A 72,089-nucleotide genomic window follows, 5' to 3' on the forward strand; every position below is an offset into this window, starting at 1 on the left:
CGAAAGGTCCGAGGTTTGAACCCACCAGCCACTCCACGGGAGAAAGATATGGCAGTCTGCTTCTGTAAAGATTCACAGGCTTGGAAACTGTATGGGGCGGTTCTACTCTGCCCTCTAGTGTCACTGTGAGTCTGAATTCACCTGTACTAGCCCACCGATGACGGCAGAGTTCATCGCAAGGATATCATTGGGCAGCTGCCCAAATGTGCTCTGTGGTCAGAGGCAGGGCTGGGAGGGTGGGGCTGGTTATTGAGAGGAGAGAAGGTGGCAACTCATGGGGTCTCATGTTTGCCCAGGGTGAGGTGATTAACAGTCCTGACACAGGCAGAACCATTTTCATTCTTCTCTCCTGCATCGTTAGTGGGTTGAGGCACCACGTTAGACCCTGCCCTCAAGCTGGCCACCCTTCACAAACTCTCACCAGAAGAGGCCGTATTCTTACCTCCAGCTCACTCCAGTCCCCCATCATACGCTGAAACTACCTCTGGAAAATCCTTTGTGGCTTCCTGATTCTTCATGTTCTCCTCAAGGAGCCCTGGTAGTTCAATGGTTAAGCTCTTGGCTACTAACCAAAAGGTTGGCAGTTCAAACCCAGCAGCTACTCCGAGGGAGAAAGATGTGATAGTCTGCCACAGTGAAGGTTTACAGCCTTGGAAGCCCTATGGGGTTGCTGAGTCAGAATCAACTGATGGTAGTGGGTTTAATATCCTCCTCACCTCTCACAACAGTGATAGAGTCTGCTCACCATGTCCTGCTTCCTGAATCTCTTTACTCTTCATTTTCAAGACATGCCTGATTTGCCTCCTACCTCTCTGACTGTTCCTTTTTGGCTTCCTTTTCCTCTTCCCACCTCTAAAACGGAAGAATTTCTGGGTAGGTCAGGGTTCAGTCAGAAAAAGAATTCTATGCAAGGCATTTCAAACAGAGGAGATTCATACAGGGAATTGGTTACTCCAGTGTCGGGGAGTTGGAAGAACAAATGGAGATGCGGTAACCCAGATACGGCCACTAGAGGAAGCAGCTACCACCCTGGGCTTGGAGGAACAGAAAAGAGGAGGTGATGTCACTGGAGACTCCAAGCTCAGAGGAATAGCCTCTGCGTGGTTCATGCTCAGAACTCTGAATGTGGAAGCACTGTGACAGATGTTTGGACTTCTGGGGACAATAGTGTATGTCCAGTGCTGATATCTCTGAGGAGGTACAGTTTGACTGGTGCTGGGAGTATCTAAAGAATTGGGCCTTAGAGCAGGGGTCAGCAAACTATGGCCCATACAGGCCATATTCAGCTTGCCACTTGTTTCTGTGTGGCCCATAAGCTAAAACTGTTTTTTACATTTTCATTGGTTGAAAAAAAAAAAAAAAAAAGAAATATCATATGATACACAAAAAATATAAAAAAACCCAAACTTTAAAAAACTTTAGTGTCCATAAAAAAAGTTTTATTGGAACTCATTCATGCTTACAAACTTTATATATTGTCTACGGCTGCTTTTGTGTTACAATGACAGAGCTGAGTAGTTGTAACAGGGACCATATGGCCTGCAAAGCCTAAAATGTTTAGTATTCATCCCCCTACAGAAAAATTTTGCTGAACCCTGAGCTGGAGGGACATTGGCAGGAGCTAGAAACAGGAAGAAAATCCCTTCTTCCACTCTACTTCCTTCCAACCTCATTCCAGTGGCTCTCATTGGCAGAATCTAATAAGAAGCCTGCTGGCATGGGAGTCTGGGAGAGGTTGTTTCCAGGCCTTCAGTCCCAGAACACAGAGTGGAGTGATAAAAGTCAATAGGTAAATAACAACTCCCAGGCATCTTATGTTGGCCCTCCTTTTTTTTTCTTTCATCTGGGCATTCCCTTCCTTAACAACCCTATCCAAATCCATGGCTTCAACAATCACATCTTTGCAGATAATGCCCAAATCCACAATTCCATGCCTGACTTCTTTCTAGCCTTGCATTTCTAACTGCCTGCTTGGCATCCCACAGATAACTGCCGCATTAATCTTCTGAACAATTATGGTCAAAAATCCTCATGACTTTCCTCTGTTTATGGATTAGCCAGGTGTTCTAAGTGACTACAATTTCATTTTTCAACTTTAGTTCCCATGTTTATGGATTGTTGTCATTGTTGTTGTTAGGTGCCGTCGAGTTGGTTCTGACTCATAGCGACCCTATGCACAACGGAACGAAACACTGCCCAGTCCTGCGCCATCCTTACAATCGTTGTTATGCTTGGGCTCATTGTTGCAGCCACTGTGTCAATCCACCTCGTTGAGGGTCTTCCTCTTTTCCGCTGACCCTGTACTCTGCCAAGCATGATGTCCTTTTCCAGGGACTGATCCCTCCTGACAACATGTCCACAAAAAAGTATGTAAAAAAAAAAAAAGTTACATACTTTTTTGTGGATTGGAAGACCTAATATTGTTAAGATGTCAAATCTATCCAATGCAATCTACAGATACAATGAAATTCCCATTAAAATTCCAACAGCCTTTTTTTTTTTTTTCCCAGAAATGGAAAAGCCAATCTTCAGATTCATATGGAATTGCAAGGAGGCCTGAGTAGACAAAACAATTTTGACAAAAAAGAAAAAAGTAGGGGAATACATGCTTCCTGATTTCGAAAGGTATTATAAAGTTATAGTAATCAAAACAGTGTGGTACTGGCATAAGGATAGACATATAGGCCAGTGGAACACAACTGAGAATCCAAAAATAAACCCATACGTTTATGGCCAGTAGATTTTCAACAAGAGTGTCAAGTTCATTTAATGGGAAAAGAATAATTTCTTCAACAAGTGGTGCTGGGACAACAGGATCTCCACAGGCAAAAGAATGAAGTTGGAACCACTCCTCACAGTATATGTGAAAACTAACTCAAAATAGAACAATGATCTAAATATAAGAACTAAAACAATACAAGTCTTATAAGAAAACATAGGACCTTGTTTTTGGCAATGGATTCTTAGATAAGACATCAAAAGCATGAGCAACGAAAGAAAAAATAAATTGGACTTCATGAAAATTAAAAACTTTGGTGCATCAAAGAACTTTATCAAGAAAGGGAAGAGACAACCCATACAAAGGGAGAAAATATTTGGAAATCATATATTAGATAAGGGTTTAATAACCACAATATGTAAAGAACTCCTGTGACTCAATAACAAAAAGACAACTCAATTAAAAAATAAGCAGAGGACTTAAGAACACATTTCTTCACAGAAGATACATAAATGGCCAATAAACACATGAAATGATGTTCAATGTCATTGGTTATTGGGGAAATGCAGATCAAAACCACAATGAGATATCACTTCAAACCCACTAAAACCCACTAGGATGGCTATTATCAGAAAAACTGAAAACAAGTGTTGATGAGGATGTGGAGAAATTGGAACCTTCATTCATTCATGGTGGGAATGTAAAATGCAGTCGCTGTGGAAAACAGTTTGGCAGGTTCTCAAAAAGCTAAACGTACATTACCATATGACCCAGCAAGTCCACCTCTAGGTATATACACGAAAGAATGAAAGCAGGAGCTCAAAGAAATACTTGTACACCAATGTTCATTGCAGCATTATTCACAATGGCTAAAAGGTGGAAACAACCAAACGTCCGTCAACAAATGATTGGATAAACAAAGTGTGGCACATACATATAACAAATATTAAGCAGTCATAAAGAAATGAAATTCTGATACATATAACATGGATGGAAGCTCTGGTGGTGTGGTGGTGAAGTGCTATGGCTGGTAACCAAAATGTTGGCAGTTCGAATCTACAAGGTGCTCCTTGGAAACTCTATGGGGGCAGTTCTACTCTGTCCTATAGGGTCGCTATAACATGGATAAATTTCGAAATCATATTGCTAAGTGAAATAAAAAAAAAAAATCCGTTGCTGTGGAGTTGATTCTGACTGGTAGTGACCCTGTAGGACAGAGGAGTAGCTGGTGGATTTGAACTGCTGACCTTTTTGGTTCGCAGCCTGAGCTCTTAACCACTATGCCACCAGGGCTCAAGTGAAATAAACCAGACATGAAAGGACCAATATTGTATGATCCCACTTATATGACGTCTTCAGGACAGGCAAATGTATAGAGACCAAAGTTTATTAGTAATTACCAGGGGCTGGCAAAAGGAGGGAATGGGGAGTTATTGCTTAAAGGGTACTGAGTTTCTGACTGAAGTGATGACAAACTTTTGGAAATAGGTAATGGCAATGATTGTACAACCTGGTGAATGTAATTAATGTCTCTGAATTATACACTTAAAAATGGTTAAAATGTTATACATATTTTACCCTAATAAAATAAAATAATCAAGAAGTTAGGCTTTGTCTTTAAACCAGTTATACAACATTAACCCCCCCATGTCTGTCAGTTTGTCGTATTGTGGGGGCTTGTGTGTTGCTGTGATGCTGGAAGCTATGCCGCCGGTATTCAGATACCAGCAGGGTCACCCATGGAGGACAGGTTTCAGTTGAGCTTCCAGACTAAGACAGACTAGGAAGAAGGACTTGGCAGTCTACTTCTAAAAAGAATTAGCCAGTGAAAACCTTATGAATAGCAGCAGAACACTGGCTGATGTAGTGCCGGAAGATGAGCCCCCAGGTTGGAAGGCACTCAAAAGATGACTGGGGAACAGCTGCCTCCTCAAAGTAGAGTTGACTTTAATGACGTGGGTGGAGTAAAGCTTCTGGGACCTTCATTTGCTGATGTGGCATGACTCAAAATGAGAAGAAACAGCTGCAAATATCCATTAATAATCGGAACCTGGAATGTACGAAGTATGAATCTAGGAAAATTGGAAATTGTCAGAAATGAAATGGAATGCATAAACCTCGATATCCTAGGCATTTGTGAGCTGAAATGGACTGGTATTGGCCATTTTGAATTGGACAATCATATAGTCTACTACGCTGGGAATGACAACTCGAAGAGGAATGGTGTTGCATTCATCGTCAAAAAGAACGTTTCAAGATCTATCCTGAAGTACAACACTGTGAGTGATAGGATAATATCCATACGCCTACAAGGAAGATCAGTTAATACGACTATTATTCAAATTTACGCACCAACCACTAGGGCCAAAGATGAAGAAATAGAAGATTTTTATCAGCTGCTGCAATCTGAAATTGATTGAACATGCAATCAAGATGCATTGATAATTACTGGTGCTTGGAACGGGAAAGTTGGAAACAAAGAAGAAGGATCAGTAGTTGGAAAATATGGCCTTGGTGATAGAAACAATGCCAGAGATGGAATGATAGAATTTTGCAAGACCAATGACTTCTTCATTGCAAATACCTTCTTTCACCAACATAAACGGCGACTATACACATGGACCTCGCCAGATGGAATACACAGAAATCAAATTGACTACATCTGTGGAAAGAGACAATGGAAAAGCTCAATATCATCAGTCAGAACAAGGCCAGGGGCCGACAGTGGAACAGACCATCAATTGCTCATATGCAAGTTCAAGCTGAAACTGAAGAAAATCAGAGCAAGTCCACGAGAGCCAAAATATGACCTCGAGTATATCCCACCTGAATTTAGAGACCATCTCAAGAATAGATTTGACACATTGAACACTAGTGACCGAAGACCAGACGAATTGTGGAATGACATCAAGGATATCAACCATGAAGAAAGGAAGAGGTCACTGAAAAGGTAGGAAAGAAAGAAAAGACCAAGGTGGATGTCAGTGGAGACTCTGAAACTTGCTGTTTAGCGTGGAGCAGCTAAAGCAAAAGGAAGAATCGATGAAGTAAAAGAACTGAAGAGAAGATTTCAAAGGGCCTCTCGAGAAGACAAAATAAATATTATAATGACATGTGCAAAGAGCTGGAGATGGAAAACCAAAAGGGAAGAACACGCTCGGTGTTTCTCAAGCTGAAAGAACCGAAGAAAAAATTCAAGCCTCGAGTTGCAATAGTGAAGGATTCCATGGGGAAAATATCACATGATGCAGGAAGCATCAGAAGAAGATGGAAGGAATACTCAGAGTCATTATAACAAAAAGAATTAGTTGATATTGAACCATTTCAAGAGGTGGCATATGATCAGGAACCGATGGTACTGAAGGAAGAAGTCTAAGCTGCTCTGAAGGCATTGGTGAAAAACAAGGCTCCAGGAATTGATGGAATATCATTGAGATGTTTCAACAAACAGATGTAGTACTGGAGGTGCTCACTCATCTATGCCAAGGAATATGGAAGACAGCTTCCTGGACAACTGATTGGAAAAGATCCATATTTATGCCTATTCCCAAGAAAGGTGATCCAACCGAATGTGGGAATTATAGAACAATATCATTAATATCACACACAGGCAAAATTCTGCTGAAGATCATTCAAAAACGGCTGCAGCAATATATCGACAGGGAACTGCCAGAAATTCAGTCCGGTTTCAGAAGAGGACGTGGAACCAGGGATATCATTGCTGATGTCAGATGGATCCTGGCTGAAAGCAGAGAATACCAGAAGGATGTTTACCTGTGTTTTATTGATTACGCAAAGGCTGTGTGGATCATAACAAACTATGGATAACACTGCAAAGAATGGGAATTCCAGAACACTTAATTGTGCTCATGAGGAACCTTTACATAGATCGAGAGGCAGTTGTTCAGGCAGAACAAGGGGATACTGATTGGTTTAAAGTCAGGAAAGGAGTGTATCAGGGTTGTATTCTTTCACCGTACCTATTTAATCTGTATGCTGAACAAATAAGACGAGAAGCTGGACTATATGAAGAAGAACGGGGCATCAAGATTGGAGGAAGACTCATTAACAACCTGCCTTATGCAGATGACACAACCTCGCTTGCTGAAAGTGAAGAGGACTTGAAGCACTTACTAATGAAGATCAAAGACCACAGACTTCAGTATGGATTACACCTCAACATGAAGAAAACAAAAATCCTCACAACTGGACCAATGAGCAACATATGATAAACGGAGAAAAGATTGAAGTTGTCAAGAGTTTCATTTTACTTGGCTCCACAATCAACAGCCATGGAAGCAGCAGTCAAGAAATCCAAAGACGCATTGCATTGGGCAAATCTGCTGCAAAGGACCTCTTCAAAGTGTTGAAGAGCAAAGATGTCATCCTGAAGACTAAGATGCGCGTGACCCAAGCCATGGTATTTTCAATCACATCATGTGCATGTGAAAGCTGGACAATGAATAAGCAAGACCGAAGAAGAGTTGAGGCCTTTGAGTTGTGGTGTTGGCGAAAAATATTGAATATACGATGGACTGCCAAAAGAACGAACAAATCTGTCTTAGAAGAAGCACAACCAGAATGCTCTTTAGAAGCAAGGATGGCAAGACTGCGTCTTATATACTTTGGACATGTTGTCAGGAGGGATCAGTCTCTGGAGAAGGACATCATGCTTGGCAGAGTACAGAGTCAGCAGAAAAGAGGAAGACCCTCAACGAAGTGGATTGACGTAGTGGCTGCAACAATGAGCTCAAACATAACAACGATTGTAAGGATGGCGCAGGACCGGGCAGTGTTTCGTTCTGTTGTGCATAGGGTCGCTATGAGTCAGAACTGACTCGACGGCACTTAACAATAACATACAACATTCATTCTTTTACACTACAAATATTTATTGATGCTTCCTTTCTGCCAGGCGTTGTTATAAGCGCTGGAGACATGGAAGAGAACAGTACAAATAAGGGCCCCACTCTCAAGAAGACTGTAAAGCATGATCGTTAAAAGCACAGGCTTAATTAACACACCTGGAGCTGGGAACCTTGGAGGGAGCAGCAAGGAATCTGGGGGTGGGAGGGAGCAGAGAGGGTGGGACAGAGTTCTGGGAATGTTTTGTTTGTTAAGTTGTGTAAAGAACAATTTCTGATTTGGCAATGATTTGTCAATAACTAGGATTGACAGGGAGATTGTATCAGCAGGGAAGAAGGCGATAGTGTAAGGTACTTGTTAGGCAGCCTTGGGTACGTCAATATTTCCATTAACTGCCCCGTGAATTCCAGGAGTCTGACCTGTAGCCTCAGGGGTAGATAGGGACTGATAGACCCTCATTTAGCAGGGAGTCTCCTGGATGGGGAGGTTGGAGCTTTTCGCTGGTGGGAGGATGGTGGGGGACACTGGCGGATGTGTGAGGAGCCTGCTTTCTGGGTAATTTTCCTTGGGTCAGGAGCTGAGTGACGGGAAGCTGAGGAAGCTCTGCCAAGGGGCCTGGTGAAGTTGGGAGAGTGGGCGGTGATGGCAACAGATTCCCTTTTCTGATCTCTTGTGGGGTTGCTTTCATTCAGTCATTTCCTGCAGTCTAGGAGTTGTGACGGCAACGGTGTGGCATGCAAGTGAGTCTGGAACTGGGGTTTCTTCTGACTCTGACATGGGGTGGCTTCAGTAGTATTGAGGCCAGCCAGGTAATGTAGGGTTAGAAAGGGGGAGAAGGGAATTACTACCTGATGAATGCCTAGTATGTTCTAGAAGGCATTCTGCCAGTGGTTCATAGATCCAAAAAAAAAAAAAAAACCAACCCATTGCCTTTGAGTCGATTCTGACTCAGAGCCACCCTATAGGACCGGGTAGAACTGCCTCATAGAGTTTCCAAGGAGCACCTGGTGGATTTGAACTGCTGAGTTTTTGGTTAGCAGCTGTAGCACTTAACCATACACCACCAGGGTTTCCACTTCACAGATAGTGCCTAACTAAACCTTTGCAATAGTTGTGGTGATATCATCACCTCCATTTTACAGATGAGAAGTCTGAGGTCCTGGGAGTTTCAATGCTCTCATTCTGTCAGGTGTGTTCTGTTGACCTGTGACATTACTGAATCTGATTCTTCAGGGCTTGTCAGAGTGGGTCCCACATAGCATGGCCTTTTGTGACATGCTCAGGTACTTCCTGACTTACCTGCAGCCAGTGTCAGGCATGTGACCCTGTATTTCTCCCTCATCTACAAATCAGAGCCCCCCACCCCCGCATAATAACCAGGAATTACCCTTGATTTAGAATGCTTTTCCTTAATTAAAAAGATGTTCTTATATTTCTTGTGAACAGTGCTGCAATGAACATGAGTGTGCATATATCTATTCATTTGATGGCTCTTAGTTCTCTAGGACATATTCCAAGGAGTGGGATTGCTGGATGGGATGACACTTCTGTTTCTAGCTTTTTAAAGAAGAGCCAAATCTATATCCAAAGTGGTTTTTCCATTTTCTGTTCTCACCAGCAGTATAGAAGTGTTGCAGTCTCTCCACAATCTGTCCAACATCTATTATTTTGTGTTCTTTGAATTAATGTTAGCCTTATTGGGGTGAGATGGTATCTCATTATAGTTTTGATTTGCATTTCTCTAATCATTTGCTAATGATCGTGAGCATTTCCTTATGTGTCTGTTAGCTGCCTGAATGTCTTCTTTGGTGAAGTGCCTGTTCACATCTTTTGCCCGTTTTTTTAATTGGGTCATTTGTCTTTTTGTTGTTGAGGTTTTGCAGTATTTGTAGATTTTAGAGATTAGATGCCGATCAGATTTGTCATAGCCAAATTTTTTTTCCCAGTCTGCAGGTTGTCTTTTTACTCTTTTGATGAGCATAAGTGTTTGATTTTTAGGAGCTCCCAGTTATCTAATTCTCTTCTGGTGTTTGTACATTGCCAGTAATGTTTTGTATTCTGTTTATGCCATGTATTAGGGATCCTAGCATTGTCCCTATTTTTTCTTCCATGATCTTTCTCGTTTTAGATTTTATATTTGGGTCTTTGATCCATTTTGAGTTAGTTTTTGTACATAGGGTGAGGTATGGGTCTTGTTTCATTTTTTTGCAGATGGATATTCAGTTATGCCAGCACTATTTGTTAAAGAGACTGTCTTTTTCCCATTTAACAGACTTTGGGCCTTCTTCAAATATCAGCTGCTCATGGGTGTATGAATTTATGTCTGGGTTCTCAATTCTGTCCCATTGATCTATATATCTGTTGTTGTACCAGTGCCAGGCTGTTTTGACTATTCCGGCAGTATAATAGGTTCTAAAATCAGGTAGTTTGAGGCCTCCCATTTTGTTCTTCAATAATGCTTTACTTTTCTAGGACCTCTTCCTTTTCCACATGAAGTTGGAGATTTGTTTTTCCATCTCATTAAAAAATGTCATTGGAATTTGGATCTAGCTTGCATGGTATCTGTAGATAGCTTTGGGTAGAATAGACATTTTCACAATGTTGAGTCTTTCTAGCCAAGAGCAAGGTATGTTTTTCCGCTTATGTAGGTCTCTTTTGGTTTCTTGCAGTAGTATCTTGTAGTTTTCTTTGTATAGGCCTTTTAAGTCTCTGATTAGATTTATTCCTAAGTATTTTATCTTCTTGGGGACTATTGTAAATGGTATTGATTTGGTGATTTCCTCTTTGAAGTTCTCTTTGTTGGTGTAGAGGAATCCAACTGATTTTTGCATGTTTACCTTATATCCTGATATCCTGATACGTTGTTGAAATCTTCTATTAGTATAAGATCATAGCATCTGGAAATAGAGAAACCTTTACTTCTTCCTTACAAATTTAGATGACCTTTCTTTTTCTAGGCTAATTGCTCTGGCCAGGACCTCAGCACAATGTTGAATAAGATTGGTGATAAACGGCATCCTTGTATGGTTCCTGTTCTTAAGGGGAATGCTTTCAGACTCTCTCCATTTAGAAATGTTGGCTGTTGACTTTGTATAAATACCCTTTATTATGTTGAGGAATTTCCCTTCTATTCCTATTTTGCTGAGAGTTTTTATCATGAATGGGTGTTGGACTTTGTCAAATGACTTTTCTGCATCAATTTATAAGATCATGTGGTTCTTGTCTTTTGTTTTATTTATATGATGGATTACATTGATTGATTTTCTAATGTTGAACCATCCCTGCATACCTGGTATGAATCCCACTTGGTCATGGTGAATTATTTTTTTGATATGTTGTTGAATTCTATTGGCTAGAGTTTTGTTGAGGAGTTTTGCGTGTATGTTCATGAGGGATATTGGTCTGTAATTTTCTTTTTTTGTGGTGTCTTTATCTGGTTTTGGTATCAGGGTTATGCTGGTTTCATAGAATGAGTTTGGAAGTATTCCATCCTTTCTATGCTCAGAAATACCTTTAGTAGTAGTGGTGTTAACTCCTCTGAAAGTTTGGTAGAACTCTGCTGTGAAGCCGTCCGGGCCAGGGCTTTTTTTTTGTAGGGAGTTTTTAAATTACATTTTTCAATCTCTTCTTTTGTTATAGGTTTATTTAGTTGTTCTACCGCTGTTTGTGTTAGTTTAGGTAGGCAGTGTGTTTCTAGAAATTTGTCCATTTCCTCTAGGTTTTCAAATTTGTTAGAGTACAATTTTTCATAGTATTCTGTTATGATTCTTTTAATTTCAGTAAGGTCCGTTGTGATATCCCCCATTTCATTTCTTATTTGGGTTATTTGCTTCCTCTCCTGTTTGTCTTTTGTCAGTTTGGCCAGTGTTTTATGGATTTTGTTGATCTTTTCAAAGAACCAGCTTTTGGTCTTGTTGACTCTTTCAATTGTTTTTCTATTCTCTAGTTCATTTAGCTCTACTCTAATTTTTATTATTTGCTTTCTTCTTGTGCCCGAAATCTTCTTCTGCTGCTGTCTTTCTATTTGTTCCAGTTGTAGGGTTAATGTTTTGATTTTGGTCCTTTTTTCTTTTTGGATGTGTGCATTTATTGCTATAAATTGACCTCTGAACACTGCTTTTGCTGTGTCCAAAAGTTTCTGGTAGGATGTGTTTTCAGTCTCATTTGATTCTATGAATTTCTTTATTCTGTTCTTAATTTCTTCTATACCCCAATAGTTTTTGAGCGAGGTGTTGTTCAGTTTCCATGTGTTTGATTTTTTTTTCTTGCTTTTTCTGTTATTGATTTCTACTTTTATGGTTTTTATGGTAAGAAAAGATGCTTTATAATATTTCGATGCTTTGGATTCTGTTAAGTCTTGCTTTATGGTCTAATATGTGGTCTATTCTGGAGAATGACCTATATGCATTGGAAAAGAAAGTATACTTGGCTGCTGTTGGGTGGAGTGTTCTGTATACGTCTATGAGGTCAAGTGGTTGATTTTGGTATTTAGATCTTCCATGTCTTTATTGAGCTTCTTTCTGGATGTTCTGTCTTTCACCGAAAGTGGTGTGTTGAAGTCTCCTACTATTACTGTGGAGCTATCTCTCTCTCTTTTCAATGCTGGTAGAGTTTGTTTTACGTATTTGGGAGCCCTGTCGTTGGGTGCATAAATATTTATTATGGTTATGTCCTCCTGGTGTATTGACCATTTAATCATTATATAGTGTCCTTCCTTATCCTTTGTGGTGGATTTTACCTTAAAGTCTATTTTGTCAGAAATTAATATTGCCACTCCTGCTCTTTTTTGATTGTTGTTTGCTTGATATATTTTTTCTATTCTTTGAGTTTTAGTTTGTCTGTGTCTTTAAGTCTAAAGTGTATCTCTTATAGGCAGCATATAGACAGATTGTGTTTTTTAATCCATTCTGCCACTCTCTGTCTCTCTATTGGTGCATTTACTCCATTTGCATTCAGCATAATTATTGATAGGTATGGGTTTAGTGCTGTCATTTTGGTGTCTTTTTTTTGTTGTTGTTATTGACAGTTTCTTTGTTCCACTTACTTTTCTGTGCTGAGTCATTTTTCCTTATGTATTTTTATCTTTTTCATTGTTGTTGATTTTGTATTTCCTGAGTCTTTGTGTTTTTCTGTTTTTTATATTTCAATGTGTAGGATTGCTAGTTTTCTTTGTGGTTACCTTAATATTTACCCTTATTTTTCTAAGTTTAAACCAATCTTTTATTTCTTTATATCGCTTTGACTTCCTGTCGATATGAAAGGTATGACTACATTTTTTAGTCCCTCTTTTTTGTTTTAATGTTGTCATCTTTTACATACTGACATTTCTGTTTCCCTATTTTCAGTGTTTTAGCTTTGATTTATTTGCTTGATTCCCCTATCTGGATTGATATCTGGTCACTTTCTCCAGTGTTTTAGTCTTGGGTTGTTATCTTATGTTGTTGATTTTCTAACTGAAGGACTCCCTTTAGTATTTCTTGTAATTTTGGTTTGGTTTTTACAAAGTCCCTAAACTTCTGTTTATCTGGAAATGCCCTAATTTCGCCAACATATTTGAGAGACAGTTTTGCTGAATATATAATTCTTGGCTGGCAACCTTTTTCCTTCAAGGCTTTATATATGTCATCCCATTGCCTTCTTGTCTGTATGGTTTCTGCTAGTACTTCGAAGTTAGTTTTATTGACTCTCCTTTGTAGGTGACTTTTCATTTATCCCTAGCTGGTCTTACAGTTCTCTTTATGTTTGGTTTTGGCAAGTTTGATTATGATATGTCTTGGTGACTTTCTTTTGGGATCTACCTTGTGAGGGATTTGGCGAACATCTTGGATAGATATCTTCTCCTCTTTCACGATATCAGGGAAATTTTCTGCCAATAAATCTTCAACAATTCTCTCTGTATTTTCTGTTATTCCCCCCCCTGTTCTGGTACTCCAATCACTTGTAGGTTATTCCTCTTGATAGAGTACCACATATTTCTTAGGGTTTCTTCATCTTTTAAAATTCTTTTATCTGATTTTTTCTCAAATAAGTTAGTGTCAAGTGCTTTGTCTTCAATTGAAGTGCTTATCTTGAGTTCACGGTCAGCAGTTCGAATCTACCAGTCACTTCTTGGAAACCCTATGGAGGCAGTTCTACTGTGTCCTATAGGGTAGCTATGGGTCAGAATTGACTCAACAGCACCTAACAACAACATTTAGTTTTGCCTAGTTTCTTTACTGTATATTCCTTCCTTCCACCAGGCAGAGAACTTCGTTTCAACTTTTTCAGCAATTTTAGATGCAGATGGTGCAGCTGTGGGTTGAGAAAGCAAGTCTTCTAACCTCTCTTTCTAAAGCCAATGATAAGTCCAAAAATATAAAAAAACATAAACTGTCAAATGTTAGAATAAAATATTATTAAGTTAAAAAATTAAAATTTATAGAAGTTTTCCAAAAACATATAAAGTATCATTACCAAACAAGATAAGATTTATTTACTTCTTGCATTCATGCATAGGTGCAAGAAAAACTTGAGGATTTGAAATGGAGATTATAGCAGCTATGACTGAAGAAAGCTAGTAAGAGCGCAGAAGTCCAAGAACAAACCAAGTTAATCTCTGAAAATGCACATATTTATGCCCTAAATCTACTTCTTTAGAAAACATAAGAATATACAAATATACATTCCATCACCTGTCAGAATGATGATGCCATCAACATGTCATGTAGCCTCTGGAAAACTCCATCGTATACAACTGAGAGAGTGAAGGTGAAGAAGGCAAATAATGTCCTAGTGTTACTATGAAAATAATTTTAACCTTATGAATCCCCTAAATGTTGTCCCCCAGTGGTCCCCAGACCACACTATGAGAACTGCTAAACTACAGTAACATTCATTCTGTGGAATACTATGCAGCTCTCGAAAACAGTGAGTTATATCTGTATATACTGAAGTGTAACAAGTTGCAGAACGATGTGTTTACACACATATACACACAGCAAATCTAAATGTTCTATACTTACATATGCATATGTAAATGCAAAGAAACATTCTAGAAGAAGTTAACTGTGTAGTTACTTTCAGGAAGGGTATAGGGAATTGATGACTTTGTAATGGAGGACTTTTGCTTTACCTGTATTTTTAAAATTATAAGGAGAAGGTATTCATGCATTACTGGTATCATTTAAATGTATTTTATAAAGAATATATTGTCCTTACCTTTATACTAGGTGATGTGTAAAATTTATACAAATTTATGTTTTTTCAGATCAGTTGACGAGCTGGTGTTTGTCACTGTTCCCTGGAGAATCATGATTGCTAAGGTAAAGAATAAGGTTGCCAGATAAAATATAGGATTCCCAGTTAAATTTGAACTGCAAATAAATAGAAAGTACTTTTTCAGTATAAGTATGTCCCATGAAATATTTGGGACATACATATACTAAAAAAATTTGTTGTTTATCTGAAAGTCCAATTTAACTGTGCATTCAATTTGCTAAATCTGGCAATCCTATAAAGGGGACACGGGGGAGGACCGAAGGGCTACCTTTGGTGCCAAAGATGTGGAATAGAGTCCAGATCCTGATCCGCTGGCAGCTTGCTGGTGCTTACTGGAGCATGCTATTGCCACCTTGGTGAGCCAGATTTCACCAGAAGATAAGTTCTGAGAGGAAGATATTATGAGCAAAGTTGTGTTGGCAAGCCGACTGCTTCCTAATAAACGCCTTTGCAGCTTGTCAAAGTTGTGAGACAACATGGTAATGGTGAGATGGGGATGGGTGGGGAATGAATTGGAGGGAAGTTGTAAAATGTTGCAATAGCAGGGTTTTTGTTGTTGTTGTTGTTAAACACATCTAAATCTTCCACAAAATGTAGCCTTTGGAGTTAGGTTTGCCTGGTCATAATAGCTCTCCTGAAATCATAATGAAGCAGGTAACATTTCCTGCATTTCTGCACTCTAGAGAGATTCCCATCTTTTTACATTACTTTATGGTTACTACAGGCCAAGTCTACCAAGGGGGGTTTCCTTGAGGAGGTAACAGGCCATTGCATGCTGCCTCCCATATCTTTCATTGTTTCTCCCTGTGGTGGGGAACCTGAAGAAGTTTCTTCTCCATCATCCCTTTTCTTCCCCTACAGAGGATGTGCATATACCATTCTCCCTGCTTCTTCTTTTCCCCACTTTTTGAATATATTGGTGCCAAGTGTTTTATCTTCAATCTCAGTAATTCTGGCTTCCATTTCCTCAGTTCTGCTCTTCTCATGTTCTATTGCGTTGTCTAATTCCGAAATTTTATTGTTAACTTCTGAATATCTGGTTGCTGTCTCTCTGTGGATTCTCGCAGCCTATTAAATTTGTCATTATGCTCTTGAATAACCTTCTTTATGTCCTCCACTGCTTTATCTATGTGTTCTTTGGCTAGTTCTGCATTTTGCCTGATCTCCTTCCTTATCTCTTGAAGAGTTCTGTATATTAATCTTTTGTATTCTACCTCTGGTAATTCCAGGAATATATCTTCGTCTGGAAGATTCCTTGATTCTTTGTTTTGGGAGCTTGACGAAGCGCGGTCATGGTCTGGTCTTTATGTGATTTGATATTGACTGTTGTCTTCTAGCCATCTATCAGTTATTGTATTAATTTATTTTGTGTTTGCTTACTGTGTCATAGCTTCTTGATTTGTTTTGTTTAGATATGCCCAGATAGGTTGCTAAAGTGAGCTAGCTTGATTATTGGTGCCTTTGAAGCTCTAATGTCCCGTCACCAGATGGCCAGAGCTGTTACCAGGTATATGAGCCAAGGAGTCCATTCACTTTTCTTGTATGGTGTCGTGGATTGGATTATGTCCCCCCCAAAATGTGTGTATTAACTTCGTTAGGCCATGATTCCCAGTATTCTGTGGTTATCCTCCATTTTATGATTGTAATTTTATGTTAAAGAGGATTAGGGTGGGATTGTAACACCCTTACCAGGTCACATCCCTGATCCAATATAAAGGGAGTCCTTGGGATGTGGCCTGCATTACCTTTTATTTCTCAGGAGATAAAAGGAAAGGGAAGTAAGCAGAGAGTTGGGAACTTCATACCACCAAGAAAGTAGTGCTGGGAACAGAGTATGTCCTTTGGACCTGAGGTTCCTGCACTGAGATACTCCCAGACCAAGGGAAGACTTATGACAAGGACCTTCCTCCAGAGCCGACAGAGAGAGAAAGGCTTCCTCTGGAGGCGATGCCCTGAATTTGGACTTGTAGCCTACTCAACTGTGAGAGAATAAATTTCTCTTTGTTGAAGCCATCCACTTGTGGTAATTCTGTTGTAACAGCACTAGATGACTAAGACATACGGATTCAGCTCAGGTGTCCAGGTAGCTGATCACTGAGTGTGTGGTGCAAGCTCTCACCTACAGTTTTAGAGAAGCAGTGGTGATTGGTGTAGGCACAGGCACCTGGTTGCAGCAGGAGGTCATGCTCTGAGCAAGGCAGGGGGCTGACAACCATCCTCTGAGTGTCTGTGAGGAAAGAGTGTCCCTATTCCCTAGAGCACACAGGTGGATGGGTACCCAATGCTTTTGGCTGTAAGGACTAGGAGGCACCACTTATCCTTGGACTCCTGTCTCGGGTGGCTAGGTGGTGTGGATGGAGCCACAAGTCCTCAGGCCCCTGATGTGGGTAAGTGAGGACTCTGCTTAATAGGCAGAGTGGTTTCAAATGTGAAAAACCCACCTCTCCACCACACACCTAAAAAAGTTGAAGTCAGACCTCAGGCACATACACCGTTGCACTGTGCCAATGAGGACCTAAGCTGCTTAAATGGGCCCACACAGGCCCATGCAGCGGTGAAAGGCATTCATCGTCCATGGGCCATTTGTGCATGTACTCTGGCAAAGTAGCTGCTTCTGAGTTCCCAGCTCAGGAAAAAAAAAAAAAAGTTTTTTTTTTTTTTTTTTAGCCAGCAAATTATTTTTTCCCCATTTGTTAATTTGTTCTTTCTCCAAAGCTTGGGGAAACCCTGGTGGCGTAGTGGTTAAGTGCTATGACTGCTAATCAAGAGGTCAGCAGTTCAAATCCACCAGGTGGTCCTTGGAAACGCTATGGGGCAGTTCTACTCTGTCCTATAATGTTGCTATCAGTCGGAATCGGCTTGGCGGCAGTGGGTTTGGTTTTCCAAGGCTTGGAGAATAGCTCAGGGCGTGCGCAGGAGGACCCTATCTCAGGCCCAGGGAAAGTAACCAGCACTGAAGCCAGCTCAGGGCCTGGAGCAGAGGGAGGAGGGATGAGATAAATGGGAGAGAGTTCTTTCAAAATGGGTGCTTTTTAGTCCACTTAGGAAGTTAGACGCAAGTACTTATCTTTTGCCGAGAGCACTGTCCTTTGCTGATTCTGGAGGCGTGAGTAGACTGTGCCACTTGCTCTCTCTCACTGTGTAAAATGCATCCCAAATGCTACCACCAGCCCGTTGTGGTTGTGCCAGGGAATGGGGCCTGCAGGGCGCCGGTTCCCTCCAAGTCAGGTCTGTGAACTCCTCACTGCTTCTGAACCATCTTGTCCTCCCCCTTCTGCTCAGTTGGATTTCTTAACTTTGCCTTTGATGTTCAGGGCTCCTACTTGTCATATATGTAATCAATTCACTTGTTTTTTTGGGTCTTTGTTGTAAGAGGGACCACTGGAAGCATCTGACTACTCTGTCATCTTGGCCCCACACTTGCCCCCACGTTTGTTTTACAAAATTTCACCATTGTCAGTATCTTCCTCAAATATATAAACCCATATCATATTTCTTCCTTTTTTCTTCACTCTTCCAGATTTTGCCTATAGGCAAATCTCTCTCATTTTTTTATATCTCTCCAATTTATGAACCAATCAACTACTCAACCAACTAACCCATTTAGAAACAAAGATTGGAGAATGCTTCAATTAGTTAAAAAAATTAGGTAAAAAAAAAAGCAAAGTGATGCTGTACTTTGTATAAATCTCAACTCTGTGAAGATAGTCCTTCATTACACACTTTTCTAGGCTTAAGAGAGCTGCTGAGAGACTGGAGGATCACCATGGGAGAAGAAAGTGATTGGGTACAGGTCAGGATCCAGGGCTATCAACCCTGATGGATGGAGAGATCTTCCTTTTTTTTTTAAACAGAAATTCTACTTGCATTTGCCCTTGGTTTGTAGTTTTTTAAAAAAGCCAACTCTATTGAGATATACAGTTAGATAGACAGCTGCTATTAAGTTGACTGTGACTCATGGTGACCTCGTGTACAACAGAACAAAACTTTGCCTAGTCCTGTGTCGTCCTCATGATTACTGACATGTTTGAGTCTATTGTTGGGACTATTGTGCCAACCCATCTCAGCAAGTGTCTCCCTCACCTTCACGGGCCCTTTACTTCACCAAACATGATGTCTTCCTCTTGATGACATGTCCAAAGCAAGTGAGTTGGACAATGTTTTGTTGTGATCCATAAGGCTTTCATTGGATGATTTTCAGAAGTAGATCCCCAGGCCTTTCTTCCTAGTCTGTCTTAGTCTGGAAGCTTTGTTGAAACCTGTCCACCATGGGTAACCATGCTGGTATTTGAAATACTGGTGGCATAGCTTCTAGCATGACAGCAACATGCAAGCCACCACAGTATGACAAACTGACAGATGGGTGGTGGGAGGTATACTGTACATACAGTAAAATGTACACAGTGTAAGTTTAGTTTCTTGAGTTTTAACAAATGTAGGGACCTGTGCATCCACAGCCCAACTAAGGCGTAGAACATTTCCATCACTCAAGAAAGTTTCCTTGTGTCCCTGAACTCCAAGCAACCATTGATCTGATTTCTATCACTATAAAATTGTTTTGTATATTCTCGAATTTTATTTAAATCGTCCTTTTCTTTTGACTTTGCTTATGTAGCCTTTTTCCATGCAGAAGTAAATATTGTAGTTGTTTTACAATTTCATTTTTTACATTTAAATCTTAGCCCCATTGGAAATTTATTTTGGTGTGTGATGTGAGAGGCATAGGTCTAATTTCATTTCTTTTTCCCCAGAGAGCTACTCGATTGTCTCAAAATCATTTATTGATAAATCTTTTTTTCTACTGATTTGAAATGCTACCTTTATCACACATTAAATTCCTAAAGGCTTTTGAGTCTATTTCTGGACTTTTCCTACTGTTCCTTCAGTTTGTTTATTTGTTCATGCGGCAATACAATACTGCTTTAATTATGGCTTCTTTATTTAAAAAAAAAAATCTTACTTTTTAGGATTTTCCTCTCTATCTTTTAAATGGGCTAATTCTCTCAATTCCTGTATTAGTTACCTATTGCTGCATAAGAAGTTACCCTAAAACTTAGCAGCTTAAAACAACAAGCATTTATTATCTCACAGTTTCTGAGGGTCAGGAATCTGGGAGCAGCTTAGCTAGGTGACTCTGGCTCAGATTCTCTCACGAGGTTGTGATCAAGCTGTCTGCTAGGACTGCAGCCATTTCAAGACTTGACTGGGGAGGAGGGATTTGCTTCCCCAGACCCACAGGCCTCAGATCTTGTGTTGCCTGTAGGCTGGAGACTTTAGTTCCTTAGCATCTGGGCCTTTCAATATAACAGCAGGGAGTGATCCGAGAGAGAAAAAGAAAGAGCCCAAAAGACAGAACACTCAGTCTTTTATAATGTAATCTCAGAAGTGACACACCATCATTTCCACCAATCCTGTTATGATGTGAGGGGCCAGCAGGCAGAAATATTGGGGATCATCTTGGAGACTGGCTAAAAAAACAAAAACATTTCAACTTGCTGTGAGGCCATGTGTTACAGAGAAGAACCACTCCATAGGGTTTTCTTGGCTATAATATTTACAGAAGCAGCCAGTGCCATGGGCTGGGTGGGTTGGAACCATCAACCTATAGATTAGTAGTCAAGTGCAAACTGCTTGGTGCCACCTAGTTAGCAGTTCAGACAAGTTGTTGGTTTTACTCAGGGACCAAGTTCCAGTTTCGCCTCTCCTCTTTTTTCACTTTATTTACTCTTTCTTGGAGATCTCAGCCACTTTGTGAGGCTGCTTCTATCTATGAGTAATAATTCCCAAATCATCCTCCTGGTTGCTAATTCCCTCTCCTGAGATCTAGAATTATCCAGCTGCATGGATTCCTCCTCTAAAATATCCCATAGGCATCTCAACATGGCCTTTACTGTGTTCACTTTGGGTGCCTCCTGAGCCTCACACCTATTTCCATTTAGACATGTGTTATGGATTGAATTACGTCCCCCCAAATGTGTATCAATTTGGCTGGGCCATGATTCCCAGTATTGTATGGTTGTCCTCCATTTTGTGATCTGATGTAATTTTCCATCCTAGGCTGGGTTCTCTAGAGAAACAAAACCAGTAAAGCTTATAAATCTCTCTCTCTCTATAGATTTATAATAAGAAAATGGCTCATGTAGTTGTAGAGCCTGGAATGCTCCAAGTCTGTGGGTCAGGCTGGAGGCTTCTCCTGATTCATGTAGTTGCAGGGGCTGGAGAACCCAAGATCGGCAAGGCAGACAGCAGGGCTCTGGCTCATACGCTGTGGAGGTGGACAAACCCCAAGATCAGCAGGCAAGATGGCAGGTAAGCTGCTAGATCAAGTTCCAAGAATTTGAGGTCAGATGAACAGGGGCCAGCTGCAGGATCCAGTGAGAACAAAAACCCCATGAGCCTTGCCAGAAAGTCCACCTATGTTGGATGAAGGTCACAGTCCTCAAGGAAACTCCCTTTCAACTGTTTGGCTACTCACAGCAGATCCCATCATGGAGGTGATCACATCATTATACAACTGCCAAACGACATTATAACTGCCAAACCACTGAGAATCATGGCCCAACCAAGTTGACACACAGCCTTATGTTGTAAATCCTAATCTCTGCCTATGGTTAAGGAGGCAAGATTAGGTTATGTTAAAGAGGATTAAAGTGAGATGCAATACAGGTACTCAAATCACAGCCCTGATCCAATATAAGGAGGGTTTCCCTGAGGTATGGGCTGCATATCACCTTTTATCTTACGAGAGATAAAAGGAGACAGAAGCAAGCACAGAGAGGGACTTCATATTACCAAGAAACAAGAGCCAGGAGCAGAGGGTGTCCTTTGGACCTGAGGTCCCTGTCCTGAGAAACTCCTAGACCAGGGCAAGATTGATGACACGGACATTCCCCTAGAACTGACACAGAGAGAGAGCCTTTTCTGGAAGTTGGTGCCCTGAATTTGGACTTCTAGCCTCCTAGACTGTGGAGAATAAATTACTGTTTGTTATAGTCATCCACTTGTGGTATTTCTGTTATAGCAGCACTAGATGACTAAGACAACATGTATCACCCTACACTGCATTCATTTAATTCCTCCACTAGACTCTAAGCTGATTGATGCTTAATTGTGGTGTTCACAGAACTTGCACAGTACCTAGTGGGAGTAGGTGCTCATGAAATATTTGGGTCTAGGTGGGTGGTGAGTGGACACCTAGCTGCAGAAGGGAGCCTGGAACTCTACAGCTGTGGTTCTTCAGGAGCCAGTGCCATGGGCCTGACCCAGGGGGAGGGGCTGCCTCACTAGGTTTGGGACTGAGGTCTGAGGTCTCTTCCCAGCTGCTGGTGTCAATGTCTTTCTGGCTACAGATCCAGTTCTGCCTCCCCAGCCAGCTGTGCTTCTAGACTGCCTGTCCCACCACCCATCCCCTTCCACCATGTGAGTTCTGGAGCCCCCTGAGTTTGGGGCTTTGGACCCATGGGCCTGTCTGTTTCTGTGTGTGCGAGTGTCTTTGGGGACAGCCAGATCGACAGGACTGAGGTTCTGGTAAATGGTGTGAGTGCAGCATTCCGTAGAATATTAGTTGGAGTGTAAGTCATGCCCTTTCCCCCAGGCTCCTCCCTCCCAAGCTTTCTCCACAGCTGAGGTGAGGCCTCTCCCCTCCCACCTCTTTTTTTTTTTTTTTTAAATTCTGGGACATCAAATTTCATAAATCTCTGAGTTTGTCAGATATAACCAGCAGTGTCTGAAACCTGTTTCCTCATATCCTCACACTCCAGCTGCAGGCCCCACACATTGGAGGGCTCCTGACCTGGATGGATGAAAGACAGGAGCACAGCCAGGTGAGGGTGAGCTGGAGTCATTTCAGCTCAGGTGAGGCTGCCTCACACTGGGTTTAAGGCTGGGACCCAGCCAGCTAGAACTGCCCACCTTTCCTCTTTAATTTTTGTGTTAATGTTTTTTTCTCCCGGGCTCCATGTCTGCACCTCAGGCTTTATTTCTTCTCTGCTGCTCGTAACAGAGCCCTTAGGATAGCCCAGCCCAGTCCCTCATCTCACTGGGCAGCACTTAGAAGCCAGAGAGAGCAATAGACTTGCCCAAGATCACTCAGCTTCTGTTACCATTTCTTTAGTCTCCCTCTTTCCTGATTTTCAGTGTTTCTAACTTTTCCATGTCTCTCAGTTGCTCCCCTAATCTTTGTTTTCTTTCCGCTTCCTTCTCCCTCCTCTTCTCTCTTTGGACCCAGTGCTGAGACCATGGGACTCTTGAGTGTCAGTTCGGCTGGGGATCAACACGGAAAGAGATGTCAGACTGGGCAGTGCCAGGCTCCAGGGCATGGGGGAGGGGGCGGGTGGGGACACTGTAAGGCCCCAGGACCTTCAGTACCGAGAGTGCAGGGAGAGTGAGCCCGAACCTGGGACCTTGGAAGCTGCTCAATCCTGAGTCCTGGAAAAAGGGCCTCATATGGGAAAAAGGGGAAGCAGGGAGACAAGGATGAGGTCTGACTGGTCTCTCCTCACTTCACCTCCAAGTAGGGCAGCTTCACTGCAAACGGTCTCCTGCCCAGTTTACACAAGCAAGTCTTGGTGAGAATTGCTGTGGTCCAGGGAGGGGGCAGCCAAGCATGTCCCAAGAGATGGGAACAGCTTCTTGCAGTGCTATAACCCTGGCTTTCCGGCAGGTGGTGCTCTGTCCCGGAAAAATGCAAGTCCTCTTCTTCCTGACGCCCGCCTGGCCAAGGAGACCGGATTCCCTTGACACCGACGGGGTTAATCTGTGCTTGCAGCTGGGGAGAGAGGGTCCCCAGGGAGGCATAATAGTGTTTAGAATCTGGTGTCCTGTTTAGGAAAAGTAGATCAATTAGGAGCTGAAAGCCCCCATCCCCTTGAAATGTAAGACTGTAAATTTGACCTTGTGGAAAGAAGTGCTTGCGTGTAAAAGAGCAAACAAGCGAGTGAACAAGAGAGCGAGAATGAGCAGGGTGAAAGCAACTAGGAGAGAAAAGGGAGGAGGGCTAGGGCCTACTAAGGGTGTTTTTGGAAATACAATACCAGGAGAAACATAAATTGGAAACCCAGGCTGCCCATCCCAAAGCAGAATGCTTGGTCAGCTCCATTTTGGTGCTGAGTGCAGACTAACATTTAATCTAAAATTGCTCCACAATTCCTGAGCAGCACTCATGCTCTTATACTTCGTAGATACCGACTCCTAACTGGAAGGAACTGGGTTACGCAAGGGTTGCTAAGGAACGAGGGGAGATGCAGAAGGTAAGGCAGGGGTTGCTTAGTAACCAGGAGTCCCTTGGTGATGGAGTGGCCAGAGCCGGTCTGGGACTGATGAGGGGCCTGTGGACAGAGTCATCCCACACAGAGCCTCCTGGAAGCTCCTGTCTCTTGGTCTCTAGACCCAGAGCTGCCAGAGCCAGCCTCTCTTCCATCTCCCAGGGACTGCACCACATGAAATGTGAACCCTAGGCTCCTGAGTGTCCTGGCTAACCCCTTGCTCCAACCACTCTCTCCCTGACCCCTCAGGCAGGAAGCTGATCTGATTCCTAGGCTCAGGAGTGAGCAGGGTTCCCGGTCGGGGGGTAGTGAGCAAACTGGAATCTCACACTGGGGGGTGCAGGAGCTTCTGGGCTAACGTTGATGTGGCACTGATAAACCTGGGGTTTGGGTGTAAGATACCCCCCTCAAGAAGCACCTCAGATTTTTCCAGTCACAGGGAAACGTCTTAATATCGAGTCTCGCATAGCAGGTCCTCAACCTGCCTTCACACTATCTACAGCAGCCCACCTTTCTCTTCTCGAGGGCAGTTGTGAGGACATGGTTCCCACAGTAGCTGCCTGGCCTGGGCTCCATGAGGCCTCAGGTCAGGTAGCTTCACTCCAGTGTGGGCCTGGGCACTGTCCTGGCATGTGGAGCCACAGTCTGCTTTCTCAGGGATGAGTCCCCATTCTCCTCACTCCAGGCACACTGGTGTCCCTGCTCTCTCCCAAACACCCAGGGCATTCACACACCGCTCAGAGCCTCCCTCATTCTGTCCCCTTAGACTAAGCATCTGCTGCTTTCCCTGTCGAAACCCTCCTCAACCTTCCGGGTACTTCGTATACATGACTTCCTTAGCCATGACTCCCCCCAGCCCACTGGATCTGAACTTTATTGAGCGCCCATGGACTTCAGGCACTGGGAGGGCTCTGGGCCCAAAAGGGAGAGAAAAGCTCACTCTGGTATTGGTGACCTCCTCGTGCCTTGTCTTCTGCTTTGCCCACCACATGGTTAAGATACCAAAAAGCCAAAAACCAAACCCATTGCCGTCAAGTTGATTCTGACTCATAGCGACGCTCTAGGACAGAGTAGAACTGCCCCAGAGGGTTTCCAAGGAGCAGCTGGTGGATTTGAACTGCTGACCTTTTGGTTAGCAGCCAAGCTCTTAACCACTGCGCCACCAGATTTCCACCACTACTAAAAATGGTTGACGGTTCAAACTCACACAGTGGTGTCTTGGAGGAAAATCCTGGCAATCTGCTTTGGTAAAGATTACAGCCAAGCTCAGTTCTGCTCTGTGACACATAGGGTTGCCATGAGTCAGAATCAGCTCGATGGCAACAGGTTTGGTTTTTTGGTTAAAAGCAGAAATCACACAATATGGATTCTTTTGTGTCTGGCTTCCTTTACTCAACAATTGCTTTTTTAGATTTATCTATGTTGTGCAGTATAGCTGCACTTCATTCTTTTTCATTGCTGTAAAGCATCCCATTATATACTTGTAACCCTATTTATTTATCCCGTCAATCTTAAAGGATATGTGGGCTTGTTTCCTGTTTGGGACTCTTATAAAGGATACTGCTGTGAACACTTCTGTACTGTCTCTCATGCACACGTGACCGCTACTCTGCAGGGTGGGAAATTGCAGTCAGAAGGCTGTATTCTCAATTTCTCCTTCCCAGAGAATGCCAAACTGTGTTCCAAAGTGGTTGTGCTTACACCCCTACCAGCGGTGAATGAGAGTTTGTACTGATTATTATTTTTTCAACTAGAAACTATTAATTAAAACTAAAATTTCTTGTAATTATTCGTTTGGTGGCTGGCACACGCACTGGACAGGGAAGCTCCATGATGGGGCTGGGTCTGTAGTTCACCACTGTGTTCCAGTGTCTACTGCCCAGTTTCTCGCATGGTATAAGCACTCAAAGCTTGCTTATGGGATTAATGGAAAAATGATCCTTGTCTACTGACTGGTGGGTCTCACATTCTAATTTGTCGATTTTGTAACTAGGGGATTTTCCTGGAGATAGTTCTTGACCTGGGGCTTATGTGTTTGGAATTCACCATGGCCAGCCTGACTTTGTCTCCCTTTCTGCTGCTGGCCTTGTCTGTCTGGAAGAGTTGGGGGATAATTATCACCATGCTCACTGAATCATTGTGTCACTGGTAAGTGAAGTTGATTCTTTCCCCCAGGGCTGAGTTCTGCAGGAAGGAGACCAGGTGCTGGCCTCCATGCTCCAAGTGGTGGCCAGGGTCCATGGGGCCCTGTTTCATCCCTTTGTAGGGATCTCTGTGAGGAGATACAGCAGTGGGACAGACCAACGGGGTCTTCTGGCCAATAAAGTAGCTGTGGTCTCAGAGACCACTGAAGGATGAGTGCCCTGATTGTGTCTTGACTCTCTCACACTGACCCTGACTTTCATAGAAGGACCTCTTGGTTGTGAGAGCAGGACACAGCCTTCCTTGTTGATTTCTGGGGCTGGGTAGAGGAAGAGTGGTGGGGAAGGGTTAAGGTTGTCTCACCTTCTCCATCTCTGCCCACAGGATTGGCTTTGCTGTGCCCCGGTGTCTGGCCCAGGACGGCGCCCATGTGGTTGTCAGCAGCCAGAAGCAGCAGAATGTGGACTGGGCGATGGCCACCCTCTGGGGGGAGGGGCTGAGTGTGACAGGCACCGTGTGCCATGTGGGAAAGGCAGAGGACCAGGAGCAGCTGGTGGCCACAGTGAGGGGCCAAGGGGGTGGAAGGACACAGAGAAGAGAACATACAAAGCCTCTCCCTCACTGCTCAGCCCTGGGAGAGAAAAGGATGGGCATGGGGGCTGGAAGGCTCTAGAATAAGTCCCATGACCATGATAGCTCACAGTCTAATTGAGCAGACCTGGTTGCTCACAGTGGCTTTCTGGACAGTGGCCTGTTTTTGGTAGGACACACATCCCCACCCCACACTCTGGGAGAACCATGGTTGCAGAGGGGTCTAAAGGGTTGAGGGAAACCCCCAGAGGGATTCCTGCAAAAGGCTTTCCTTCCCCGAGGCCTCAGGACTGGAGAACTTGCCCTTGGGCCTGTCAGGTACACTTTCTTTAATCTCTGAGTTTGTTTTTTTCAGAAGCTACATGACCATCCCCAGCCAAAGGCAGCATCTGGTCAGCAAGCTCTGCCTGAGTTTCCCACATACCTGAGCTACTCTGGGTAGGCGAGGCCTTCTCAGGCCATCTCCACATTCACCCAACCCCTCCTGCTGGCCTCTCCCTACAGGCCCTGGAGCACTGTGGCGGAGTTGACTTCCTGGTGTGCTATGCAGAGGTCAACCCTCTGGTGGGGAGCACCCTGGGAGCCAGTGAGCAGGTGTGGGACAAAGTGAGGCCTCCACCACCCACCCCCCCGCAAAAAAAAAAAAAACAAAAAAACCCAAACAACTCTCCTCTCCCCTCCTGGTATTACTGTAAAAGCAGGCACTGGATGGCAGGCCTGCCCACTCACTCATCCCCCGAAGGCCACTTTCAGGTGTGTGTTTTTAAAACTGGTTCCTACTGCCTTTCTTCATTCTTTTCTCTTCCCATCTGTTTGTATTTATTCATTCAGCAAGTATTTATTGAGTGCTTGCTATGTGCCAGGCACTGTCCCAACTTCTGGGTATTTAGCAGTGAACATGCAGTTAGGTCCTTGCGCTCTATAAGGGTCAAGAATCCAAATTTTTTACGTCCTTTTGCAGGGACATATATTGGTAGTTGTGTTCCTCCTTGGTGACCCATACCTGCTGCTGAGATTCTCTACATCTCCTGGATTAGGGCTCCAGAGGGAGCCAGCACACCCTCCACCCCACTTTAGGATTTCTAGAGCACACAAGCCACAGGTGAGGTGGGCTCCATGGAGGGACACAGACTCAGAAGAGCTACATGCACCCTCCAGGGCTGTGCTGACCCCCAACTTCAGCAAAAGGAATGGTCAGTAGGAGGAGGTCTGCTCTGAGACAAGCACAGCCTCCTCGACCCACCTGTATCCAGGCCATTGAAGCGTCAAACCCCACTTGCCTCCGCACTTGGTGGTCTTCCTTAAAGTGTTTCCAGGCAGCCTCATCCTTGTGGAGCTGGGCAAAGGGAAGAAATGAAAGAGTCAGTGCAATCTGAAACAAAGAGATGGGCAGGGTCCCGTGGGGCCACCCGCCTGAGCAGCCATGGCAGCTTTGCCTTCCTCAGGAGAAGCATCATGTTCTCAGGGCTATCGGATGTGGGGAGACAGAGGTGCAGGAGTTGTACCTGGAGAGGACAGGGGCACAGCTGAGAGGGCGTGGAGGACAGAAATCTCCCTAGGGATCTCTACATCCCCACTTCTCCCTCTGCTCAGCCTCAGCCTTTGGGTGGCTACAGTTTTGAAATCTAGTGGTTGCGAGATGAGAGGGATGTTCCGGGGCCCAGGCATACCCGCCTTGGCCTTGACATCAGCAGATTGGGAAGAGGCTGTGCTTTAGCTTGTGGGCTGGTCAGTCTCACCCTCCCCTACTCTCTGGACCTCTCAGAGCTGGACAACCCCCTCACCAGCTTGCATCCTATGACACGGTTTGCCTCATTTCTCCCCACAGGAAGAGCCCCATCTCAGACTGGCTAAGCCCCCCACCCATAACTCTCTGGGACCCCTCCTAATTCCCTGCATCTTGATCTCCAGGGGCCCTGCTTCTTCCCAGATGCTACAGACCTGACTGTGCTCCACATGTGTCCCTAGGGACTTGGGTCACTGTCTCCCATGGAACACAGCATATCCTTGGCCTCTTCTTTATAGACACAGCCTTTAGGAACTATCTGGGGGGCTGTCCTGGGTAGAAGCAAAAGTTCCTGACTGTCGTTTCTTATTTTCCCCTGCCTCATCTTCTTCCTGGAGGTTGCCCACTAACAAGCATTCACCTTCAGCCCTGAGCTCCTCTCACCAAGCCCACCCTGCCCTTCCCCCCAAGCACTTGGCTTTCTTTTGCTCATCTCTTCCCCAGAGAGGCCCCAGAGTATAATGGTTATGAGCATGGACTTCAGGGTCAGAGAGATAGAGTTGAAATTCCATATTTGCCATTTATTGGTTGTGTTCCTAAGCCTCTCTGAGCCTCAGTTTCCTCAGCTGTAAAATGGGGATAATAATAGGACCTGCGTTGTGATTGTGAGGATTGCCTAACTTAACGACTGGTTTGTAGTACCTCAATAAATCATAAGCTATCAGCTTCATCTCTCTTGTTTCTGTCTGTCTTCTCTCAGGAGTGGTGCTGTCATGCTGTCATTCTGGTCTCTTCCGTTTTGGCTTACATACCACATGTGGTGAGTGCTTGGTCTCTTGCCCTGTTTGGGACAGGGGGAGGGGCTCATAGGGACAGTGCCCAGGACAGACCTCTGCCTTATTCCTGTTGCCCTGGGATGGCTTGTGTCCATGTGGTTCCCTCAGATTCAGCTTCAGTTCCTAGAGAAGGCTAGGGGAGAGTGTGTCTGAGCTCTGGGCTTGGGGCAGGCGTGACCCTCTGTAGGTGAGGGCAAAAGCCTCAGATACACTCTTAAAAATACGAATAACATTTTGTTGCCTGCCCCCATCCTAACATGCTCTTGACTCCCTTTCCAGGAGCTGGGTGCCTACAATGACGTAAGACAGCCCTGCTAGGTCTCACCAGGACCTTGGCATTGGAGCTGGCCCCAAAGGACATCTGGGTGAACTGCCTGGTGCCAGGAATCATCAAGACTGACTTCAGCAAAATAGTGAGGACTAGAGGTGACCCTGTTCCTCAGTTTGGCTGAGTGGAAGCCCTCCCAAATGGCTAAGGGGTCAAGGGGTGACCAAAGTCCCAGAGCAGCATCCTTACCTCTGAGGTCCTCACTCTCCTCTGAAGTCAGCCATGACCCAGTCCGATAGCCCTGAGAATATGATGCTTCTCCTGAGGAAGGCAAAGCTGCCATGGCTGCTCAGGCGGGTGGCCCCACGGGACCCTGCCCATCTCTTTGTTTCAGATTGCACTGACTCTTTCATTTCTTCCCTTTGCCCAGCTCCACAAGGATGAGGCTGCCTGGAAACACTTTAAGGAAGACCACCAAGTGCGGAGGCAAGTGGGGTTTGACGCTTCAATGGCCTGGATACAGGTGGGTCGAGGAGGCTGTGCTTGTCTCAGAGCAGACCTCCTCCTACTGACCATTCCTTTTGCTGAAGTTGGGGGTCAGCACAGCCCTGGAGGGTGCATGTAGCTCTTCTGAGTCTGTGTCCCTCCATGGAGCCCACCTCACCTGTGGCTTGTGTGCTCTAGAAATCCTAAAGTGGGGTGGAGGGTGTGCTGGCTCCCTCTGGAGCGGCAGAGCCAGAGCCCAGGACCATCAGTGCTGTGTTCTGTTCTTCCATCCAGGAATGGGTGGCCTGAGGACTGTGCACTGATTGTGTCCTTCCTGTGCTCTTCAGATGCCAGCTACATCACTGGGGAGAGCATCATTGTGGCTGGCTTCTCCCCTCGGCTCTGAGGAGGCTGGGACTGTGGGGCTGCAGGTCTGGGCCTAGAAGACTGAGGGTGGGTGGTCTAGGAAGTCACTGGGGGCAAAGTTTGAAACTAGAACTTCAGCTCAGAAAGCCAGGCAAGTAATTTGGGGGCTCATTTATGCCAGGCTTGAAGAGAAATCCTTTAATAATCTCAATTTTGAGGGATGGGGAGGGAAAAACACCAACTAGACATTAGATAAGTGGTAACTTTGGTGAAGGGTAAGATAGCATACAACATTGAGGAAGTTAGCACAGCTTGACCAAGTCAAAGCCAGTCATAGAAGCTTCACAGACACATCCGAATTCCTTGAGGGACTGAGTTACCAGGCCGAGGGCAAAGGACCGTGGTCTCGGGGACATCTAGCTCAATTAGCATAACGTAGTTTAAAAAGAAATTGTTCTACACCCTACTTTGATGAGTAGAGTCTGGGGTCTTAAAAGCTTGTGAGTGGCCATCTACGATAATCCACTGGTCCCACCCCATCTGGAGCAAGGGAGAATGAAGAAAACCAAAGAAACAAGAGAAAGATTAGTCCATAGGACTAATGGACCACAACTGCCACAGCCTTTACCAGGCTTGAGTCCAGCACAACTGGATGGTGCCTGGCCATCACCACTGACTGTTCTGACAGGGATCACAGTAGGGGGTCCCAAACAGAGCTGGAGAAAAGTGTAGAACAAAATTCAAACTCACAAAAAAAAGACCAGACTTACTGGTCTGACAGACAGTGGAGAAACCCCTAGAGCATTACTCCTGGATACCCTTTTAACTCAGTACTGAGGTCACTCCTGAGGTTCACCTTTTAGCCAAAGATTAGACAGGCCCATAAAACGAAAAAACACTAAGTGGGCACACCAACCCAGGGGCAAGGATGAGGAAACAGGAGGGGACAGGAAGGCTGATAGTGGGGAACTCGGGGTTGAGAAGGGTAGTGTGGACATGCTGTGGAGTTGGCAACCAACGTCACAAAACAATATGTTTTTTTTAAGGAGAATCTGATTTCCTGTGTAAACCTTCATCTAAAGCACAATAAAAAAAAATAACAATAAAACCTTTCTAATTAAAAAAAATTTCAATTTTGTATGACTGTTGTAGATACAGTTGCTGTGGCCTTACCAACTTGTGGGGTTCTTAGTGTGGGGTTATGGTGCTTATGGACTTAAGGACTTCAGGGACTTGGTGCATTTGAGGAACCTTAGGAGAAGCCCAGGCCTCTGAAGGATTACGACTTCTTCTATCTGTAATTTGGACCTTAAAAATTTCTTTCCTAAAATAAACTAGAATTTATCCTCAAGTCTGGAAACCTCTGGCAAGGGTGGAACATGACCAAGGATATAGCCTCTAGTGTCTCTTGCCTTGTTTTGCTGCCCTGAGCCCAATATAGACTGGTAGTGGTGGGGATATGAGTCGGTTGTGTCACAGGAGGCTTTTTTGCAAACATTTCTCTGTTTTTTTGTTTTTTTTTTTTCTCTGAGATGGGTCTGGCAAAGGCTAAGCAAGGCTGTAGGGGGTGGCAGAAAGAAGTGAAAGGACCCTGGAGCTCTCCTTGGGATTTTCTAGGCTAGTGATTTTTCTTTTTTTTAATATTTATTGTGAAAAAATACACAGCAAAACATACACTTATTCAACATGTACAATTCATTGACTTAGGTTACATTCTTCATATTGTGTCATAATTTTCGTTAATTCTACCCAAATTATTTCACCAATTTTGAATAAGATTCAGTGCCCCCCCCCAAACTTCTCATCTATGCTTAGAGTTATTTTTGTCATTTTGATCTCATATAGATAATTCTTAAGAGAGGACCATATTCAAGGTAAACATTTTTTAATAATTGAACCAAACTGGTTTGATGATGACTTCGGGGGACAGTGTTGGTTCAAAGTTTAAAGATTATCTCAAGGCATTTAATTCAGGGGTTCTTCCACTCTCAATGGGTCTACTAATTCTGGATTCCCTAAGAATTGGAAATTATGTTCCACATTTCTCCCCCTTTTTATCAGGATCCATCTACTGAGACCCTGATTAAATCATTCAGCAATGGTAGCCAGGCACCATCCAGTTCTTCTGATCTCACGGCAAAGGAAGCAGTAGTTTATGGAGGCAGTCAGGCCTGAAGCCTACTTCCTTCTCTGATTCCTGGGTCCCTTTCCTCTGCTGCTTCAGGCGAATAGAGACCATTTATTGTGTCTTGGAGAGCTGCTCGCAAAGACTAGTAATTCTTAAAGTTTTCTGGACCACACAGACCTTTGAGAATGTGAAGTAAAATCGCCATGCCAAATCTTGCTTATAATTCTAGGTTAAGAGCTCATAATTCAGATAGAAGGGAGTAACCAGCATTGAAGTTCCTCTTGGGGGTCGGTCAAGAGGAGAATCCTTTTGGAAAAGACCCCTTGTATTGACCTGAGTCATATTTGGGGACACCACCCATCTGTGCGTGTACATGTCCAAGGCTTAGCACAGTCACCTGTAGCCCTGAGGACGCCTCTGTTGCCATCCATAAGTCTTGCCCAGATATTCTCTCATGAATAGGCCCAAAGAGAAGTTTGAGACAAGGCTTCCAACCTGACCATTGGCCTTTGTCTCACTGAAGCCTCCACCAATGCCTCCTCTCTGGACCTCCAGGGATGGATCCCTGTTGTAAGAATAATTCAGTTAAAAAACATTCATTACTATAAGCCATGCACTGTGCCAGGCACCTTAGAACACAGACCCATCCTCCCTCAATTCCTTCCATGTGATGGGGAAACAGCAAGTAAAGTGTTGTTCTTATTGTTGTTAGCTATCATCAGTTCAGCCCCCGACTCATGGTGACCCCATTTACAATGGGACAAAACTCTGCCTAGTCCCGTGCCATCCCCAGGATCAGTTGCAGATTAAATTATTGTGATCAATCGGATCTTCATTGGTTGATTTTCGGGAGTAGATTGCCTGGCCTTTCCTCCTGGTCTTAGTCTGGAAGCTCTGCTGAAACCTGTTCAGCATCATCGCAACACAGAAGCCTCTGCTGAGGGACGAGTGGTGGCTGCTCATGAGATGCATCGCCTGGGAATCAAACCTGGGTCTCCTGCAGGGAAGGAATTCTACCGCTGAACCACCACTGCCCTCAGCAAGTGAAATAACCAAACCAAAACTCACCTACTGTTGAATTAATTCCGACTCATAGCAACACTGTAGGACAGAATAGAACTGCCCCGTAGGGTTTCCAAGGCTATAAATCTTTACGGAAGCAGACTGCCACATCTTTCTCCCTTGGAGTGGCTGGTGGGTTTGAAATGCTGACCTTTTGGTTAGCAGCTGAGTGCTTAACCAAGGCACGACCAGGGCTCCTTAGCATCTAAAATACATATTAATAAATGAGGTAGGGTGCATTCATTCATTCAACACATTTATTTTATAGAACATAGTGCTTGGTAAAGTAGACGGTCAGTGAAAAAGAGGAAGACCCTCAACGAGATCTGTTGACACAGTGGCTGCAACAATGGGCTCAAACATAACAATGATTGTGAGGATGATGGAGGACCCGGCAGTGTTTTGTTCTGTTGTACACAGGGTCACCAGGAATCAGAATTGACTTGATGGCACCTAACAACAACAACAACAACAACAACAACAACGGCACTCTATGCCAGGCACTATTCTAGAACCTTAGGATACAACAGTGAACAAAACAGACCAAGATCTCTGCCTTAGCTTACTGTCTAGTCGGGGGAGAAATACAATAAACAATAAACATGCTAAAAAAGAAAATCATATAGTATGTTAGTAAATACATTGATATAAAAGAAAAAAGGCCAAGAGTAGGGTGAGGGGTTTTGGAGAGCAGGAGTGGGTGGTCAAAGCAGGTGCCATTGAGAAGATGAGAAATCCAGTTGGGGTAAGCAGTTGCCTAAGCAAAGCGTCATTAGCATGCAGAGGACCATGGATTCCCACAAGGCTGGAGGAGGTGTCATTTGAGTTTAGGCCTAATAATAAACTAAATGTGATGAAAATTAGGGTTGCTGGAATGCTATCTGCTATGGGTTGAACTGTGTCCTCCAAAAAGATATGCTGAAGTCCTAATTCCTGGGACCTGCGAATATGATCTTATGTGGAATAGAGTCTTTGCAGGTGTGATTAGTTAACCTGTAGTCATACTGGAGTATAATGGGCCCTAATCCAATTGACTGCTGTCCTATAAGAAGAGGAGAAGAGATGGAGAGCCTGAGAGAGGCCGAGAGAAGACGGCCATGTGAAGATGGGGGAGTGATGCTGCCACAAGCCAAGGAATGTCCGGAGCTACCAGAAGTTGGAAAAGACAAGGAAAGATCTTCCCCTAGATGCTTCAGAGAGAGCATGGTCCTGAATTTGGACTTCTAGCCTCCAGAACTATGAGACAATACATTTCTGTTGTTTAAGCCACCCAGCTTGTGGATTTTGTATGGCAGCCCCAGGAAAGCATCTTTCAATGGGAAGGCCAAGATCTGAGCAGGTGGGACTGATGTTAATGGTGAAGGGGTAAGCACAGATCTGGGCTCCCCCATAAATAAGCAGAGTCGGTGATGAACAAGAGCAGTGTCTGCATATTCTCTCCTGTACCCAACTCTGACCCACTCTCCTCTTCTCTGCCCTGCTCTTTGCCCGGGGAGGCTGACCTCTATACTGCACCATGGGGTCCCTACCTCAGGCTTCCAGCTGGGGGCAGGAGGTATGCAAGAGGCCAGGCGTTTCCCTGGTCCCCTCTCTGAAGGGCTGCATTTGGCAGTGGCTGTGTCCCCTATATAAGGCCACAGCTCCTGTTAGGCATTGCCCCCTCCCCACAAAACAGCTCCTGCCTTGTCCCAGTCATAACCCCCTCCCCTAGCCCAAAAGCTAGGAACCACTGGTGTGAGTTCCCAGCTGCTTCACTACTCCCTGCTGGTTTCTTTAATCTTGCACACATTTCTATTCCTTTATTAAACCCTCTTCAATTACTCCCTTGCAAGTGGTCGTGACAGGGGAGCCACATCCAGAATGAGACAAGAGTGAGGCAGCCCCGCTAGGTTTAACTATGGATATATTTCCATACCAGGTGGTAACAAGATTTTACCCTACTCTGCCCCCAACTCCCCCAGGCCCGGCTGCCCTGGCTTCTCTCTTGGAATCCCCTGGGCCTTCCCATTATTCATGGCTGGCACAGCAGGCAACCGTGGGATACTGCTCCGCCAGGGCCCAGTGCTCTGCAGGCAGAGGAGTGATAACTGCACCCACACCCACACCCACACCCACACCCACACCCACACCCACACCCACACCCACACCCACACCCACACCCACACCCACACCCACACCCACACCCACACCCACACCCACACCCACACCCACACCCACACCCACACCCACACCCACAGGCGTCTATGGCTTGCCCCAGAACCTGAGCTTCCTGGTATGGCCTTCTGGTAGCCAGGCTCACATTCCTTTCCAAGAACCCAGGGACGCTAGGAAGAACAAGGTAACTTAGAGTATGCAGTGACCTCTGCTCACTGAAGAGCACAGATTAATTTCGCTAACACCCCTGTGTGCCTGCTTCTGGATACCCCTCTGGATGGTGAAGGGAGGTCTTCTGACAGCACAGTCTTGGCCTTTCCTGCTTCTCCTTCCCTTTCCACTCTCTGAGTTCTTTCCTTCCTTCTTCTTCATGAAATTGGTCTGCTTGCAGCTCCTGTGCTGAGCCGCCCTGAAGCCAGCTCTCCCTTCTGTGTGGACAGTGGTGTCATATACGGACTTCACCCCGACTACTCCCTTGAAGAAAGATTGCCCTGGAAGGGCAGCTGCTATCAGGGCAGCCTCATGGACCCACCTTCTCTCCTAGGCTGCTCAGGGGATGCATTCTTACGGAAGCACGTGCCCTTCTTAGCCTGAGTTCCCGGAAAGCAGAGCCTGAGGTAAAGCCTGCTGTGGCTTTTAGAGGAATACAGGAAGAGGCTGTGATCTACACCCAACAGCCCCTCAGGGAGCACACTGCTGGTGGGAAGACTGATGGAGTGGCATCCCACAATTTGGAGTAAGGTCTTCTGATAGAGTCCTTGTCCCAAATCTGCCACTGACTGGGTGGTAAGATCTAGGAGCCTCAGTTTTCACATCTGAGAAGTGGGAGTTTCCCCAAAGTCCTTTCTGACTGTAAAGCGTGTGACTCTGACTTGATATTCAGTGCACAGCTTCACCTCATGCGTCAAATGGGCATGAGTCATCCTATGACAGAATGCTGCGGGCATACTGGAGTCCAAGGGGGACTTGACCAGCTGCTGGGCTAGACACAATGTAGAAAGAAACGGGGCTGAACAGAAGCATATCTAAGAGCTGCCTAGAGCCTACACAGGTTCCACAGGGTAAATTTATAGTGGAACCAGGCAACATAGCTACATGATATTTCTAGCCAAGCTTGGCGACCCAGGAGTGGGGGTAGAGGAAACAGACAGCTAGGTCTCCCTGGGGCTGGGACTTGTCCAGGCCACAGGTTCAGGGCCAGAGTGCTCACTGGAAGGGTCTGCCTGAGGCCTTTGCTCTCCAGCTCTGCACAGGACCCTCTACCCTGCACTACCCTTGGGCCACCCTCCTGCCTTACAAGTGGACTGAGAGCTCTGGCACATACGGCCAGACTATGCTGGGGTAAGGAGACCACCAGGGCTGATTGAGATCCCTGTCCCTTTCCCCCATGCCTTTGTCAGGCCAAGTTTCCAGCCCAGGGGCCTTAGATTGTAGAGAACCTGACACAAGCGCTTCCTTAGAACAAGTAAACAAACCCACTGTTTTTGAGTAGATTCTGATTCATAGTGACCCTATAGGACAGAGTAGAACTGCTCCATGGGGTTCTGAAGGAGCAGCTGGTGGATTTGCACCGCCACCCTTTTTGGCTAGCAGCCAAGCTCTTAACCACTGTGCCCCCAGGGCTCCACTCAGGACAAATACCCTCCGTGTTTACTTGGCTCCCAGCAGCCCTGGGGCTGCACTGAGATTCTTTCACCTGGACTAATGACTGAAAAATAAAGAACAAAAACACAACCAAGTTTGGCATATCAGACAGTTTCTGGTGGCTTGGAGATATTTATGTCCTGGGAAGGACTGGAGGAGGAGGAAATGAGCCCATATTAATGATAGCTTACAGTTCTCTCAGGTAGGGGAGGGACGATCCTCACTACGATGACCAGACTCGTGTGTGTGTGTGTGTGTGTGTGTGTGTGTGTTGGGCGTGGGGGACTCAAACATCTGACTCTACAGTGGAAGCCCTTTGTTTGTATTTATACATTTCAAGTTAACCCCTTTGTATCCGATCCCATAAGAAAGATCTCGAATGAGGTCTGGAGGCAACGAGGAACTCTAGGGTTTCCCAGAGACAGTGGTAAGCCAGCATTATGATAAACTGGGGTGATGGCATTCCAGCCTGAGTGTTTTCTATCATGTAATCTTCTAGCCTGTTTAGGTATTGTGGCCCCCTGGGAATAAAAGAGGTCCCCAGGTGGCAAAAGTGGTTTGCACTTGACTACTAAAAGGTTGGTGGTTCGAACCCATTCAGCAGCTGCGTGGAAAAAAGGTCTGATGATATGCTTTTGTAAAGATGACAGCCAAGAAAACCCTACAAACCAGTTCTACTCTGTAACACATGGGGTCGCAGGAGTTGGAATTGACTCAATGAAATGGGTTTAAGAATAAAAATTGGTACCAACTGCAGCCCCTGAGCTAGCTTTTTCTTATTTTTCCAGATAAGTGATCTGGAAAGGAGCCCTGATGGTAGAGTGGTTAAAGCGCTTGGCTGCTGACTAAAAGGTCAACGGTTTGAACCTAGCCGCTCTGTGGGAGAAAGACGTGACTCTGCACTAAATCTCTGGGCTGTATCTGCACCGGATCCACTATGGGGCTGGGCTTCCCTGGCAGGAGGGCCAGGGTGGAGGGTCCTGGTGGTGAATTGAAACCAAAGGTATGTCCTGGGGTGGCCTGAGACAGTGTAGCTATGATTGAGTCAAGTGCAAGGTTTATTCCTGAACACAACCAAATAATTTGAGGGACAGTGTAGCAGGGGTGGGGGTCTGGAGACCATGGTTTTAGGGAACATCTAGGTCAACTGGCATAATAAAATTTATTATGAAAATGTTCTGCATCCTACTTTGGTGAGCAGTGCCTGGGGTCTTAAAAGCTTGCGAGTGGCCATCTAAGATGCATCAATTGGTCCCAACCCACCTGGAGCAAAGGAAAATGAAGAACACCAAAGGCACAAGGAAAATATTAGCCCAAGAGACAAAAGAGGGCACATAAACCAGAGACTCTATCAGGCTGAGACCAGAAGAACTAGGTGGTGCCTGGCTACCACCAAAGACTGCTCTGACAGGGAACACAACAGTGAATTCCTAACAGAGAAGGAGAAAAGTAGGGTGCAGAACTCAAATTCTAGTAAAAAGACCAGACTTAATGGTCTGACTGAGACTGGAGAAACCCCAGAACACATGGCCACTGGACTCTCCATTAACCCAGAACTAAAACCACTCCTGAAGCCAATTCTTCAGACAAAGAATAGATTGGACTGTAAGACATTAAATGATACTTGTGAAGAGTGTGCTTCTTAGCTCAAGTAGATCACACAATGAGACTAAATGGGCAGCTCCTGTCCGCAGGCGAGATGAGAAGGCAGAAAGGGATAGGAGCTGACTGAATGGACACAGGAAATCTGGGGTGGAAAGGAGGAATGTGCAGTCACACTATAGGGATAGCAACTAGGGTCACATAACAAAGTGTGTATAAATTTTTGTATGAGAAACTAACCTGAGCTGTAAACTTTCATCTCAGGCACACACACACACACACACACACACACACACAAGGTTAGCAATAGGAATACCACATGATCCAGCAATCCTACTCCTAGGAATATATCCTACAGAAATAAGAGCCGTCACATAAATAGACATATGTACACCTATGTTTATTGCAGCATTGTTCACAATAGCAAAAAGATAGAAACAACCTAGGTGCTCATCAACAGATGAATGGATAAACAAACTATGGTACATATACACAATGAAATACTATGGAACAATAAAGAACACTGATGAATCTGAGAAGAACCTCACAATATGGATGGATCCGGGGGGCATTACGCTGAGTGAAATAAGTCAATCACGAAAGGACTAATATTGTATGAGACCACTACTACAAAAATTCATGAAAGGTTTACACACAAAAAGAAACAATCTTTGATGGTTACGAGGGAGGGAAGGGATGAGGAGGGAAAAACACAAAATTGGCAATAGATAAGTGGTAACTTTGGTGAAGGGTAAGACAGTACATAATACTGGGAAAGCCAGCACAACTCATCCAAGACAAAGTCATGGAAGCTCCATAGACACATTCAAAATTCCTGAGGGACCAAATTACTGGGCTGAGGGTTGTGGGGACCATGGTCTCAGGGAACATCTAGCTCAATTGGCATAACATAGTTTATAAAGAAAATGTTCTACATTCTACTTTGGTGTGTAGCATTTGGGGTCTTAAAAGCTTGTGAGCGGCTATCTAAGATACTCCACTGGTCTCATCCCTTTGGGAGCAAGGGAGAATGAAGAAAGTCAAAGACACAAGGGAAAGATTAGTTCAAAGGACTAATGGACCATATCTACCACAATTTCCACCAGACTGAGTCAAGCACAACGAGATGGTGCCCGGCTACCACAACCAACTGCTCTGACGGGGGTCACAATAGAGGGTCCTGAACAGAGCTGGAGAAAAATGTAGAACAAAAATCTAATGAAGGAAAAAAAAAAAAGACTAGACTTAATGAATTGGAGAAACTCCGAGATTACAGCCCATGGTCACCCTTCTAGCTCAGTAATGAAGTCACTTCTGAGGTTTAGCCTTCAACTAAAGATTAGACAGGCCCATAAAACAAAATGAGACTAAATGGACACACCAGGCCTGGGGCAAGGACTAGAAGGCAGAAGGGGAAAGGAAAGCTAGTAATGGGGAATCCCAGGTCGAGAAGGCGAGATGTTGACATGTCGTGAGGTTGGCAACCAATGTCACAAAACAATATGTATATTATTTAATGAGAAGCTAGTTTTCTCTGTAAACTTTCGTCTAAAGTACAATAAAAAAATTACTGTGGGGTACGCAGAGGAGGACAATGGGTGAATGCCCATGGTTATGCTTGCTCACTGCCTATTTCACCAGTGGGCACTAGGTACACATTTGTTGGCTGACAGAATGAATGAAAGATTGGGAACAGGGCGAAAGTGGAGGAAAGGAGTGACTGTGGAGAGAGGTTCATAACTGAGGCCACCAGCCACAGGTGTGCCCTTGGGCCTCCTCACATGTAGGGCTGGGACACTGTTGGGGTCGTGTGGGGACTTGAAGGGGCTGTGCAGGGCTGGACTGTTTGTATGCATGGAGTGAGCTCAAATTTAGACTTTCGCCCTTTTAGCCCTTGAAGGCCAAAAGATGCTGTCCCAGTGGGTAAAATGACTCCATTGCTGGTCATTAGTAATCTTTGATGTCTTCTATTGCTCCCTGCTCCAGAGACGCTGATTTGCCTACATATATACAGCTTGTGGGTTTTTTTATACAGCTTGTAGGAGGTAAGGATAGGATTTAAATCCAAGTCTATTTCCCAAACACCTTCCGTGACAAAGCGGTAGGTAGGAGTCTATCAGCCCAAGTCTCTCTGGCAGGTCTTTCTTAGTTTGGTTAGTTCTTAGTTCTCTTGAAAGCAGAGCCTAAGACAAGGTCTGGTGGACAGGAGATCCCAGGGCGCAGGAGCGAGGGAGTGGGCAGTGAATAGTGAGTCAGAGAAGCAGAGAAAGCCAACATAGGTGCGTGCTATGGATGTCGTCACTGCATGCCACAGGGTTCCGTTCCCCCAGGATCTTCTAAGAAGATCACAGAATGCCTCCCAGAAGTGACATGTCCACCCTAAGGCTGGCAGGTAGAACGTTTATCCAGGGACTCTCCTCTTCCACGACTACAGGCCCAGTCCAGCCACATCTGAGATGAGGGCAAGAGGCGTGAGTCAGGGCACCAAATGTGCCCACTACAAGGTCTCTAGAAAATACTCAACCCATTGCTCCTGTGAGGCTCCAGGAAGAAACGAATCCTCTCTTTCCTCTAAATAACAACCTTCTTCCCTCAAGGGGTACTCTTAAGACATCTTCCATGGTGACTGTCAGCAACAGCCTGATCTCAAATCTCTGGTGACCGGTTTGATCGGTCCACTTGACTGCCCCATATGGTTCCTAGAAGAAACCACAGGACTTAAAAGGATGGGAAGGTAGGAAAGGAGGATCAGAGAGGAAACCCTGATTACACAAAAAAGAGCCGAGACCTTTCAACAATGGAATGTTCTACTTGCAAAGAAAAAAACCCAAAAAACCAAAATTGTTGCTGTTGAGTCTATTCTGACTTATGGTGAACCCCTGTGTTGTAGAGTAGAACTGCTCCATACAGTTTTCTTGGCTGTACTCTTTTAAGGAAGCAGATCTCCAGGCCTTTGTTCTGTGGCACTGCTGGGTGGGTTAGAATCTTTAGGCTGGTAAAAACCCAAAACCAAATCTGTTGTGGTTGAGTAGATTCCAACTCATAGCAACCCTATAGGACAGAGTAGAACTACCCATAGGGTTTCCAAGGAGCACCTGGTGGATTTGAACTGCCAACTTTTGGTTAGCAGCTGAGCCCTTAACTACTGTACCACCAGCTCGAGTACAAACCATTTGTGCCACGTAGGGACCTTTAAGGAAAATAGAATTATTTACATGTAATAATTAATACCATAAAATTTATACACTTAATTAAAAAATTCCCTTGAGTTTCCCCTAAGTACAAGGACTGTTTTCAACGTGAGGACATAGAAGAGGAAAAACGCAGGGCCTCCTTTTGCCCTGTTTCTGGGAGCCCAGCTCCAGAGACAATTGAGAAAAGATACTGGTGGTGATGTTGGGTCCCTGATGACCTCAAGCACCCTGGGTGTGAGACTGAGATGTGGGGGCTTTGGGACTGATATCATAGAAGCTCCATGACTGGAACACCAGGTATTTTGGGTCTTGAACATTCTGAATCAGATTTTATCAAGAAAATGAACTGTCCTTCCATCTAAAGCACATGGTCCCCTCAGCCAATTAAATAGCTCACTGAGTGCACAATTGGTCCACATCTGGAGAGCTTCTTTTAACAAGCAGAAGACAGGGAGCATGAGATGGCAAGCAAAAGGAACTGTCACATCCACCACCCGTGGACAAAACATATCCCAACAGCCGACATCAGATATGCCATTTCCAGAATCTTCCTCTAACTCCTATCTTCTCTTCTGCATCCTCCTGAATTTACTAGCTGACTCAATGGCAGCCTTTCAGCAAGGCTCAGCTCCCTGCCTGCCTTGCTCCATTTGTGGGTGTTGAAGAATTGATGCAGGTGTGAGGAGGTGTAGCCCCCTGAGGATTTATAAGATCCAGGCCCACTTGCTTGTCATGACAACTGTGTTTTTCCCTGCCACATTTGCTGAGTCTCTCTCCAGTGCACCTGGTCTCTCTAGCCTTTTCCAGAAGAGGTTGAAACCTGCCTGTCACAGCCTTGCCTTGGAAGCAGCTGCACCCCAGAATCAAGGAAAAGAGAACTGGAAGGGATTGTACAAAGGATCTAGTTTAGCCTCACTTTCCCTCTCCCCTGCCGTTTTGCAGATGAAGAAACTGAGGCCCATGGTAGGCAGGGATTTTACAATGGGGTGTGCTTATGGGACACTTGGTCCCCAAATCAGATTCCTTGATCCTGAGTCTGGGTTTGTTCATGAGAAAGTCCCATGGTAGGTTGCCCTGCCCCCTTGACCTTCTACATGAACTTCCCCTAAGAAGTTCTCTTTGCCAAGGCAGGAGCTTCTGGACTTGAATAGGAAGACCCCACAGCACAGGACTGCTGAGCCAGCACTGCCAGCCCACTGATGAACCCATGTCTGGATGACCTCACTGCAGTGTTGATGAGTGGCCAGAGAGCTGGCCAACGGGCCCTCGCCCCGCCAGCATCCCAGGCAACAGCAGCTCCAGCTTTAACATAATTTATTAAAGGACTCGGTGTCTTGCAATAAGTCGCTGAAGTGATCCTTACGAGAGTTGAATCAAGACAAAGAAAAAAAAAACTTCATTTCTGTGCTACTAATGCAGGGTACGGTATAAGTAATTAACTGAATAATACCTGTACCCTTTTGTTTGAAAGTCACTGAGAAAGAAAAAAGCAGGCCCTGGCAGCCGGGAGCTGGTTGGTCCTCACAGTGTGGTATTCTTTATTGAACATAAACAATGTCTTGAAACACTAACATCAGACAAGGTCACTCTGTGACCCTGAAGCATAGAGAAAAAAACAAGACCACTCTGTAATCATGCCTGAATACAGACAAAGAAACAAATATTGTGCAAACTGTAAAAATGATGGAACATTCGCCCCCCGCCCCCATCCTGGATAACAAGAGTGACTGCAGCTGCTTCGTCAATCACACCTTTAGCTTAGTTCCTCTCTTCTCACCTTCTAGATACAGATTGTTAAAGTACCCAATCATAGAATCACCCCTGGCTCCCGGCAGCATCCAATCCAGAGCAAAGCCTTGTTTCCTGAACCCTCTTCAAAATCACCTAACACAAACCCAAATCCTATAATAAGTCCTTTCTAATGTCTTTTGGAGTCTCTGTAGGCACAAAAGGTCAAGCGCTTGGCTACTAACCAAAAGGTTGGAGGTTTGAGTCCACCCAAAGGCACCTCAGAAGAAAGGCCTGGGAATCTACCACTGGGGGAAAAAATTCAACCATTGAAAACCCTACCGAGTACAGTTTTACTCTGACACACGTGGGGTCGCCATGAGTTGGAATCGATAGCGATTGGTACTGGTAATTTCTCTTACTAAGACACCCCACAGTTCCCTATGACATGTGTTCTCCCTCATTGAAACAAGTCAATAAACCCCATTTTATTTCACTTCAGGTGTGTTCCTGATGGTCTTTGCCTGGAGAGTATTGATAGCACTTACATTTATTTTAACAAACACTTTTAAATAAACTTAAATATTTCAATAGGAAGAAAAGTGAAAGGTAAGTTCTCTCTTCTACCTTTGAACCCTAGAATCCAGTTCTCCTCCCCAGAGGCAGTCACTGTTTCCAAAGATGGTCTCTGCTTGCACACGCGTCTGTGTATGTTTACGTCCTCAGGTGCTCGTCTCACTCAGCATTACTGTTGTTTATCCTGCCTTCCATCTGTCTGTCCACCCAGTATTTATTGTACACCTGTGACTCCGCAGCGATGCTATGAACTTTCTCTGTCAGTGAAGTCACTGAGAAAGAGAAGAGCATCCCCCGGTAACTCAGGAAAATGTGTGGATGATTTTCAACAAGCTTTTAAGCCAGGGGAAGTAAAGGGCTTGGTTTTTAGTGGTGATTTTAAGCAGCTGCCAACATTATATTTACAGAGGGTTCTACACAGTAGTTTAGTTTTGATTCTCCCTTCTGAATATCACTGTCGATGTAAAGCTTTTACAATGACGAGGATGGACCTAGGGGTATAGAATAAGCCCTTTGGTATGGCTTTTCATCTGAGGGCCAAGTTCTTTTGCGTGGACACAAGGCCCCTCATATCCTAACCTCTGCTTCCCTTGTCAGGATTTTTATTTATTTATTTACCACCACTTGCCCTCCTGCCTACTGAATGTGTTACAGCTTCCCCAGAAGTGCCTCAGGCTGGGCCCTTTCTCAGGGCCTCTGCCCACGCTGTCTTCTTCGCTGGAACGCACCCTCCAAAGCAGCCTTTAGCATGGCACAGATCACAGTGCCTGGGTGTTGTTGGGCTTTTCTGTTTTTTCCACTATACCTGAGCTCCTTGGGTTCCGGGCCTGTCTTTCACCTCTGAAGCTCCAACCTCCAGTAGGGGGCTGGGCACTTGGAAAGTCCTTAACAAAGGTTTGTTGACTGGATGAGTGAATTCTGGTTTTTTTTTTTTAATTTTTTTTATTGTGCTTTAAGTGAAAGTTTACAAATCAAGTCAGTCTCTCATACAAAAAGTTATACACACCTTGCTATGTACTCCCAGCTGCTCTCCCCGTAATGAGACAGCATACTCCTCCTCTCCACCCTGTATTCCCCCTGTCCATTCAACCAGTTCCTGTCCCCCTCTGCCTTCTTATCTCGCCTCCAGACAGGAGCTGCCCACATAGCCTGGTGTGTCTCCTTGAGCCAAGAAGCTCACTCCTTACCTCTATCATTTTCTGTCTTATAGTCCAGTCCAATCCCTGTCTGAAGAGCTGGTTTTGGGAATGGTTCCAATCTTGGACCAACAGAAGGCCTGGGGACCACGACCTCCAGGGTCCCTCTAGTCTCAGTCAGGCCATTAAGTCTGGTCCTTTTAGGAGGGATGAGTGAGTTCTGAATGAGTGATTCCTTTTTTCAAGTGACAGACCAGTGTGTCCAGCTCTTCTTGCCTATGGGGAACCCCTCCTCAGACTCTACATTCATGGAAAGCAGAGTGAGAAGCCACATAAGAAAACCGTTCCTTCTACAAAAAGGAGCCAGCGGCACAGTGGTTAAAGCACTTGGCTGCTAACCAAAAGATTGGTGGTTTGAAACCACCAGCTGCTCTGCCACAGAATGATGTGGCAGTCTGCTCCTGTAAAGATTACAGTGTTGGAAACCCTATAGGGCAGCCTACTCTGTCCTATAGGGCCGCTATGAGTCTGAATCCACTCAACGACAGTGGGTTAAAACAAGCAGAGGAATTGCCCCCTGGGCCACCCTAGAGCTACTCTCTAAGTTTCATGCACTCCAGGCTCCCAGATTTGTCTTTTGTTTGAGAAATGGCAGAGTATTCTAGACTAGGAACTCAAGCCTGTTCCTCAGGAGCCATTTCCTGTGTGGTTTCCAGTTCCATCCGATCTGGGTCCTGCCAAAGACACGGGAGTCAGGTGGAGAATATGGGTGGTGAAATCAACTGTCAGAGCTTTACAGCCCAGCAGAGGTGCTCCGCAATGTCTGCCTTCACAGTAAGAGAGTAAAACCCCCCATTTTATCTGTGTAGAACCTGGGATTCCAGAGAGGTTCAGTAACTTGCCCCAGTGCCGTCACATCCTCTTGGCCCACCTCAGACGTCAGTGGCAGCCCACTAGACAGTTCCCTGTGAGCTCAGACTCACCTCAAACACTCTCACAAATCAGTTTGTCTCTCTTTTTTTAAAAATTTTATTTATTTTGTTGAGAATATACACAGCAGAACATTCACAAATTCAACAGTTTCTACAAGTACAATTCAGTGATGTTGATTACATTCTGAGTTGTGCAATCCTTCTCACCCTCCTTTTCCCAGTTTTTCCTCATCCATTAACATAAATTCACCGCCCCCTAAGGTTCTTATCTAATCTTTCAAGTTGCTGTTGTCAATTTGATTCCATATAGATAGCTCTTAAAAGAGTAATGCTCAAGGCAGACTTTTTTTTTTCCCCCACTACTTAAGCTAAACTATTGTTTGGTTTAAAGATGGCTTCAGGGCATATTTTTGGCTTAAGGTTTAAAGATTATCTTGGGGCAATAGTCTCAGGGATTCATCCATCTTTCATGGCTCAGAAATTCTGCATCCTTTCTCTTTTTGCTTGTTTGACTCTGCAAAAGCCTCCCTGGGCTGTGTACAAAGACGGTCCACATGTGCAGGGTTAATGTTATGAGGGACAGGAGCCAGTGGATACTAGCTCCAGCCTCCTGTTCTCTGGGTAGAAAAATCTGGAAGACATTCCATAGGATTCTTGGTAGGTCCTTACAGTGCGGTGGATTACTTTATATGGCCCTTCTAGCCATGGTCTTGTGACTCCCACAAAATGATTGGGTGGGACTATGAAAATAAGGTGCTTGTGACCCACCAAGAGGATTGGACAGCTGACTAATAAAAGCAAATAAGGTTCATGGAATCCTTGTGGGGGTGGGACTATGCAAATAAGGTACATTAAACCCTTGTAGGGGATTGGTCAATTTTGCCATCCTGCTAGGTTCAAAGGGAGCCAATCCCAGAGACAGAGGGAGACCTTATTACCATCAAGAATAGCCAGGAGTGGAGCATGTCCTTTGGACCTGGGGTCCCTCATAGACCCAAGATACAGAGAAAGCTGTAACCCTAAAGACAGTGTGATACGGTAGTGGCATGGGACTGGCACTGATACATAGAATTTCGGTTACCAGTTCAAGGAACAGCGCTACAAGAGTAGAGTTTGGCCTTCACTCTTGGGAGAGAGGCAATGTGGGTCTTCTTTTCTCTAAAGCATTTCATTACACTTACTGATTCCCTTTGAAGATAAAGGGAGTTTGTTTGGTTTCAGCTCCTATTTCTAAAGCCTAGGAATGTGATTTCTTATGAAGTCCTGCTACACTAAAGTTAGGTGTGGCGCTCACCATAAAGGATTTTACCTTCGCTGCCCTGGGTCATGGCTTCTCTCTTTCCAGTGGCCCCAGAGTGCGAGCCTTGCCAACGCTCACTACCATGTTCTACTAGAGCAGCTTGCAGCTGAGCGACAGTGCCCAGTCCTACTCACAGTGACGCTGGGTTTCTCCTGGGACTTTGCACTTACTAGAAACTAATCAAAGGTCTTTATCAGTCTAGCCTACTAAACTTTAAGTTAGTAAACCAAAAAACCAAACCCAGTGCCATCGAGTCGATTCCTACTCATAGCGACCCTATAGGACAGAGTAGAACTGCTCCATAGAGTTTCCAAGGAATGCCTGGTGGATTTGAACTGCTGACCCTTTGGTTAGCAGCCATAGCACTTAACCACTATGCAACCAGGGTTTCCTTTAAGATAGTAGACAAGTGTATTCCTCCTCCGGGAGATAAGAAGTTAAACTGTCTATGCGATAGAGCCTTTGGGCAGGAAGCTTGCTGGTAGAGAGGGGTGCCTCCAGCCACTTGGTGGAGCTAGGCTCTCCTGACCCAAGGAGTGAGAAAGCTGAGCACCTTAGGCTTTCTGGCTGAGTGGAGTGCCTCTGGGCTCTTTTTGGGGATGCTAAAGAGCTTCATAATAATTGTCCAAGAAGAGCAGAGGTCAGGCTGAGGGCCGAGGGCCGAGGGCTAAGGGCTAAAAGCCAAGTGTGAGGGCCAAGGGCTGACAGAGAGGCCTGCCTGTGGGCACGGTCTGATCAAATAATTGTATCCTGAGTTCTTCCTGTTGCTTCGAAGTTGATCCTGACCCTGAGTGGTGACCTGTTACTTCCCTAATAAGCCCCATAATTGTGAGTATGATCTGTGACTTCTGTGTGGCCACTGGAACAAATTGTCAAACTCAGGAAAGAAGTAGAGCATGCCATGGGAGGGACGGCTGGTGTCAGAATTGGTAAAAGGGGCTGGAGAGCAGAGGTATGTCTAACCCCCACCTCATGGGATTCAGCCTTGGGTTGATGGATTTTCTCTCTCCTCCTCCAGAAGTTAGACGAGGAGGTCTGATGTCACACTGACATTTTTACAGTCCCTTTGGAATTGACCCCTCTTGCCCACAGCAGCAGTTCCTTTGTGGTGGAAGCAATTAATTTGCTTGGCTACTAGCCAAAAGGTTGGAGGTTTGAGTCCACTCAGAGGTGCCTCAGAAGAAAGGCCTGGTTATCTACTGCCAATAAACCAGCCGTTGAAAGCCCTATGGAGCACAGTTCTACTGTGACATGTATGGGGTCGCCATGAGTCAGAATCAACTCGAGGGCTACTGGCAGTGGTGGTGCCCACAGCAGGGACCTTCATAATGCATTCTTAAACTGGCTCTTCTTCCTTTCCCATTTCACTTTCCCTGCTCCCTCACTCCTGCCCCCTTAGATCACATCCCAAAGGACTTTTTTTTCTGTTTTGTTTTTATTTTTATTTTTTTATTGTACTTTAGATGAAGGTTTACAGAACAAACTAATTTCTCATTAAACAGTTAGTACACATACTGTTTTATGACATTGGTTAACAACCCCACAACATGTCAACACTCTCCCTTCTCAACCTTGGGTTTCCTATTACCAGCTTTCCTGTTCGCTCCTGACTTTTAGTCCTTGCCCCTGGGGTGGCATGCCCCTTTAGTCTTATTTTGTTTTATGGTCCTGTCCAATCTTTGGCTAAAGGGTGAACCTCAGGAGGGACTTCATTACTGAGCTGAAAGAGTGCCTGGGGGCCATACTCCCAGGGTTTCTCTAATCTCTGTCAGGCCAGCAAGTCTGGCCTTTGAGTTAGAATTCTGTTCTACATTTTTCTCCAGCTCTGTCTGGGACCTTCTCTTGTGATCCCTGTCAGAGCAGTTGGTGGCGGTAGCTGTACACCATCTAGTTGTACTGGACTCAGTCTGGTGGAGGACGTGGTAGATGTTATCCATTAGTCCTTTGGACTAATCTTACCCTTGTATCTTCAGTTTTCTTCATTCTTCCTTGCTCCTGAAGGAGTGAGACCAGTGGAGTATCCTACATGGCTGCTCACAGGCTTTTAAGATCCCAGACGCTACTCACCAAAGTAGAATATAGAACATTTTCTTTATAAACTATGTTATGCCAATCGAGCTAGATGTTTTCTGAGACCATGGTTCCCACAGCCCTCAGCCCTGCAATTTAATCCCTCAGGAAATTTGGGTGTGTCTATGGAGCTTCCATGACCTTGCTTTGTGCTGGCTTCTCCAGTATTGTGTACTGTCTTACGCTTCACCAAAGTTACTACTGATCAATTGTCTATTTAGTGTTTTTCCATCCCCACCCCTCCTCACCTAGTAACTGTCAAAGATTGTTTCTTTTTGTGTGTAAACCTTTTCACGAGTTTTTACAGTGGTGGGCTCATACAATATTTGTCCTTTTGTGATTGACTTGTTTCACTCAGCATAATGCCCGCCAGATTCATTCAAGTTATGAGTTGCTTCACAGATTCATCGTTGTTCTTTATCATTGGGTAATACTCCATTGTGTTTATGTACAGCAGTTTGTTTATCCATTCATCTGCTGATGGGCATCTAGGTTGTTTCCATCTTTTTGCTATGGTGAACAATGCTGCAATGAACATGACATCCCCAAGAATTTACCTGCCCACAAGTCCTTGTCTTGGGCTCTACTTTTGGAGAAACTCAAGCTAAGACAGTTACGCAGTGAAATAAATGGCAAAGTTTGTTCTTGAACTCAGGTGTATCTGATAAAGACCTTTGATTCATTTTTAGTAAGTACAAAGTCCCAAGAGAGACCCAGTGTCACTGAGAGTAGGACTGGGCTGCCACCCGCTGCAAGCTGCTCTATTAGAACATGGTGGTGAGCATTGGCAAGCTTTGCGCTCTGGGGACGCTGGGAAGGGTGAAGCTGTGGCCCAGGGTAGCGAAGGTAAAATCTTTTATGGTGCGTGCCACACCTACCTTTAGTGTAGCAGGATTTTATAAGAAATTACGTTCCTAGGCTTTAGAAATAGGAACTGAAACCAAACAAACTTTCTGTACTGTCAAAGGGAATCAGCAAATGTAATGAAACGCTTTAGAGAAAAGCAGACCCACATTGCCTCTCTCTTTCTGTACTTAAGAGTGAAGGACAAACTCTACTCTTATAGCACTGCTCCTTGAACTGGTGACTGAAATTCTGTGTATGAACTTGTCCCTGACAGTTTAACTTCTCATCTCCCTGAGGACACGTACACTTAGCTACTAACGTAAAAGTTGACAGTTTGGGTTCGAACCTGCCCGGGGGCACCATGGAAGAAAGTCCTGGCAATCTGCTCCTGTAAATATTACAGCTACAAAAACCCTATGAAGCTGAAGTTCTATTCTGCAATGTCTGGGATTGCCATGAGCCCAATTTGGGTTGACAGCAATGGTTGTGGGTTTTTTTTTTTTTTTTTGGTATTAATAGGGAAACATAACGGGTTGCTGAATGCTTGGGGTAGACGGGGAAACAGTTCCAGCTAGGAGGCAAGAGTACAATAGTCCATCGTTCTTAACCTAGCTCAACCTAATTGTAGGTATCCAAGTGTTGGTTTAGAAAGGGACCAGGAGTTTTCAAGAACCTTAACTGTGCAAAAGCCAAGCTTTGTAGTATGAAAGGAAGAAGGGAAAGACACATATAGGAGGCAGAGAATTGTCTACCAAAGACTGCGGGGACCAGTAGAAATCCATTTGTTTTGTTATCAAAGCCCTGTAATAACACACAAATATTTTGCTTGGAGTGGAGGAGGGGCATTGTTTTTGGCTGTATCAGTTCAAACTTAACAGGGAGGAGTTAGGCCAGGGCCCTGTTAGGGTGGTAGAGAAGCTAGGCTCTAGAGACTGGGGGAAAGGGCAAGGAGGGATACCAGGAGAAGCAGTGTGGTGTGGGGGGTGGGCAGAGGTGTCTGTGTGGAGCACTAAGAGGACAGGTGATGGGTATTTCAACTAGCCTTTCCTGACTTGCAAGTTTTACTCATGTAGCCAGGGATCTAGAATAGGCACCCTCTGTGTTGTGGCAGAGGGTGGAGAGGGGGTGATGGTACTACTTGTTAGAAAGCTGGGCTTCGCAGTCTAGTGGAATGGCTAAGGAACTGAATCTATAGAGAGGAGACTCATTTCTCAAGGGTGTTCCCATAAGTTCATTTCCAAGGCCAAACATCCTTTTTCCACAGGTTCTTTTTTTTTTTTTTTAATAACTTTTATTAAGCTTCAACTGAACGTTTACAAATCCAATCAGTCTGTCACATATAAGTTTACATACATCTCACTCCCTACTCCCACTTGCTCTCCCCCTCTTGAGTCAGCCCTTTCAGTCTCTCCTTTCTTGACAATTTTGACGGCTTCCCTCTCTCTCTATCCTCCCATCCCCCCTCCAGACAAGAGTTGCCAACACAATCTCAAGTGTCCACCTGATATAATTAGCTTACTCTTCATCAGCGTCTCTCTCCCACCCGCTGACCAGTCCCTTTCATGTCTGATGAGTTGTCTTCGGGGATCGTTCCTGTCCTGTGTCAACAGAAGGTCTGAGGACCATGGCTGCCGGGATTCCTCTAGTCTCAGTCAGACCATTAAGTTTGGTCTTTTTATGAGAATTTGGGGTCTGCATCCCACTGATCTCCTGCTCCCTCAGGGGTCCTCTGCTGTGCTCCCTGTCAGGGCAGTCATCGATTGTGGCCGGGCACCAACTGGTTCTTCTGGTCTCAGGATGATGTAGGTCTCTGGTTCATGTGGCCCTTTCTGTCTCTTGGGCTCTTAGTTGTCGTGTGGCCTTGGTGTTCTTCATTTTCCTTTGCTCCAGGTGGGTTGAGACCAATTGATGCGTCTTAGATGGCCGCTTATTAGCATTTAAGACCCCAGATGCCACATTTCAAAGTGGGATGCAGAATGATTTCATAATAGAATTATTTTGCCAATTGACTTAGAAGTCCCCGCAAACCATGTTCCCCAGACCCCCGCCCTTGCTCTGCTGACCTTTGAAGCATTCATTTTATCCCGGAAACTTCTTTGCTTTTGGTCCAGTCCAATTGAGCTGACCTTCCATGTATTGAGTGTTGTCTTTCCCTTCACCTAAAGCAGTTCTTATCTACTGATTAATCAATAAAAAACCCTCTCCCACCCTCCCTCCCTCACCCCCTCGTAACCACAAAAGTATGTGTCCTTCTCAGGTTTACTATTTCTCAAGATCTTATAATAGTGGTCTTATAGAATATTTGTCCTTTTGCCTCTGACTCATTTCGCTCAGCATAATGCCTTCCAGGTTCCTCCATGTTATGAAATGTTTCAGAGATTTGTCACTGTTCTTTATCGATGCATAGTATTCCATTGTGTGAATATACCACAATTTATTTACCCTTTCATCCGTTGATGGACACCTTGGTTGCTTCCAACTTTTTGCTATTGTAAACAGAGCTGCAACAAACATGGGTGTGCATATATCTGTTTGTGTGAAGGCTCTTGTATCTCTAGGGTATATTCCGAGGAGTGGGATTTCTGGGTTGTATGGTTTTTTTTTTTTTATGGTAGTTCTATTTCTAACTGTTTAAGATAACGCCAGATAGATTTCCAAAGTGGTTGTACCATTTTACATTCCCACCAGCAGTGTATGAGAGTTCCAATCTCTCCGCAGCCTCTCCAACATTTATTATTTTGTGTTTTTTGGATTAATGCCAGCCTTGTTGGTGTGAGATGGAATCTCATCGTAGTTTTAATTTGCATTTCTCTAATGGCTAATGATCGAGAGCATTTTCTCATGTATCTGTTGGCTGCCTGAATATCTTCTTTAGTGAAATGTGTGTTCATATCCTTTGCCCACTTCTTGATTGGGTTGTTTGTCTTTTTCTGGTTGAGTTTTGACAGAATCATGTAGATTTTAGAGATCAGGCGCTGGTCGGAGGTGTCATAGCTGAAAATTCATTCCCAATCTGTAGGTGGTCTTTTTACTCTTTTGGAGAAGTCTTTAGATGAGCATAGGTGTTTGATTTTTAGGAGCTCCCAGTTATCGGGTTTCTCTTCACCATTTTTGGTAATGTTTTGTATTCTGTTTATACCTTGTATTAGGGCTCCTAAGGTTGTCCCAATTTTTTCTTCCATGATCTTTATCGTCTTAGTCTTTATGTTTAGGTCTTTGATCCACTTGGAGTTAGTTTTTGTGCATGGTGTGAGGTATGGGTCCTGTTTCATTTTTTTGCAAATGGATATCCAGTTATGCCAGCACCATTTGTTAAAAAGGCTATCTTTTCCCCAATTAATTGACACTGGTCCTTTGTCAAATATCAGCTGCTCATACGTGGATGGATCTATGTCTGGGTTCTCAATTCTGTTCCATTGGTCTATGTGCCTGTTGTTGTACCAGTACCAGGCTGTTTTGACTACTGTGGCTGTATAATAGGTTCTGAAGTCAGGTAAAGTGAGGCCTCCCACTTTCTTCTTCTTTTTCAGTAGTGCTTTGCTTATCTGGGGTTTCCTTCCCTTCCATATGAAATTGGTGATTTGTTTCTCCACAGGTTCTTTTTATTGCCATGGAAACACTCTGCTGCTCTGTCCAATTGAGAGTTTGAGCAGCTGGCACCATGACAACCTGTGGGGGTGGAAGGACAAAGCTTTCCACAAACCAGGGCAAGGACAGGGACCCAGAGACCTTATGATTCTCCCAAGTGTGATGGATGGGCCCTAACTAGTTCAGCAGGGGGTGGCCTGGGACTGGTGGGAGTTGAGGTCTTGGACTGCTGAAGGCAGTCAGCTCCATTCTTTCTCCGACCTCTTGTTTGCTTGTCCCTGGCTAGGGCAGCTGTAAGGTGCCTGGAGCCATGGCAAAGCTGGAGTAGGGCAAATCTATCCAGTCTGGGTGTGGAATTGGTGAGGTGGGACAAGAGTGTAGCCCTAGGAGATGGGCTACAGCCAAATGAGTGATTTTCTACTGAAGTCACTCTACCTCTCCCAGTATGGGGGGCAATGAAGGACTGCTGCCATGTTGAAGGCAAGACAAGTCCTGATCCCTATGTTGGGGCATCCTGCCTGTCTTAGGCAGGGTTCTCTAGAAAAGCAAAGCCAGTGAAGCATATAAACATACATATAGAGAGAGAGAGATTTAGACCAAGGAAATTGCTCACATGGTTGTAGAGGCTGGAAAGTCCCAAGTCCGTGGGTTAGGCTGGAGGCTTCTCCTGACTCATGTAGCTGCAGGGCCTGGTGAACTCAAGAGCAGCAGGTCAGACAGCAGGCCATTGGCTCACAGGCTGCAGAGGCTGATAAATCCCAAGATTGGTGGATAAGCTGCTAGCTCAGGTCCCAAGAACTGGAGGTCAGATGAACATGAGACAGCTGCAGGATCCAAAGCAAGCAAAAGCCCATGAGCTTTGCCAGAAAGTTCACCTTGGATGCAGGCCATGCCCCCAAGCAAACTGTCTTTCAACTGATTGGCTGCTTATGACAGATCTCATCATGGAGGTGATTACATCAGATTTCATTATGGAGATTATTACATCATCACATAGCTGCCAAACTATATCATAACTTCTAAACCACTGAGAATCATGCCCCAGCCAAGTTGACCCAGAACCTTAACCATCACACTTCCTTATCCAATCAGTGGGGCTTGTTTGTGATATGGAGTCCCTGGGTGGTGCGAAAAGTTAATGCACTGGCCTGCTAACCAAAAGGCTGGAGGTTTGAGTCTACCCAGGGGCATCTTGGAAGAAAGGACTGGTGATCTGAAAAATCTAGATTGAAAATCCAGTGAAGCACAGTTCTACTCTGACAGTCATGGGGTCTCTATGAGTCCCCTTGAGATTCAACTTAACAGCAACTAGTACAGGTTTTGTTTGTGATATGAGGCCAGAGACCTGCCACACCCTCCCTGAGTGTCCCTAGTGTTTGCTGACGTCTGCTGGAGACTGCCCGATGCAGGTGGATCCAGTGACCCCTGTATTTCTCCTGGACCCTCTCTCTATTCCATCTGACCCTGGGCTTCCCAGCTCACAGTCGGGTGCTCTTTCTCCCACTATGCCATGGTTGGGTTATTGAGAGAAGTGGTTTGTGTCTCTGCCACAGCCGTTACCCAGGAGGGCTGGAGAGAAGCAGAATGGTCATGAGATCTGCCTGTTCCTGGAGTGGAACCCAGTGGCATAAGAAAGGCATGGACACGGCCTGAGACCTGATCATCCTTTGCTGGGGTCTGTCCTTGTGAAGACCACATTTTAGGGGACAGCCAGTGATCTGTAAGTGCGTCCCTCAGGGCTAAACTTATAACCAAATTTTGATAAAAGACACAAGTTTCATGACTCCAATTCTGGAGAGTCAACCTCTTAAGGCTCAGTTTTCTCATGTGTAAAATGTGGATAAACTTGTGGGGCTGTTGTGGGAACTAAATGAATTAACATCTGGGTCTTGTTTATGGTAGATATTAGCTATTATGATGATGTCTTAATACCCATGTCCTCATGCACATCCTGCTGTTGGGTTATTCTCTACAGATGCCCTATCCCCACCACCACCCAGCAGGTGGTTTGCCTCGTTCCTATCAATTCCAGGACTAAAGAGGAACCTCTGCCTGTTCTTCCACTCTGTGCAGTGATTGGGGGAATGAACGTGCCATGTCACCTGATCCCACCCCAGAGCTATTCTTCTTCATCTCCCTGTGATCCCCAGCAGGTAGGGTTTCCCTCTCAACCAGTCTACATCTGAATAAGAGAGCAGTGCACTCAGGCAATTAGTTGATGAGATTTCCCTCCCCCCCTCACTTTACATATCTCTTTTGTGGCATCCTCCATCTAGGCCCAGAACACAAGCCTCCAACTGTCCACTATAGGCCCTTTAGGTTCCCATGGAACCGAAGAGTCACCTCTGTGCTTAGAGGTCTGCCTCAGACCCCTATTGGCCTTGTCTCCTTGCCTGTCACTTCACCTAACACAAGGGCATACGTCCATTTTCTCTAGCTCTTGGACTTCCCAGTCAACCAACATCATCTGGAAGTGAACTGGGCTGATAGCAGCTCTTCTGAATCATCCCGCCAGAAAGACCTTAGACAAACTGCCAAGAATTTGTTTTCAGAAGCTCCTCCATCCTGGGTGACCGCACCCCATCACTATGTGATGTCTTTATACTTTCTGCCCTCTCCACATGAAAACTTGCTCTCAGGAAAGTTCTGCAAGCTCATTCACTCTGATGTGCAACTGACTGTTAGGGCTTAGTAGCTGTGAGGGTTAGAAGACTTCCAGATAGCCCTTTTTTTTTTTTTTTATTGTACTTAAGGTGAAAGTTTACAGAACAAACTAGTTTCTCATCAAACAGTTAGTGCACAAGTTTTTTTTTTTATTAACTTTTATTGAGCTTCAAGTGAACGTTTACAAATCAAGTCAGACTGTCACCTATAAGTTTATATACACCTTACTCCGTACTCCCACTTGCTCTCCCCCTAATGAGTCAGCCCTTCCAGTCTCTCCTTTCGTGACAATTTTGCCAGCTTCCAACTCTCTCTATCCTCCCATCCCCCCTCCAGACAGGAGATGCCAACACAGTCTCAAGTGACCACTTGATATAATTAGCTCACTCTTCATCAGCATCTCTCACCTACCCACTGTCCAGTCCCTTTCATGTCTGATGAGTTGTCTTCGGGGATGGTTCCTCGTCCTGTGCCAACAGAAGGTTTGGGGACCATGACCGCCGGGATTCCTCTAGTCTCAGTCAGACCATTAAGTATGGTCTTTTTATGAGAATTTGGGGCACAAGTTGTTTTATGACATTGATTAACAACCCCACAACATGTCAACACTCTCCCTTCTCAACCCTGGGTTCCCTAATACCAACTTTCCTGTTCCCTCCTACCTTCCAGTCCCTGCCCCAGGGCTGGTGTGTCCCTTTAGTCTTGATTTTTTCCATGGGCCTGTTCAATCTTTGGCTGAAGGTTGAACCTCAGGAGTGGCCTCATCACTGAGCTGAAAGGGTGTCTGGGGGCCATACTCTCAGGGTTTCTCCAGTCTCTGTCAGGCCAGCAAGTCTGGTCTTTCTTTCTGAGTTAGAATTTTGCTCTATATTTTTCTCCAGCTCTGTCTGGGACCCCCTATTGTGATCCCTGTCAGAGTAGTCAGTGGTGGTAGCCAGGCATCATCTCGTTGTATAGGACTCAGTCTGGTAGGGCTGTGGTAGATGTGGACCAGGTAGCCATGCTTAATGCTGCAGATTAACTGCATAGTCAAGTATTCAACAAGTGTCTGAGGGTGTACAGTGGATGCTGCTGTGACTATCACTATTGCCATTCTTACCAGTAACCATATATGACCACCTACTGTGTGCCAGGTAAGATAGTTGGCCATAGTAGGTACAGTGGCCTAGAGCACACACTTTACTGAGTCCCTACCTCATTCATTGCACCAAAATTCCAGAGAGACCAAAGGTTTAAGCATAATGTAGTATAACTTGTGTTGAGACTTTTGGATCAGGATATTCTTTATAGCTCCATGTATAATAACAAGAGACAGAAAACAAACAAAACCACCTAAAAGGGAGTGATTAAGTAAGCTACATTATATCCATTTCTAGAATACTCTGTACCATATGCAGGTATTATTTTTGAACTAAAAAAAGCTTAAGAAGTAACCAAATGATATGAAGTCAGGCAGACTTAGATTTAAGTCCAATTTCTAGCCATATGGCCTTGAGAAAGTTACTTACCCTTTTCTAGCCCTAGTCCACTCCTTTGTAGAATGGGGAGTAATAGCATCCACCTCTTGGGTTGTGGTAAGGATTAAGTGGGATAGCTGTTCTCAGAACAACGCCTGTCCCAAAGCAAACTGCCAGTAATAAGGTGAGTTACTTGTTGTAGTTGTTGTTGAGTACCTTTGACTTGGCCGCCAATTCATGGGGACCCCATGCACGATGGGATCAAACGATTGTGATCCATAGGGTTTTCACTGGCTGATTTTCATAAGATCACCAAGTCTTTCTCCATAATCTTAGTTTGTAAGCTTCACTGAACCTGTCCAATATCACAGTAACAGACAAGCCTCCACTGACAAACAAGTGGTGCTGTGCTTGAGGTGCATTGGCCAGGAATTGAACCCAGATCTCTCACATGGAAAGTGAGAATTCTACCATGGAACCCACTGCCCTTGATGCCTTACTTAATCATCTCTAATTATCACTCTGAATTCAGTACTATTCAACTAAGCTATGCCCTGTGCAGCAGGCACCCAGCAAAGTCTGGGGATACAAGAGCAGTGGGAGGGTCAGGCAGTGGACAGCCAACCACAACAACCCCGGGAACAAAGTGCTACAGGACCACAGAGGAAAGCATGTTCTACTTGCCAGAGGGTACAGGGAGGGGCCAAGGAAGTGTTCCTCATAGAGACGACACTTGGGATCTGGATTTCACAGGATGAGAAGGAGCAGTTCCAGGAGAGGAGAGATCCCACACTAGAAAAGGAACAGGATGTGAGGATTGGGGTTTGAGGCCCTCTGTCCTTGTTGCAGGGCTAGAGAGTAGGGAGTGAGGAGGGGAGGGACAGGACCCTTGGTTGGAAAATGTTGGGGCCAGAGGTTGTTTTTGTGTGCCATTGAGTTGATTTAGGCTCATAGCAACGCCATGTGACAGAGTAGAACTGCCCCACAGGGTTTTCTAGCCTGTAATCTTTACGGGAGCAGATAGCCCATCTTTTCTTCTGTGGAGCCGCTGATGGATTCAAACTGCCGACTTTTCAGTTAGTAACTTGTGCCATCAGGGCTTCCTAAAGGCCAGAGGTGAAGGGTGTTAGTTCCTTTCAACAGCAGTGTCTTGGCCCCTCCTTTTCCATGAGGTCACCTCCTTGAGATCCTACCCTGCTTCAAGTTGCTGCAGCAGAGTCTGGGGCAAAAGCATTGGGGCCTTTATACAGGTGTGTTTTGGGGACTTCTTTTCTAGCCACAGCCTTCAGGCCTCATTGGCTGATAAAATAGCATCAAACTGTGTTCTTTAGGGCCAGAGTGTTTATGCTTAAAACCTTGTAGTCAGTGACCTCTAGACATTTTTCTTTCCTGAAAGATTCACACTGAGAAGTTGTATGGATATCCCGTTTTCTCTATCAGCTATTATCTGTCTATAAAATATACATATGTTTCTCTCTTTCTCTTTGATGCAGGGAACTGTGACTGAACTAGACCCTTCTGGAAGGAAGAAGAGTGGAAGGCTGGTGGGCTCTGGTCTTCCTATAACCAGAAGAGAAGCTCGATAGCGAGCTGTCAGATGATGGATTAGCCTGGGTTGGAGAAGACAGCTGGGCGTGCAGTCTCTCTCCCCGTTTCCACGGCAATGAAGCCTCCCGATGACCCGCCAACGATAATGAGATGAAAATGAAAAGCGTCGCAGTACAATGAGCATGATAAAAATAGAGACTTTACTAAATAATGGATCGGCCATGGTGTAGAACGGAAGAACGAGAGGACACCCAGAGAAGGTGGACAGGGCATTCCTGGGGTCTTTAGGCCAGTCCCCCTTCTTTGTCATTGTGACTCAACCAGGCGACAGCTAGTTTTGGCCCTGTAGGGTGGCAAGGATGTCACACAGGGATTAAAGAATGGGCCCAAGTGAAAAACCTGAGCAGGCTCTACCTTGGTCACTGCGGCTCTGACCCCCACCAGGGGAGGGGCACGGTGTGGCCAACACACAGGCTGCTGATGTAGTTATGAAACGACCGCCTTTCACACCAATCTCTTCCCAGCCAGGGAGCAGCAGATGATGGCTGAAGAGTTAATGCACCTCGTTCTTTCAAAATATTGCATCTTTCGTCTGTATAGCAACATGAAAGAACCCTGTTAATTATGCCTTTCTTTCCTTCTTCCTTCTTCTCTTTGTTCAGTTGGCAGCTTAAGTGTCTGCCAGGAAAGGTAGTTTCTCTTAGGGAAGGACTCAAGAGCTGCTGGGACAGCCGCATGGGAAGCTTTCTGGCACCAGTCCCTCTGCAGTCTTTATTTATTATTATTTTTAAAAATTAAAAATGTTTTGAATAAGCAACACACGCATACAGTACAAAATTCAGAAGGCACAGTTTCCTTCTCTAGAGGCAGCCACTGTGCGCAGCTTCTTGGGCAGCTTTGCAGAGATACTCTCAACACACACAAGTGCAGGTACCTGCACACAGACATATTTTTTTTAACACAAATTCTAACATTCTGTATCAGTCAGGGTCCTGACAGAAAACAGATGGCACACATAAACTAAGTCATTTGAGTAGAGTGTAATAAAGGGGCTGTTTACCAAGATGTGGGTAGGGTGTAGGAGAATCATAAGGGATGATGCAGCATCTTTCCCTGCCTCAGCCAGCAGCCGTGGAGTGAGATGGCACAGGGACTTAGTGTGAGAGACACTGCCGGCCTGAGGGGCACCCCAGGGAGGAAGCCAGAGGCATTAATAGTCGATCTTATCCTTCCCTCCAGGAAGAAAGGCCTAGTAATCTACTTCCAAAAAATCAGCCGGTGAAATTCTATGCATCACAATGGCCCCATCCCGTTGCGTGTGGAGCTGCCATGTGTGGAGTCGCCATGAGTCGGGGGCTGACTTGAAGACAGCTAACAACAACAACAATCTTCCCTCCCTCTAATCTCTTACTGGATCACCCCATGGACTGAACCCAACCTGAGCCAGAGAACAAGAGAGCCTGTTGATGCAGTTTGCAGAGGTTGCTCCGGGGACAGAGAGCAGGCTGGGGAAATGTAGAGCTTGGATAAGGAGGGCAAACAGTGAAAACCCAGCACATGTACTTGGCACCTGTCTCTGCACTTCACTTTCTTCCACTTACCAGGATATCTGCGCTTCTAGCTCATTCTTTCTGCTGCTTGCAGAGTATCCCATAGTATTCTGTTGTATGGATGTTATCGTTCGATGCTGTGGAGTTGATCTGACTCATAGAGACCCCATGTGACAGAGTAGAACTGCCCCATAGGGCTTTCTAGGCTGTCATCTTTACAGGAGCAGACCTCCAAGTCTTTCTCCCTCAGAACCACTGGGTAGGTTCAAACTGCCAACCTTTCAGTTAGCAGCCAAGTGCTTAACTGTTGCGCTGTCAGGCCTCTTTTTGTTTGGATATACCACAATACATTTCACTTGGTCCCTCACTGATGGACTTTTCAGATCGCCCCCAATCTTCTGCTATTACAGACAATGCTGCAAGCCATATCCTTTTACTAAGTCGTTTCACATCGCAAGGAGAGCTACAGAATAAATTCCTAGGGAACAGGTTGCTGGGCCGAAGACTGTATGCTTTTAAAATTTTGATGGTTATTGCCACAGCACCCTGCATAGAGTTTACACCCATTTACATACACATCAGCAAAGTAGGAGATTCCTGTGTGGTTTTTCAATAGCTGGGTTACAAAGATGTTAATAAACTCATTAGGTCATCTTTCCAGCAGTGTCTGCCCCCTTCACAAAATATAAATGTCTCTTTTTTAAACCAAAATTATGAAAATATGCATTTCCTCCTGTTTTCTGTCATCTCCCCTCAGATTTATTCAGAGGGAGGAGATGCCTCCACTCCTGAATGGAAACATGGGCAGGTTTCTCAATTCTTCTGCTCATTCTTTGAAAATATTCCTGGGGTCACTTTTTGTCACAAATAACAGCCTCAATTCAGAAGTTAAAAGTTTCCAGTTTATTTTTCTGGCCCGAACAAATCAATCATGAAAAAGACTGACATAGTTTCCTAGTGCTGCCATAACTAAATACCACAAAATGGGTGGCTTTAAAGAACAGAAATTTATTGTCTCACAGTTCTGGAGGCTAGAAGTCCAAATTCAGGGTATCTGCAGGACTATCTTGTTCTCTCCATGGGCTCTAGGGAAAGATCCTTCCTTGTCTCTTTCAGTTTCTGGTTGTCTCTTTCAGTTTCTGGTAGCCCTGCGGCTTCCGTTGCTTGTAGGTAGATCCTCACAGTCTGTCTGCTCCCTCACTCCCACCACGTGTGTCTCTGTCTCCATGTCTGTTCTCCCCTTTTATAATACCCCACTCAGAAGGGATTAGGATTAGGACCCACCCTTGCCTGGTATGACCTTGTTGTTGTTGTTAGGTGCCATTGAGTTGATTCCAACTCATAGCGACTCCATCTGACAGTGTAGAACGGCCCCATTGGATCTTTGAGAATAATCTTTACAGGAGCAGATCACCAGCTCTTTCTCCCACAGAGTCGCTGGGTAGATTCAAACTACCAACCTTTCAGTAAGCAGCTGACCACTTAACCATTGTGCCACCTGGGCTCCTTAACTAAACTGATAACAAAAGGAAAACCCTATTTCCAAACAAGATCATATTCACAGGTACAGGGATTAGGATGTATCTTTTTGGGGGGACTCAATTCGATCCATAACAGACACCTTGGAGACAGAGAAATTATATATGTAACAGGCACCAGGTGACGCCAAAGAATCACTATTAGCCCCACGAGGTATGACTGTGTTGTTAAGGCACTCAAGAAAATGTTCCTATTTTCTGAAAAGGCCACCTGAAGTGTACGGAAATGTGAAATGCATGTCTGCAGTCTACCCCAAAAACACCTCAGGGGGAGAAAAGATGAAACGAATACGACAAAACATTAACAATCATGAAATCCAGGTGATGGACACCTTCTTATCTGCTCAAAAGCCTTCATTAAAAAAGAGAAAAAGAAATGCCCAACCAAGATAATAATCAACTCTTCAAATTTTTTCATAGGTAAGTCTTCTGCTCCCCCTCTCGCGCCTCCTCCTCCGGTGGTTAAGAGAGCCTGTGGTCTAGGAAGGACATTGTACTTGGCTTCTGCTCTTCCTCCATTCACCTCCTTCCCCACCAGGGTTGAAGAGAGAAGGAAGGAGAGGAGGCCTGAGGATAGGACAGTTCTTACCTGCTTGGGTGGCTGTATGTTCTCTGAACCTGGCAGATATTTCAAGAAGACTCTTTCTCTTGTGACTCTTTCACCAGGGCCCAACACCACTTGTCCTGTGGGTGATACATTCTGTTCCTTGGGCTGCTGGGCCTCCTTAGTCCTGGTCTAGTGGTCCACTCTATGCCATTGAATGGAGTCCCTTCACTCTGCAGTGGTCCCCTTGGGCAGGACTTAAGATGGCTCCAGCCTGACTTCCCATCCCCTGAGTGGCCAGCACTTGTTCCACAGAAAACCCTCATGTATCCTCTGCCCCAACAAACCCTGAGAAAGTGGGTCTTCTGTCCTGTGGCCACAGCAGCTCTAGCTTTCTCAGGCCTGAGTTAGGCACTGGCCTAGGATCCGCCTGCCCAACTGCAGAGAACACACACAAGCTCTCTCGGTGTTCCCTGGAAGCTCCCTTTCATTAGGTTTATGTTGAAAGTAGCTTCCTACTCTCTTGGAAGCTTTCATGTTGCTATGATGCTGAACATGTTTCAGCAGAGCTTTCAGACTAAGATAGGCTAGGAAAAAAGGCCTGGTGATGTACTTCTGAAAATCACCCAATGAAAACCCTATGAATCACAACAGTCCAGCTTGCAACCAATCATGGTAATGGCACAGGACCAGATAGCATTTCATTCCTTTGTGCCCGGGGTTGCCATGAGTCGGGGACCAACTCTACCGCAGCTAACAACACCACCCTCTTCTTTGAGGCAGGGGAGTGGTAACTCAGTCCAGTAACTGCTTTCTCCAAGGAAATCTCCTAAACCCACCCAATATATCTCTTGGATAACAGTAATAAGTATTATTTAAAACTAGTTTTTCATTTAGAATTTAATCCATATTCATATAGTAGCATTTACTAGTTTAAGCTCCATTTGTTTCTAATTGTGCTAAAAGAATGTTATTTTATTAGTTATCTACTGGTGCATAACAAATTTCTCCAGAAGTCAGTGGCTTAAAAACAAAAAAAGTAATTATCTCATATGCTTTCTGAGAGTCAGGAATCTGGAACCAGCTTAACTGGGTGGTTTTGGCCCAGTCACTCATGAAGTTGCAGTCAAGAAGTTGGCCAGGACTGCGGTCATCTGAAGGTTTAGCTGGGGCTGGAGCCTCTGCCTCTAAGAAGGCTCACTCACTTGGCTGAGGCTCAGTCTCTCTGGCTGTTGTCTGGAGATCTCAGTTCCTTGCCATGTGGCCTCTCCATAGGGCTGCTCAAGACATGGCCCAGAGTGAGGGATCCAAGAGAGCAAGGGGAAGAAGTTACATTTGAGGCTATGACCTAGCCCCCAAAGTGACATGCCATCACTCTTGCAATATGCTATTGGTCACATGGATCAACCATGGTACAGTGTGGAAGGGGACTGCACAAGGGTGTGAATACCAAGAAGCAGGGGTTGTTGGGGCCATCTTGGAGGCTTGCCATCACATCTATTGATGCCATCCTGCCTGTCCTCTTAGCTGTCAATGTAAGCTGTGTTTCATGGACTCTTGCCCAACAGAGTTGTATTTTGTGGGAGAGAATCCCTTCAAGTTTTTGAGCATGGCATGTGGTCACAGGGAACCAGTACAGAGTAAAGCCTGCCGCTGAGTATCCCAGAGGTCATAGGGATAATAGTGCTGTCACTCTCTTTGCCATAGGAGAAATCTTCCAGACAGACTCTATTCTGTGTCCCTAATCTCCTGCCAGTGCTCTTTTGTGCTCTTTCCACCAAATCCCTTATGAAGATAGGCCCTCGGTGGCCAGGCAGACCCGGACATGCCTGAATCCTGGCAGGGATCAGACTGGTGCAAAGGTATGCCTAACCGTTCCCTCCCAACCCTTCAGCACACACCAGAAGGAGCCCTACCTGCAGTGACGAGTCTGAAGAAATGGGGACATGGTGTGCTGTGATTGGGGCAGAGGGTGTTCCTTTTCCTGTCACAGGAGAGGTGAATCCTAACACAGGGAAGCTCCTGGAAGAGAAGGGAAGACACTGAAAACAGAGGTACAGAGAATACTCCCTATCCCATACAGAACACCTTCAAGGAACTGGGACCTGAAAATTCAGTGGTCCTGTCTCCACCATGGTCCTGATCCCTCCAGGAGAAGGATGGGGAGAAAGGAAGGAAAATATCATTTTCAGAGTCTCAGGAGAAACTGTCTGCTTGGCATTGTGGCTGTGGAAGCTAAAAAGACAATATGGAGTCACATTTGCCCAGCTGGAAGAGCATGGCTGCTCTCTGGTTTCATAGGGCGAAAGTTTAAGATAATAAGTAACCTGCTTAGAGTAATTGGCTTGTTTCAGTAGATTTATGTATAGTCAACAGTTTCTGCTCTCTAACGCCTGTATTCCAGGTACACAGATGCCTGATTATCTGGGAGCCTGCTGAGCAGGCTCTGATTACACCCCTCAGCCTCCCGCCCCCACCTCCACCAACACACACCCTGGACCTGCGTCGTTTGTCTTCTCAGGCAGACACAATTCTGAGGAAGAAAGAATTTCAAAAGGCATTTTGATAAGTATCTGAAAGACTTACTGAAGCCATTTGGACTTCCCTGGCTTTCTTTGTTCTTTGGACTACAAATACCCCATATTGCCTCACGTCAGGTGCAACACCCATCTCACACTGTGTGTTGCCCAATTCACAAATTGTTTGAGTGACTAATACATCTCCAGCATTGTTTTAACTCTCAGAGATTATTCAACTGCATTTATATTTACTTAAAACAAATAAATTATATTTAGGCTTGGACATTAGTTTCTTGTAATTTTGGTTGGTGTAAATTAGTTTCCCTGATAGGAAAAATGAATATCTCAACCTTCAAAGCTGAGGACCAGGTCCCGGGCTGAGGTGGCCCCCTGGGAGTGGCAATACTGTGCCAGAAGAGGTCTTCATCTCAGTAATTAATAATAGCTCGTGTGTACTGACAAAAAAAAAAAAAAAAAAAAACTTGCTGCCCAGTTGATTCTGACTTGTGGCTCTCCCATGTGTTACAAGTAGAGCTGCTCCACAGGGTTTTCATGGTTGTAACCTTTACCAAGGGAGATCACCAGGCCTTTCTTCTGCAGTGCCGCTGTGTTGGTTCGAACAGCTAACCCTTAGGTTAATAAAAAATAGTCGAATGCAAACTGTTTTCACTACCCAGGGACCTTGCTATGTACTGAGAGTTTCTTTTATACTGGTCATCTAATTTAGCCTTCCTCCAAACTTGAAGAGGTGGCGTCTTTACTACCTTCATTCTATGGGTGAAGATACAGCCTGGAGAACATAAATAACTTGCTAAGGTTGGTCCTAAAACCAGGAGGAGGCTCATATCCAAGTAAGCCAACACTCACATCCTAACTGCCATGCTAAATTGTCTCCCATGCTGCTGGAAGTGTAGTTTTACCATGCTTGTCACTTTCTTTACTGACTTTCTTAGTTATCCAGTGCTGCTGTAACAGAAATACCACAAGTGGATGGCTTTAACAAAGAGGTATTTATTCTCTCACAGTCTAGTAGGCTAGAAGTCCGAATTCAGGCTGTCAACTCTAGGGAAAGGCTTTCTCTCTCTGTCGGCTCTGGGGGAGGTCCTCGTCATCAATCCTCTCCAGTTGAGGAGCTTCTCAGCTCAGGGATCATGGGTCCAAAAGACGTGCTGTTCTTCTGGCTCTTGTTTCTTAGTGGTATGAGAGCTCCCTGTCTCTCTGCTCGCTTCTCTCTTTTATATCTCAAAAGAGATTGATTTAAGACACAACCTAATATTATAGATTAAGTCATGCTTCATTAACATAACTGCTGCTAATCCCACCTCATTAACATCATAGAGGTAAGATTTACAACACATGGGAAAATCACATCAGATGACAAAATGGTGGACAATCACACGATGCTGGGACTGATGGTCTAACCAAGTTGGCACACATTTTGGAGGGACACAATTCAATCTATGACACCAATCATCACCACTTGTCCTTCCTCAGCAACACCTTTCGTGTCTCTCTGACACCTTCTGGTCAGAAAACAAAGCAGATCTGAACTGACTCACACCCCCTCTGTGGGTCACGCACATCTACTGTCTAGGCCTCTGCTGGTAGTGGGCGTGCTGCCGTGAACCTGTTGCTACAGGTATTGATGATGGTGCAGTCATTCCCACAGAGGTCACAGCTGAATCCATAAAAATAAATGCACATTTTGTCTTCAGGGTTTCTGGGTCACTTTGTTTCAGGTGTGTCTCTTCCAAGCAGCATATCTTGTTGTTGTTAGGTGCTGTTGAGTTGGTTCTGACTTATAGTGGCCCTAAGTACAACAGAAAGAAACACTGCCCAGTCCTATACCATCCTCACAGTTGTTATGCTTGAGCCCATCTTTGCAGCCACTGTGCCAATGCATCTCTTTGAGGGACTTTCTCTTTTTTGCTGACCCTCTGCTTTACCAAGCATGATGTCCTCGTACAGGGACCGTTGTTGTTGTTAGGTGCCATCCAGTTGGTTCCTACTCATAGCAACCCTATACACAACAGAACGAAACACTGCCCGGTCCTTCACCATCCTCACAATCGTTGTTATGCTTGAGCCCATTGTTGCAGTCACTGTGTCAATTTGCCTCATTGAGGGTCTTCCTCTTTTTCTCTGACCCTCTACTCTACCATGGGTGATGTCCTTCTCCAGGGACTGATAACATGTCCAAAGTATGTGAGACAAAGTCTTCCCATCCTTGCTTCTAATGAGCATTCTGGCTGTACTTCTTTCAAGACAGATTTGTTTGTTCTTCTGGCAGTCCACGGTATATTCAATATTCTTCACCAACACCATGATTGAAACGTATTGATTCTTCTTCGGTCTTCCTTTTTCATTGTCCAGTTTTTATATGCATATGAGGTGATTGAAAATACCATGGCTTAGGTCAGCTGTACCTTAGTCCTTAAAGTGACATCTTTTGCTTTTTAACACTTTAAAAATACATTTTAAACAGATTTGCCTAATGCAATGCATCGTTTGATTTCCTGACTGCGGCTTTCATGGGCACTGATCGTGGATCCAAGTAAAATAAAATCTTTGATAACGTCAATCTTTTCTCCATTTTTCATAATGTTGCTTATTGGTCCAGTTGTGAGAATTTTTGTTTTCTTTATGTTGAGCATATAGACTGAATCAGCATATAGATTGAATACGTACAGTCAGAGGATATAACCCTGACGCACACCTTTCCTGATTTTAAACCACTCAGTAGCTCCTTGGTCTGGTGTTTTCAATAGCCTCATGTGCATGGAAAAGCTGGGCAATGAATAAAGAAGACCAAAGAAGAACTGATGCCATTGAATTATGGTGTTGGCAAAGAATATTGAATATACCATGGACTGCCAGAATAACAAATCTGTCTTGGAAGAAGTACAGCCAGAATGCTTCTTAGAAGCAAGGATGATGAGACTTTGCCTCGTATACTTTGGACATGTTATTAGGAGTGACCAGTCTCTGCATGTATTTACAATGAAGAAGTCGTTGGTTTTGCAAAATTCTATCATTCTATCTCCAGTGTCGTTTCTATCAGCAAGGCCATATTTTCTAATTACCAGTCCTTCTTTTTTTGTTTCCAATTTTCACATCCCAATTGCCAGCCATTATTGATGCATCTTTTTTTTTTATTAACTTTTATTGAGCTTCAAGTGAACGTTTACAAATCAAGTCAGTCTGTCACATATAAGTTTATATACATCTTACTCCGTACTCCCACTTGCTCTCCCCCTAATGAGTCAGCCCTTCCAGTCTCTCCTTTCGTGACAATTTTGCCAGCTTCCCACTCTCTCTATCCTCCCATCCTCCCTCCAGACAGGAGATGCCAACACAGTCTCAAGTGTCCACCTGATATAATTAGTTCACTCTTCATCAGCATCTCTCACCTACCCACTGTCCAGTCCCTTTCATGTCTGATGAGTTGTCTTCGGGGATGGTTCCTGTCCTGTGCCAACAGAAGGTTTGGGGACCATGCCCGTCGGGATTCCTCTAGTCTCAGTCAGACCATTAAGTATGGTCTTTTTATGAGAATTTGGGGTCTGCATCCCACTGATCTCCTGCTCCCTCAGGGGTCCTCTGCTGTGCTCCCTGTCAGGGCAGTCATCGATTGTGGCCGGGCACCAACTAGTTCTTCTGGTCTCAGGATGATGTAGGTCTTTGGTTCATGTGGCTCTTTCTGTCTCTTGGGCTCTTAGTTGTCGTGTGACCTTGGTGTTCTTCATTCTCCTTTGCTCCAGATGGGTTGAGACCAATTGATGCATCTTAGATGGCCGCTTATTAGCATTTAAGACCCCAGACGCCACATTTCAAAGTGGGATGCAGAATGTTTTCATAATAGAATTATTTTGCCAATTGACTTAGAAGTCCCCTTAAACCATGGTCCCCAAACCCCTGCCCTTGCTCCGCTGACCTTTGAAGCATTCATTTTATCCCGGAAACTTCTTTGCTTTTGGTCCAGTCCAATTGAGCTGACCTTCCATGTATTGAGTGTTGTCCTTCCCTTCACCTAAAGCAGTTCTTATCTACTAACTAATCAGTAAAAAACCCCCTCCCTCCCTCCCTCCCTCCCTCCCTCCCCCCCTTGTAACCACAAAAGTATGTGTTCTTCTCAGTTTATACTATTTCTCAAGATCTTATAATAGTGGTCTTATAGAATATTTGTCCTTTTGCCTCTGACTCATTTCGCTCAGCATAATGCCTTCCAGGTTCCTCCATGTTATGAAATGTTTCACAGATTCGTCACTGTTCTTTATGGATGCGTAGTATTCCATTGTGTGAATATACCACAATTTATTTACCCATTCATCCGTAGATGGACACCTTGGTTGCTTCCAGCTTTTTGCTATTGTAAACAGAGCTGCAATAAACATGGGTGTGCATGTATCTGTTTGTGTGAAGGCTCTTGTTTCTCTAGGGTAATTATCAATGCATCTTGATTGCATGTTTGATCAATTTCAGACTGCAGAAGTTGGTAACAATCTTCAGTTTCTTCATCTTTGTCCTTAGTGGTTGGTTTTGCTGTGAAGGGCTCTATGGAGAATCCTTCACAGCTGTACCTGTTTGTTGAAATATTTCAATTGGTATTCCATCAATTCCTGGAACCTTGTTTTTCACCAATGCCTTTAGTGCAACTCGGACCTCTTCCTTCAGTACCATAGATTCTTGATCATAGGCTGCCTCCTGAAATGGTAGAATGTTGACAGATTCTTTTTGGTAGAGTGACTCTGTATATTATTTCCATTTTCTTTTGATGCTTCCTGTGTCATTTAATATTTTCCTTGTAGAATGCTTCAATATTTCAACTTGAGAATTGAATTTTTTCTTTAGTTCTTTCAGCTTGAGAAATGCCGAGCTTGTTCTTCCCTTCTGGTTTTCTATCTCCGTGGCTTTGCACATTTCGTTATAATACTTTACTTTGTCTTCTCGAGCCACCCTTTGAAATCTTCTGCTCAACTCTTTTACTTCATCATTTCTTCTTTCACTTTAGCTATTCCATGTTCAAGAGTAAGCTTCAGAGTGTCTTCTGACATCATTTTGGTCTTTCCTGTCTTTTCAATGACCTCTTGCTTCATGTGTGATGTCCTTGATGTCATTCCACAGCTCGACTGGTCTGCAGTCATTAGTGTTCAACGTGTCAGATCTAGTCTTGAGATGGTCTCTAAATTCGGGTGGGTTTCACTCAGGGTTGTACTTTGGTTGTTGTGGACTTGTTCTAATTTTCTTCAGTTTCAGCTTGAACTTGCATATGAGCAATTGACGATCTGTTCCTCAGTCGGCCCCTGGCCTTTTTCTGGCTGATGATATTGAGATTTCCATCGTCTCTTTCCACAGTTGGGGTCAGTTTGATTCCTGTGTATTCCATCTGGCAAGGTTCATGTGTATAGTTACCGTTCATGTTGTCGAAAAAAGATATTTGCAATGAAGAAGTCTTTGGTCTTGCAAAATTCTATCATGCAATCTCCAGCATCGTTTCTATCACCAAGGCCATATTTTCCAACCAATGTTCCCTCTTCTTTGTTTCCAACTTTCTCATTCCAAACACCAGTAATTATCAATGCATCTTGATTGAGTGTTTGATCAATTCAGACTGAAGAAGCTGGTAAAAATCTTCAATTTCCTTATCTTTGGCATTGGAGGTTGGTACATAAATATGAATGAAAGCCATATTAACTGGCTGCCCTTATAGGCTTATGGATATTATCCATCACTCACAGCATTGCACTTCAGGATAGATCTTGAAGTGTTTTTTTGACAATAGAGGCAAT

General features: G+C 44.8%; 1 protein-coding gene across 1 annotated transcript; it reads left to right on the forward strand.

Moving 5' to 3' along the window:
* Nucleotides 1–26,319: 26,319 nt before the first annotated feature.
* On the forward strand, nucleotides 26,320–30,560 carry DHRS2 (dehydrogenase/reductase 2). Its single transcript, XM_049897516.1, is given in 8 exon segments — nucleotides 26,320–26,474; nucleotides 26,632–26,809; nucleotides 27,343–27,444; nucleotides 29,325–29,384; nucleotides 29,680–29,695; nucleotides 29,698–29,813; nucleotides 30,099–30,154; nucleotides 30,449–30,560. Coding segments are annotated over 8 exon segments (795 nt in total).
* Nucleotides 30,561–72,089: the final 41,529 nt, after the last annotated feature.

The sequence above is a fragment of the Elephas maximus genome, chromosome 10 (genome assembly GCF_024166365.1).
Source record: "Elephas maximus indicus isolate mEleMax1 chromosome 10, mEleMax1 primary haplotype, whole genome shotgun sequence".
In the NCBI taxonomy this organism is placed as follows: Eukaryota; Metazoa; Chordata; class Mammalia; order Proboscidea; family Elephantidae; genus Elephas; species Elephas maximus.